The sequence below is a fragment of the Gorilla gorilla genome, chromosome 20 (assembly GCF_029281585.2).
Source record: "Gorilla gorilla gorilla isolate KB3781 chromosome 20, NHGRI_mGorGor1-v2.1_pri, whole genome shotgun sequence".
NCBI classification, from domain to species: domain Eukaryota; kingdom Metazoa; phylum Chordata; class Mammalia; order Primates; family Hominidae; genus Gorilla; species Gorilla gorilla.
The window spans coordinates 39,462,906-39,534,994 of record NC_073244.2 but is presented as its reverse complement, the minus strand read 5'-3'; the positions used below and the strand labels follow the sequence as shown (position 1 = coordinate 39,534,994).

The 72,089-nt window shown below is 38.9% G+C and overlaps 1 pseudogene; it reads left to right on the top strand.

Annotated features, from left to right (window-relative positions):
* Positions 1-29,601: 29,601 nt before the first annotated feature.
* On the top strand, positions 29,602-54,871 carry LOC101130250 (uncharacterized; annotated as a pseudogene).
* The last annotated feature ends 17,218 nt before the right edge of the window (positions 54,872-72,089 follow it).

The window sequence follows — 72,089 nt, the reverse complement described above, 5'->3', positions numbered from 1 at the left end:
TAATCCAAGGAAGCTAAAAATCATGATTAAGCAATACAGGAACTGACAGTCAAAACAGCCAACATAGTAAAGAGCATAACCAACCTGATGGAGCTGAAAGCAGAATAGAGCAAGTGGAAGAAAGAATCTCAGAGCTTGAAGACTGGCTTGCTGAAATAAATAAGACAGTCAGACAAACAGAGAAAAAAGAATGGCAAAAGAATGAACAAAACCTCTGAGAAATATGGAATTATGTAGAGACAAACTCTGTGAATCATTGGTATCCGTGAAAGTGATGGGGGAGAATGGAACCAACTTGCAAAACGTATTTCAAGATATCATCCATAAGAACTTCCCCAACCTAGCTAGAGAGACCACGATTCAAATTCAGGAAATGCAGGGAACCCCAGTAAGATACTTCACAAAAAGATAACCCTAAGACATATAATCATCAGATTCTCCAAGATCAAAATGGAAAAAACATGTTAAAGGCAGCTAGAGAGAAATGTTAAGTTACTGACAAAGGGAACCCCATCAGACTAACGGCAGATCTCTCAGCAGAAATTCTACAAGCCAGAAGAGATTGGGGGCCAATATTCAACATTTTTAAAGAAAACAAATTCCCACCCAATATTTTATATCTGGCTAAACAAAGCTTCATGAGCAAAGAAGAAATAAAATTCTTTTCAGACAAGTAAGTGCTGAGGAAATTTGTTACCACCAGACATGACTTCCCAGAGCTCCTGACAAAAACACACTGAAGGAGCCAGACCAGTCACAATATAAAGCAACCAGATAAACAAGTTTGAAAATTCAGGTAACATCATGATGACAGGATCAAATCCACACATATCAATACTAACCTTGAATGTAAATGGGCTAAATGCCCCCAATTAAAAGACACAGAGTGGCAAGCTGGATAAAGAACCAAGACCCTTTGGGCTGCTGTCTTCAAAAGACTCATCTCACATGCATTGACACATATAGGCTCAAAATAAAAGGATGGAGAAAAATTTACCAAGCAAATGGAAAAAAGAAAAAAAAAAGCAGGGGTTGCAATCCTAGTTTTAGATAAAACAGACTTTAAAACGACCAAGATTTTTTTTAAAAAGAAACAAAGAAGGACATTATGTAATGGTAAAAAGTTCAACAAAAATTCTAACCATTCTGAATATATATGCACCAAATACAGGAGCACCCAGATTCATAAAGCAAGTTCTTAGAGACCTTTAAAGAGATTTAGACTCCCACACAATAATATTGAGAGACTAATACTCCACCGTCAATATTAGATCATTGAGATGAAAGATTAACAAAGATGTTTAGGATCTGAACTCAGCATTGGATCAAATGGTCCTGATAGGCATCTACAGAACTCTCCACCCCAAAACAACAGAATATACATTCTTCTCATTGCCACATGGCACATACTCTAAAATCAGTCACATAATCAGAAGTAAAACACTCTTTCGCAAATGCAAAAAACTGAAATCATAACAATCACTCAGACCATGGTGAAATCAAATTGGAAAGAAAGACTAAGACATTTACTCAAAATCATACAATTACATAGAAATTGAATAACCTGCTCATGAATGACTCTTGGGTAAATAATGAAATTAAGGCAGCTATCAAGAGGTTTTTTGAAACTAATGAGAATAAAGAAACAACATACCAGAATCTCTGGGACACTAAATTATCACCTCAAAAGTAGAAAGAAGTTTCTACTTCTAACCTGAGGTAGAAAAATCTCAAGATAATAATGTGACATCACAACTAAGAGAACTAGAGAATCAAGAGTAAAAAATCTTAAAGCTAGCAGAAGACAAGAAATAACCAAAATGATAGTTGAACTGAAGGAGATTGAAACATGAAAATTTATTCAAAAGATCAATGAATTCTGCAGCTAGCTTTTTGGGAAAAAAATGAAACAGACACCACAGCTAGACTAATAAAGAAGAAAAACATTCAGAGAAATACAATCTGAAACAAGGGAGATATTACCAGTCACCCCATAGGAATATAGACAGTCATCAGAGAATATTATAAACACCTCTATGCATATAAACTAGAAAGTCTGGAAGAAATGGATAAATACCTAGAGATGTACACCCTCCCAATACTGAACCAGGAAGTAATTGCATACCTGAGCAAACCAATAATGAGCTCTGAAACTGAGTCAGTAATAAATTGCCTAAAAAACAAAACAAATCCCAGGATCAGACAGATTTATAGCTGAATTCTACAAGATGTTCAAAGAGCTGGCACAATTCCTGCTGAAACTATTTCAAAAATTTGAGGAGAAGGGACTCTTTCCTAACTCATTCTATGAGACCAGTATCATCTTGATACCAAAACCTGGCAGGGACACAACAAAAAAATAAAACTTCAGGTTAATATCTTGATGAACATCGATGCAAAAGTCCTCAAGAAATACCGGTGAACTGAATCCAGCAGCACATCCAAAAGCTCATCCACTAAGATCAAATAGGCTTTATCCATTGGGTTGCAAGTTTGGTTCAACATTTGTATATCAATAAATATGATTCATCACATAAACAGAACTAAAGACAAAAGCCACATGATTATTTCAATAGAAGCAGAAAAGGCTTTTGGTAAAATTCAACACTACTTGTTAAAAACTCTTAATAAACTAGGTATTAAAGAAACGTACCTCAAAATAATAAGAGCCATCTGTGATGAAACCACAGCAAACATCATACTGAATGGGCAAAAGATGCAAGCATTCCTCTTGCAGGAAGTGCAAGCAGGGGTTGCAATCCTAGTTTTAGATAAAACAGACTTTAAAACGACCAAGATTTTTTTTAAAAAGCAACAAAGAAGGATATTATGTAATGGTAAAAAGTTCAACAAAAATTCTAACCATTCTGAATACATATGCACCAAATACAGGAGCACCCAGATTCATAAAGCAAGTTCTTAGAGACCTTTAAAGAGATTTAGACTCCCACACAATAATATTGAGAGACTAATACTCCACTGTCAATATTAGATCATTGAGATGAAAGATTAACTGGCACATGGCAACGATGCTCTCTCTCACCACTCCTATTCAACATAGTATTGGAAGTCCCAGCCAGGGCAATCAGGCAAGAGAAAGAAATAAAAGGCATCCAAATAAGAAGAGAGGAAGTCAAAATATCACTGTTTGCAGATGACATGATTCTATATCTAAAATACTCAATAATCTCAGCCCAAAAGCTCCATTATCCTAAACAATTTCAGCAAAGTCTCAGAATGTAAAATCAGTGTGCAAAATTGGTTGACATTCCTGTACACTGACAACAGTCAAGCCAAGAGCCTAATCAGAAATTCAATCGCATTCACAATTGCCACAAAAAAATAAAATACAATACCTAGGAATACAGCTAACCAGAGAGGTGAAAGATCTCTACAAGGAGAAATATGGAACATTGCTCCAAGAAATCAGAGATAACATGAACAAGTGGAAAAACATTCCATGCTCAAGAGATAAGAAGAATCAATATTGTTAAAATGGCCATGCTGGCCAAAGCAATTTGTAGATTCAATGTTATTTCTATTAAATTACCACTGAGATTCTTCACATAATTGAAAAAAACTATTTTAAAATTCATATGGAATCAAGAAAGAGCCTGAATAGCTAAGGCAATCCTAAGCATAAAGAACAAAGCTGAAGGCATCACACTACCTGACTTCAGACTATACTACAGGGCCACAGTAACCAAAACAGCATGGTACTGGTAGAAAAACAGACAGATCTATGGAATAGAATAGAGAACCCAGAAATAAGGCCACACACCTACAACTATCTGATCTTCAACAAACCTGACAAAAACAAGCAATCGGAAAAGGACTCTCTGTTTAATAAATGGTTCTGGGATAACCGGCTAGCCATATGCAGAAGATTGAAACTGGACCCTTTCTTTACACCATATACAAAAATTAACACAAGATGGATTAAAGACTTAAATGTAAAACCCAGAACTATAAAAACCCTGAAAGACAACCTAGACAATACCATTCAGGACATAGGCATGAGCAAAGATTTTATGACAAAGATGCCAAAAACAATTGCAGCAAAAGCAAAAATTGACACATAGGATCTAACTAAACTAAAGCATTTATTCATAGCAAAAGAAACAATCAACAGAGCAAACAGACAACCTGCAGAATGGGAGAAAAATACTGCAAACTGTGCATCTGACAAAGGTCTAGTATTCAGCATCTGTAAGAAACTTAAACAAATTTACGAGAAGAAAACAACCAACGATATTAAAAAGTGGGCAATACTTGTTTTTCTCAGATTTGTCAAAGATCAGATAGTTGTAGATATGCAGCGTTATTTCTGAGGGCTCTGTTCTGTCCATTGATCTATATCTCTGTTTTGATACCAGGACCATGCTGTTTTGGTTACTGTAGCCTTGTAGTATAGTTTGAAGTCAGGTAGCATGATGCCTCCAGATTTCTACTTTTGGCTTAGGATTGACTTGGCGATGCGGGCTCTTTTTTGGTTCCATATGCACCTTAAAGTAGTTTTTTCCAATTCTGTGAAGAAAGTCATTGGTAGCTTGATGGGGATGGCATTGAATCTATAAATTACCTAGGGCAGTATGGCCATTTTCACGATATTGATTCTTCCTACCCATGAGCATGGAATGTTCTTCCATTTGTTTGTATCCTCTTTTATTTCATTGAGCAGTGGTTTGTACTTCTCCTTGAAGAGGTCCTTCATGTCCCTTTTAAGTGACAAACCTGAGAAAAACAAGCAATGGGGAAAGTATTCCCTATTTAATAAATGGTGCTGGGAAAACTGGCTAGCCATATGTGGAAAGCTAAAACTGGATCCCTTCCTTACACCTTATACAAAAATTAATTCAAGATGGATTAGAGACTTAAACATTAGACCTAAAACCATAAAAACCCTAGAAGAAAACCTAGGCATTACCATTCAGGACATAGGCATCGGCAAGGACTTCATGTCTAAAACACCAAAAGAAATGGCAACAAAAGCCAAAATTGACAAATGGGATCTAATTAAACTAAAGAGCTTCTGCACAGCGAAAGAATCTATCATCAGAGTGAACAGGCAACCTACAAAATGGGAGAAAATTTTCGCAACCTACTCATCTGACAAAGGGCTAATATTCAGAATCTACAATGAACACAAACAAATTTACAAGAAAAAAACAAACAACCCCATCAAAAAGTGGGCAAAGGACATGAACAGACACTTCTCAAAAGAAGACATTTATGCAGCCAAAAAACACATGAACAAATGCTCACCATCACTGGCCATCAGAGAAATGCGAATCAAAACCACAATGAGATACCATCTCACACCAGTTAGAATGGCAATCATTAAAAAGTTGGGAAACAACAGGTGCTGGAGAGGATGTGGAAAAATGGGAACACTTTTACACTGTTGTTGGGACTGTAAACTAGTTCAACCATTGTGGAAGTCAGTGTGGCGATTCCTCAGGGATCTAGAACTAGAAATACCATTTGACTCAGCCATCCCATTACTGTGTATATACCCAAAGGACTATAAATCATGCTGCTATAAGACACATGCATACGTATATTTATTGTGGCACTATCCACAATAGCAAAGACTTGGAACCAATCCAAATATCCAACAATGATAGACTGGATTAAGAAAATGTGGCACATATACGCCATGGAATACTACGCAGCCATAAGAAATGATGAGTTCATGTCCTTTGTAGGGACATGGATGAAATTGGAAATCATCATTCTCAGTAAGCTATCGCAAGGACAAAAAACCAAACACCGCATGTTCTCACTCGTAGGTGGGAATTGAACAATGAGAACACATGGATACAGGAAGGGAACATCTCACTCTGGGGACTGTTGTGGGGTGGGGAGGGAGGGATAGCATTAGGAGATATACCTAATGCTAAATGATGAGTTAATTGGTGCAGCACACCAGCATGGCACATGTATACATATGTAACAAACATGCACATCGTGCACATGTACCCTAAAACTTAAAGTATAATAATAAAAAATAAAAAATAAAAAGTGGGCAATAAACGTGAACAGAAACATTTCAAAAGAAGACAAATGTGGATCCAACAAGCATATTTTAAAAAGCTGAACTTCACTGACCATTAGGGAAATGCAAATCAAAACCACCGTGAGATACCATCTCACATCAGTTGGAATGGCTAGTATTAAAAAGTCAAAAAATAACAGATGCTGGCAGAGGTGTGGAGAAAAAAGAACACATATATTGTTGGTGGAAGTGTAAATTAGTTCAATCATTGTGGAAGACAGTGTGGCAGTTCCTCAAAGACCTAAAAATAGAATTGCCATTCCACCCAGCAATTCCATTACCGGGTCTATACCCAAAGGAATAGAAAGCATTCTATTATTATATAGATACATGCATGCAGCATTATTCCCAATACCAAACACATGGAATCAACCTAAATGTTTATCAGTAACAGACTGGATAAAGAAAATATGGTACATATGCACCAGGGAATAGTATGCAGTTATGAAAACAAACAAGATCATGTCCTTTGCAGGAGCAAGGATGGAGCTGGAGGCTATTATCTTTAGAAAACTAATGCAGAATCAGAAAAACAAATACTACATGTTCTCACTTATAAATGAGAGCTAAATGATGAGAACACATGGACACATAGAGGGGAACAACACCCCCTGCCTATCAAAGAGTGGAGGTTTGTAGGAGGGAGAGGATCAGGAAAAATAACAATGGATACTAGGCTTAATACCTGGGTGATGAAATAATCTGTACAACAAACTGCCATGACACATTTGCTTATATAAAACCTGTTTATGTACCCCTGAACTTCAATTAAAATTTAAATAAAAAGTACTTCTGTTTGTGCTGTAAAATTCTTATAGTGAGTTTTTCAGCTCTATTAGCTCAGTTTGGTTCTATATTAAAATGGCTATTATATCTTTCATTTTTTGAATTGTTATACTGGACTCTCTAGATTCTTTGGAATGGGTTTCAGCTTTCTCCTGAATCTCGATGATCTTTCTTGCCATCCAGATTCTTTTCAGCCTTTTTGATGTAGGTATTTGGCATTGTGAATTTTCCTTTTAGCACTGGTTTTGCTGTATTCCAGAGGTCCTGATACCTTGTTTCCCTGTTATCATTCATTTCAAATATTTTTAAAATTTTATTGATTGTATTGTTAATCCAAAAATTATTCCGGAGCAGATTGTTTAATTTCTATGTACATGTATAGGTTTAAGGGACCTTTTGTAACTGACTTTTAGTTTTATTTATTCCACTATGGTCTGTGAAGCAACTTGATATAATTTCAATATTAAAAAATATTGATACTTGTTTTGTGGGATATTATATGGTCTATGTTGGAGAATGTTTCATGTGTTGCTGAGAAGACTGTATATTCTGTACGTCTTGGGTAGAATGTTTTCTAAATAGCTGTTAGGCCCATTTGTTCTAGACTACAGTGTAAGTCCAGGGTTTCTTTATTGACTTTCTGCCTTGATGATCTGTCTAGTGCTGTCAGTAGAATATTGAATTCCCCATTATTATTGTATTGCTGTCTATCTCTTTTATTAGTCTAGTAGTAATAGTTTTATGAATCTGGGAACTCCAGAGTAAAATGCATATATATTTAGGATTATCATATGTTATCATATAATTGATTATTGTATTATTGTATAATCTTCTTTGTCTTTTTTACTGTTGTTTCTTTAAAGTCTGTTTTTCTGTTATAAGAATATCTACTCCTATTTGCTTTTGGTTTCCATTTGCATGAAATATCTTTTTTTACCCCTTTACTTTGAATTTTAAAGAATCTTTATGTATTAGGTGTGTCTCCTGAAGAAGGCAGATATTTGTTTTGTAATATATTTTATTCTACCTATCTGTATTTTTTAAGTAGAGCACTTAGACCATTTACATTCTATGTTGGTATTGAGATGTGAGGTAATTTTCCAGTCATCATGTTGTTATCAAGTGACTTTGTTTTCTCCATTGTGTTATTGTTTTATAAGCCCTGTTAGTTTTATGCTTTTAAGAGTTTCTGTTGTAGTGTGTATCAACCTTTTGTTTCAAAGTTGAATTTTTTCTTTTAGCATTTTCTGTAGGGCTTGTCTAGTAGTGACAAATTTCCTCATCATTTTCTTATCTGAGAAATACTTTTTTCCCTTCATTTATGAAACAGTGTGACTGGATATAAAATTCTTGGTTGACAGTCATTTTTTTTTTTAGAAGGCTAAAGTTAGCATCCCAATCACTTCTGGCTTGTAAGGTTTCTGTTGAGAAGTTTGCTGTTAACCTGATAGGTTTTAATTCATAAGTTACCTGATGCTTTTGTCTCACTGCTCTTAGAATTCTTTCCTTCACATTAAACTTAGGCCTTGGTGATATACTGGTTGGAATTCATCTTACAGAAGTTTTTTGAGCTTCTTGTATTTGGATATCTAGATCTTTAGCAACACCAAGGAAGTTTTACCAATAATTCTCTCAAATAGGTATTCTAAAATTTTGTTTTTTCTTCTCACCCAGAAATACCTTTTGTTCTTGGGTTTGGCTGTTTTACATAATCTCCTATTCATTGAGGAATTTGATCATTTTTGATTTTTTTTTCTGATTGGGTTAATACAAAAGTTTTGTCTTCAAGCTCTGAAACTCTCTTATATTTGGTCTAGTCTGTTGTTAAAATTTTCTACTGACTTTTGTAGTTCCCTAAAAGTGTCTTTGATTGCAGAAGTTCTGATTGAGTTTCCTTTAAAATGATCTATCTCTTTAGAAAAGTTTTTATTAATATCCTGAATTTTTAAAATTTCTTTATGTTGGTTTTTACCTTTGTTTTGTATCTCCTTGAACAAATTAATGAACTTTTTGAATTTTTTATCTGGTATTTCAAGGATTTCATCTTAGTTTGGATCCACTGCTGGACAGTTAGTGTGACCTTTTTAGAGGATTAGAAAATCCTGGGGTTTTTTTTTTCTTCATATTGCTAGAATTGGTTTTTTGGTTCTTTCTCTTTGATGTAGACTATTTCTTGTAATTACTTTTGAATTTGTGGTTGATTATACTGGTTTTTTTTTTTTTCTTCAGAATGTAATTTTTTTTTTTTTTTTGAGACAAAGTCTCACTGTGTCACCCAGCCTGGAGTGCAGGAGCCTTTGCCTCCTGTGCTCAAGTGATTCTCCTGCCTCAGCCTCCTGAGTAGCTGGGATTATAAGCACGTGCCACCACACCCGGCTAATTTTTGTACTTTTGGTAGAGACGAGGTTTCATAATGTTGGCCAGGCTGGTCTCGAACTCCTGACCTCAAGTTATCCACCTGCCTCTGCCTCCCAAAGTGCTGGGATTGCAAGTGTGAGTCACCACACATGGTCAAGAATGTGACTTTAATGTTTACAGATTATTGTCACCTAGTTCCAGCTCTGAGTGCTTTCAGTGGCAAAGACTCTGTATGAATTTCCTGGTTATAGGGAATTCTTGTGTGATGGCTTTCTGAGACTCTGGTTGTAGTAGTGATGTGCTGGGTTCATGAATAGGTCCATTGTCTCTTGTTGGATGTTTTCTGCCTGGCTCACGGTGTAAGCTGCAGCCCACCACTTCATTCAAACAGTCTATGCTTTCTTTCAGTTTTTCTGATAAATTTCTGTGCTGCATCTTGGAAAAAGGTTCACAGCATGAATATTTACAAATATTTTGCCTTTCTGCATGGGAGACACATGCTAACATTGCCTCCAATGTCATATTGAAAAAAAATTAAACATTTCTTATTTGACATTTCTTCACATATAATTTTACATACCAAATAATTCAAACTAGCTTAATATCTCTCTTTTTCAAATCTCAGATGTCTCAGGGACCCTCTGTAGTTATTGTAAGTTAATTCAAGGTCAGAAAGACTTAATTAAAAGTTTCTTTTGAGAACTTTGTCAAAAATGTCAAACAAAATATTTAAAACACTTAATGGAATCACGTTATGAAAAAAGAGGCAAATACAGAAAAGTTACATAGTTCTCAAAAAACTCTAAATTTTTTAATATTAGGAAGACTCAGTTTTCTTACTAATCAGAAGACCTAATAAAATACAGAGCACAATAAATTATTTTGATTAAACACAGAATTGTTTTTTTTCTCAAGAAGTTTGTGTAAAGAGAGTTTTAAAAAGCCTTTTATAAACTCTTATTATAGTCTCTCCAAAAGAAACCCATTAATTTTAAGAGAAGACCGAGGTTTTTTTTCCAACTTTTAAGTTCAGGGGTTCATGCGCATGTTTCTTACATGAGTAAATTGTGTGTCACTGGGGTTTGGTGTAAAAATGATTTTATCACACAGGTAGTGAGCATAGTATCCAATAGGTAGTTTTCTGATTCTAACTTTCACCCTCCACCATCAAGTAAGCCCTGGCATTTATGGTTTTCCTTTTTGTGTTTATGTGTACTCAGAAGTTTAGCTCACACTTATACATGAGAACATGCAGTATTTGATTTTTCTGTTCCTGATTTAATTCACTTAGGGTAATGGCCTCCAGCTGCATCTATGTTGGTAGGAAAAATACATGATTTCATTCTTTTTTTATGACTGCATAGTATTTCATAGCGTATATGTGCCACATTTTCCTTATTCAGGCTACAGTTGATGGGCACCTAGGTTTGATTGCATGTCTTTGCTATTGTGAATATTGCTGCAATGAACAAAAATAAACATGTGTCTTCTGGGGAAAATAGTATTTATTTATTTTGGTATATAACCAAAAATGGGATTGCTGGGTTGAATGGTAGTGCTATTTTAAGTTATTTGAGAATTCTTAAAGTTTTTCCACAGTGGCTGAACTAATTCACATTCCCATCGGCAATGTATAAGCATTCCTTTTTCTCCACAACCTCACCAACTTGTGTTTTGTGTGTGTGTGTGTTTTCAATTATAGCCATTCTGACTGCTGCAAGATGGTATTGAATTGTGGTTTTAATTTGTATTTCTCTAATGATTAGCGATGTTGATTTTTTTCATACTTCTTGGCCACGTGTTATCTTCTTTTGAGAAGTGTCTGTTCATGTTCTTTGCCCATTTATTAATGGGGATGTTTGTTTTTTCTTGTTGATGTGTTTAAATTTCTCATAGATTCTGGGTACTGACTTTGTCAGATATTTTCAACCATTTTGTAGATATTTTAACTATTCTGTAGGTTGTCCGTTTACTCTGTTAATGTGTTTGTTTTTGTTTTGTTTTTGCTGTGCAGGAGATATGTAATTTTATTAGGTACCTTTTGTCTATTTTTGTTGTTTTTGCAATTGCTTTTGGAGACTTTGCCGTAAAATTTTTGCTGAGACCTCTGTCCAGAATGCTGTATCCTAAGATTTCTAATTGACTGTTAAAAATAATTTTAGGTCTTTCATTTAAGTCTTTAATGCACCATCAGTTGTTTTCTATATAAGATGTAAAGAAAGTGTCCATTTTTAGTATTCTGCATATGAGTATCCAGTTATCTTAGCAACATTTATTGAATAGTGAGTCCTATCACCATTGCTTCTTATAAAATTTTTCAAATATAAGATGATTGTAGGTGGGCAGCTTTATTTCTGGGTTCTCTAAACTGTTCAGTTTGTCCATGTGTCTCTTTTTGTACCAGTGTTATGCTATTTTGGTTACTGTAGCCTTGTAGTATAATAGGTTGACAGGTATTGTGATTCCTTCAGTTTTGTTCTTTTTGTTTAGAATTGCTTTAGTATTTTGGTTCTTTGGTTTCATGTGAATAGTTGATGAATTTTAAAATAGTTATTTCTAATTCTTTGAAAAATGATTTGGTAGTTTGATAGGAATAGCATTGAATCTGTAAATTGCTTTGTGCTGTACGGACATTTTAATGTTATTGGTTCTCCCTATTCATCACCGTGGAATGCTTTTCTATTTTTTTTGTGTAATCTCTGATTTCTTTCAGCAGTGTTTTGTAATTCTTCTTGTAGAGATCTATCTTCCAACTCTTTTTTTAGCTGTAATCTTAGATATTTTATTGTTTTTATGTCTTTTATGAATGAAATTGTGTTCTTGATTTGGCTCTCATCTTAGATGTTATTGGTAAACAGAAATGCTATTGATTTTTGTACAATGATTTTGTATGCTTAAACTTTGCTGAAATAGTGTATTAGATCTAGCAGCCCTTGGGCAGAGAATATGGGATTTTCTAGGTGTCAAATTATATTGTCTGCAAAAAAGATAATTTGACTTCTTCTCTTTCTATTCTGGTGCCTTTTATTTCTTTTACCTGATTGCACTGGCTAGCACTTTCAGTACTATTAATATATTGAACAGGAGTGGTGAAAATGAGCATCCTTGCATTGTTCCAGTTTTCAAGGGGAATGCTTCCAGCTCTTGCTCATTCAGTACGATGTTTGCTGTGGGTTTGTCTTAGATGGCTCTTATTATTTTGAGGTATGTTTCTTTGACGCTTAGTTTGTTGAAAGTTTTTAACATGAAGGGATGTTGAAATTTATCAAAAACTTTTTCTACATTTATGGAGATGATCATGTGGTTTCTGTTCTTACTTCTGTTTATTTGATTGATCACATTTATTGATTTGTGTATGTTAAACCAACCTTGCATCCCTAGAGTAAAGACTATGTGATTGAGGTGGACTCACTTTTGATATTATCTGGGATTCAGCTTGCTTGTATTTGATGTTTGCATGTATGTTCACCAGGGATATTGTCATGAAGTTTTCTTTTTATATTGTGTCCTCATCAGGTTTTGGTATCATAAATGATGCTGTTCTTATAGAATGAGTTAGGAAGGAGTCCCTCCTCTTCAGTTTTTTGAGAATTGGTGCCAGCTCTTCATTACACATCTGGCAGTATCAAGCTGTAAATCTATCTCATCCAGTGCTTCTTCTGGTTGGTAGGCTTTTTTATTACTTTTTCAATTTCAGAACTCATTATTGGTCTGTTCAGGGTTTTAAAATCGTTTTGGTTTAATCACAAGAGGTTGTGTTTCCAGGAGTGTATACATTTCTTCTAGATTTTCTAATTTGTGTGCATAGAGGTGTTTGTAATCATCTCTGAGGGTTTTCTATATTTCTGTTGGGCCAGTAGTAGTATCCCATTTGTCATTTCTGATTATGCTTGTTTGGATCTTCTCTCTTTTTTTCATTAGTCTAGCTAGTGGTCTATCAATCTTATGTATTCTTTAAAAGAACCAACTTTTGGTTTCATTTGATGTTTTGTATGATTTTTCATATCTTAGTTTTATTTAGTTCAGCTCTGATTCTCACTATTTCTTGATATTGATTCCTAATTATATTATTCTGTGGTCTAAGAGTGTGGTTGGTATGATTTCGGCTTTTTGAATTTGGTGAGATTTGCTTTATGGTTGAGCATGCAGTTGATTTTGGATTATGTTTCATGTGCAGATGAAAATAATATATATTTTGTTGATTTTTTAGTGGAGTATTCTGTAGATGGCTGTCTGGTCTATTTTATCAAGTGTCAAGTTTTAGTCCTGAATATCTTTTTTTTATTATTATTATACTTTAAGATCTAGGGTACATGTGCACAACGTGCAGGTATGTTACATATGTATACATGTGCCATGTTGGTGTGCTGCACCTGTTAACTTGCCATTTACATTAGGTGTACCTCCTAATGCTATCATTTCCCCTCCTCCCACCCTACAACAGGCCCCGGTGTGTGATATTCCCCACCCTGTGCCCAAGTGTTCTCATTGTTCGATTCCCACCTATGAGTGAGAACATGCGGTGTTTGGTTTTCTGTCTTTGCGATAGTTTGCTGAGAATGATGGCTTCCAGCTTCATCCATGTCCCTACAAAGGACATGAACTCATCCTTTTTTATGGCTGCATAGGATTCCATGGTGTATATGTATCACATTTTCTTAATCCAGTCTATCATTGATGGACATTTGGGTTGGTTCCAAGTCTTTGCTATCGTGAATAGTGCTGCAATAAACATATGTGTGCATGTGTCTTCATGGCAGCATGATTTATAATCCTTTGGGTATATGCCCAGTGATGGGATGGCTGGGTCAAATGGTATTTCTAATTCTAGATCCTTGAGGAATCGCCACACTGTCTTCCACAATGGTTGAACTAGTTTACATTCCCACCAACAGTGTAAAAGTGTTGCTATTTCTCCACATCCTCTCCAGCACCTGTTGTTTCCTGAGTTTTTAATGATCGCCATTCTAACTGGTGTGAGATGGTATCTCATTGTGGTTTTGATTCGCATTTCTTTGATGGCCAGTGATGAAGAGCATTTTTTCATGTGTCTGTTGGCTGCATAAATGTCTTCTTTTGAGAAATGTCTCTTCATATCCTTTGCCCACTTTTTGATGGGATTGTTTGATTTTTTTCTTGTAAATTTGTTAAAGTTCTTTGTAGATTCTGGATATTAGACCTTTGTCAGATGGGTAGATTGTAAAAATTTTCTCCCATTCTTTAGGTTGCCTGTTCGCTTTGATGTTAGTTTCTTCTGCTGTGCAGAAGCTCTTTAGTTTAATTAGAACCCATTTGTCAATTTTGGCTTTTGTTGCCATCGCTTTTGGTGTTTTAGTCATGAAGTCCTTGCCCATGCCTATGTCCTGAATGGTATTGCCTAGGTTTTCTTCTAGGGTTTTATGGTTTTCAGGTCTGACGTTTAAGTCTTTAATCCATCTTGAATTAATATTTGTATAAGATGTAAGGAAGGGATCCAGTTTCAGCTTTCTACATATGGCTAGCCAGTTTTCCCAGCACCATTTATTAAATAGGGAATCCTTTCCTCATTGCTTGTTTTTGTCAGGTTTGTCAAACACCAGATGGTTGTAGATGTGTGGTATTATTTCCGAGGGCTCTATTCTGTTCCATTGGTCTATATCTCTGTTTTGGTACCAGTACCATGCTGTTTTGGTTACTGTAGCCTTGTAGTATAGTTTGAAGTCAGGTAGCGTGATGCCTCCAGCTTTGGTTCCATATGAACTTTAAAGTACTTTTTTCCAATTCTTTGAAGAAAGTCATTGGTAGCTTGATGGGGATGGCATTGAATCTATAAATTAACTTGGGCAGTATGGCCATTTTCAGAATATTGATTCTTCCTATCCATGAGCATGGAATGTTCTTCCATTTGTTTGTGTCCTCTTTTATTTCATTGAGCAGTGCTTTGTAGTTATCCTTGAAGAGGTCCTTCACATCCCTTGTAAGTTGGATTCCTAGGTATTTTATTCTCTTTGAAGCAATTGCGAATGAGAGTTCACTCATGCTATGGCTCTCTGTCTGTTATTGGAGTATAGGAATGCTTGTGATTTTTGCACATTGATTTTGTACTCTGAGACTTTGCTGAAGTTGCTTATCAGCTTAAGGATATTTTGGGCTGAGATGATGGGGTTTTCTAAATATACAGTCATGTCATCTGCAAACAGGGACAATTTGACTTCCTGTTTTCCTAATCGAATACCCTTTGTTTCTTTCTCTTGCCTGATTGCCCTGGCCAGAACTTCCAACACTATGTTGAATAGGAGTGGTGAGAGAGGGCATCCCTGTCTTGTGCCAGTTTTCAAAGGGAATTCTTCCAGTTTTTGTCCATTCAGTATGATATTGGCTATCATTTTGTCATAAATAGCTCTTATTATTTTGAGCTACGTCCCATCAATACCTAGTTTATTGAGAGTTTTTAGCATGAAGGGCTGTTGAATTTTGTTGAATGCCTTTTCTGCATCTATTGAGATAATCATGTGGTTTTTGTCTTTGGTTCTGTTTATATGATGGATTACATTTATTGATTTGCATATGTTGAACCAACCTTGAATCTCAGGGGTGGATAAGTTTTTGATGTGCTGCTGGATTCGGTTTGCCAGTATTTTATTGAGGATTTTTGTGTGGATGTTCATCAAGGATATTGGTCTAAAATTCTCTTTTTTTGTGTGTGTCTCTGCCAGGCTTTGGTATCAGGAGATGTTGGCCTCATAAAATGAATTAGGGAGGATTCCCTCTTTTTCTATTGATTCGGATAGTTTCAGAGGGAATGGTACCAGCTCCTCTTTGTACCTCTGGTAGAATTTGGGTGTGAATCTGTCTTGTCCTGGACTTTTTTTTGGTTGGTAGGATATTAATTGTTGCCTCAATTTCAGAACCTGTTATTGGTCTATTCAGGGATTCAATTTCTCCCTGGTTTAGTCTTGGGAGGGTGTATGTGTCCAGGAATTCATCTATTTCTTCTAGATTTTCTATTTTATTTGTGTAGAGGTGTTTATAGTATTCCCTGATCGTAGTTTGTATTTCTGTGGGATCAGTGGTGATGTCCCCTTTATCATTTTTTTATTGCATCTATTTGATTCTTCTCTCCTTTCTTCTTTATTAGTCTTGCTAGTGGTCTATCAATTTTGTTGATCTTTTCTAAAAATCAGCTCCTGGATTCATTGATTTTTTGAAGGGATTTTTGTGTCTCTATCTCCTTCAGTTCTGCTCTGATCTTAGTTATTTCTTGCCTTCTCTTAGCTTTTGAATGTGTTTGCTCTTGCTTCTCTAGTTCTTTTAATTGTGATGTTAGGTTGTCAATTTTAGATCTTTCCTGCTTTCTCTTGTGGGCATTTAGTGCTATAAATTTCCTTCTACACACTGCTTTAAATGTGTCCCAGAGATTCTGATATGTTGTGTCTTTGTTCTCATTGGTTTCAAAGAACATCTTTGTTTCTGCCTTCATTTCATTATGTACCCAGTAGTCATTCAGAAGCAGGTTGTTCAGTTTCCATGTAGTTGAGTGGTTTTGAGTGAGTTTCTTAATCATGAGTTCTAGTTTGATTGCACTGTGGTCTGAGAGAAAGTTTGTTATAATTTCTGTTCTTTTACATTTGCTGAGGAGTGCTTTACTTCCAATTGTGTGGTCAGTTTTGGAGTAAGTGCGGTGTGGTGCTAATAAGAATGTATATTCTGTTGATTTGGGGTGGAGAGTTCTGTAGATGTCTATTAGGTCCACTTGATGCAGAGCTGAGTTCAATTCCTGGATATCCTTGTTAACTTTCTGTCTCATTGATCTGTCTAATGTTGACAGTGGGGTGTTAAAGTCTCCCATTATTATTGTGTGGGAGTCTAAGTCTCTTTGTAGGTCTCTAAGGACTTGCTTTATGAATCTGGGTGCTCTTGTATTGGGTGCATATATATTTAAGATAGTTAGCTCTTCTTGTTGAATTGATCCCTTTACCATTATGTAATGGCCTTTTTTGTCTCTTTTGATCTTTGTTGGTTTAAAGTCTGTTTTAACAGAGACTAGGATTGCAACCCCTGCTTTCTTTTGTTTTCCATTTGCTTGGTAGATCTTCCTCCATCCTTTTATTTTGAGCCTATGTGCATCTCTGCACATGAAATGGGTCTCCTGAATATAGCACACTGATAGGTCTTGACTCTTTATCCAATTTGCCAATCTGTGTCTTTTAATTGGAGCATTTAGCCCATTTACATTTAAGGTTAGTATTGTTATGTGTGAATTTGATCCTGTCATTATGATGTTAGCTGGTTATTTTGCTCATTAGTTGATGCAGTTTCTTCCTAGCATTGATGGTCTTTACAATTCGGCATGTTTTTGCAGTGGCTGGTACTGGTTGTTCCTTTGCATGTTTAGTGCTTCCTTCAGGAGCTCTTGTAAGGCAGGCCTGGTGGTGACAAACTCTGTCAGCATTTGTTTGTCTGTAAAGGATTCTATTTCTCCTTCACTTATGAAGCTTAGTTTGGCTGGATATGAAATTCTGGGTTGAAAATTCTTTTCTTTAAGAATGTTGAATATTGGCCCCCACTGTCTTCTGGCTTGTAGAGTTTCTTCCGAGAGATCCACTGTTAGTCCGATGGGCTTCCCTTTGTGGGTAACCCGACCTTTCTCTCTGGCTGCCCTTAACATTTTTTCCTTCATTTCAACTTTGGTGAATCTGACCATTAAGTGTCTTGGAGTTGCTCTTCTCGAGGAGTATCTTTATGGCGTTCTCTGTATTTCCTGAATTTTAATGTTGGCCTGACTTGCTAGGTTGGGGAAATTCTCCTGGATAATATCCTGAAGAGGGTTTTCCAACTTGGTTCCATTCTCCCCGTCACTTTCAGGTACACCAATCAGACTTAGATTTGGTCTTTTCACATAGTCCCATATTTCTTGGAGGCTTTGTTCATTTCTTTTTAATCTTTTTTCTCTAAACTTCTCTTCTCGCTTCATTTCATTCATTTGATCTTCAATCTCTGATACCCTTTCTTCCACTTTATCAAATCCGCTATTGAAGCTTGTGCATGCATCACGTAGTTCTTGTGCTATGGTTTTCAGCTCCATCAGGTCATTTAAGGACTTCTCTACACTGTTTATTCTAGTTAGCCATTTGTCTAATCTTTTTTTCAAGGTTTTTAGCTTCTTTGTGATGGGTTCAAACATCCTCCTTTAACTCAGAGAAGTTTCTTATTACTGATCATTTGAAGCTTTCTCTTCTCAACTCGTCAAAGTCATTCTCCATCCAGCTTTGTTCCACTGATGGTGAGGAGCTGCGTTCGTTTGGAGGAGAAGAGGCACTCTGATTTTTAGAATTTTCAGCTTTTCTGCTCTGGTTTCTCCCCATCTTTGTGGTTTTTGTCTACCTTTGGTCTTTGATGATGGTAACATACAGATGGGGTTTTGGTGTGGGTGTCCTTTCTGTTTGTTAATTTTCCTTCTAACAGTCAGGACCCTCAGCTGCAGGTCTGTTGGAGTTTGCTGGAGGTCCACTCCAGACCCCGTTTGCCTGGATATCACCAGCGGAGGCTGCAGAACAGCAAATATTGCAGAACGGAAGGTGTTGCTGCCTGATCCTTCCTCTGGAAGCTTCATCTCAGAGGGGCACCCGGCTGTATGAGGTGTCAGTTGGCCCCTACTGGGAGGTGTCTCCCAGTTAGGCTACTCGAGGGTCAGGGACCCACTTGAGGAAGCAATCTGTCCGTTCTCAGATCTCAAGCTCCGTGCTGGGAGAACCACTACTCTCTTCAAAGCTGTCAGACAGGGACGTTTAAGTCTGCAGAAGTTTCTGCTGCCTTTTGTTCAGCTATACCCTGCCCCCAGAGGTGGAGTCCACAGAGGGAGGCAGGCCTCCTTGAGTTGCAGTGGGCTCCACCCAGTTCGAGCTTCCTGGCCACTTTGTTTACCTACTCAAACCTCAGCAATGGCGGACACCCCTCCCCAAGCCTTGCTGCCACCTTGCAGTTCAATCTGAGACTGCTGTTCTAGCAGTGAGTGAGGCTCTGTGGGTGTGGGACCCTCTGAGCCAGGAACAGGATATAATCTCCTGGTGTGCTGTTTGCTAAGGCTGTTGGAAAAGTGCAGTATTAGGGTGGGAGTGTCCCAATTTTCCAGGTACTGTCTTTCATGGCTTCCCTTTGCTAGGAAAGGGAATTCCTCAACCGCTTGTGCTTCCTGGAAGAGGCGATGCCCCACCCTGCTCCATGGGCTGCACGCACTGTCTGACAAGCCCCAGTGAGATGAACCTGGTACCTCAGTTGGAAATGCAGAAATCACCCATCTTCTGCGTCGCTCACGCTGGGCGCTGCAGACTGGAGCTGTTCCTATTCGGCCATCTTAGTGGGGTATTCTCCTGAATATCTTTTTTTTACTTTTCTGCCTTGATGATCTGTCAGTGGGCTATTGAAGTTGTTTGGTATTGTTATGTGGTATCTAAGTCTCTTTGTAGGTTTCTAAGAACTTGCTTTATGAATCTGGGTGCTGTGATGTTGAGTGCATACATATTTAAGATAGTTAAGTCTTCTTCTTGAATTGAACACTTTATCATTGTGTAATGCCTTTCTTTGTTCTTTCTCATTAATGTTGATTAAAGTCTGTTTTGTCTGAAATAAAAATAGCAAATTCTGCTTTTTTTGTTTAGTTGGTAATTTTTTATATATTCCTATAATTTGAGCCTATGAGTCTCATAGCAGGTAAGATGGGTATTTTCAATAGAGCACGCAGTTGTCTTGCTTCTTATCCAACTTGCCATTCTGTGACTTTTAAGTGGTGCATTTATTCCCATTTTTTCCATTCACATTCAAAATTTATTGATATGTGTACATTTAATCCTGTCACCATATTGTTAGCTGGTTTTTATGTGGATTTAATTTTGTAGTTGCTTTATGGTGTCCTTGGTCTATGTACGTAAATGTGCTTTCTGGTGGCTAGTAACAGTCACTTGTTTCCATGTTTAGCATTTCCTCAGGATCTCTTTTAAGGAAGGTCTGGTGATCATTGCCTTAGCATTTACTTATCTGAAAAGAATTAGAGATTTTTTTTTCTTATGAAGCTTAGTTTGGCTTTATATGAAATTCTTGGTTGGAATTTTTTATTATGGATACAGAATATAGACCCTCAATCTCTTCTGGTTTATAGGATTTCTGCTGTAAAGTCTGCTGTTAGGCTGATGGGATTCCCTTTGTTTGTGGCCTGCCCTTTCTCTCCACTTGCCTTTAGTATTTTTTATTTTGTATTCACCCTGAAGAATATGCTGACTCTGTGTCTTGAGGAGGGCCTTCTTGTCTATCTTGAAGGGGTTCTCTAAATTTTCTGACCATGAATGGTGACTTTGCTAGCAAAGCTGAGAAATTTTTCATCAACAATATTCTCAAATATGTTTTCCAAGTTGCTTGCTTTCTCTCCATTTCAGGGACGCTAATGCATGATAGATTTAGTCTCTTTACATAAATGTATTATTTCTCAGAGATTTTGTTTATTTCAAAGTTCTTTTTTTAAATTTGTGTTTGACTGAGTCAGTTTGAAGAACCAGTCTTGAAGCTCTGAAATTCTTTCCTCAGCTTGGTCTATTCTGCTGTTAATGTTTTATAAAATTCTTGTAGTGAGTTTTTCAGCTCCATTAGATCAGTTTGGTTTTGCATTAAAATGGTTTTATCTTGTATTTCAGCTCTTGTATCATTTTGTTGATTTCCTTAGATTCCTTGGACTGGGTTTCAACTTTCTCCTGAATCTCAGTGATCTTCATTGCTATATAGATTCTGCATTATATGTCTGAAATTTCAGTAATTTCTGTCTGGCTAAATTAATGAGGAGCTAGTTTGGGGATTTGAAGGTAGGAAGACACATCTGCTCTTTCAGTTGCCAGAGTTCTAGCACTGATTCTCTTATCTATGTGGAGTGATGTTTCTTTAATTTTTGAATTTGCTATTCTTTTGATGGAGCTTTTTGCTTTTATATTCTTTGATATCCTTGAGGACTTTACTGTGGTGACATTTGGGTTCAGTTGGCTGGCTATTTAACTGGATAATTTCAGGGGACTGAGGCTCAGCTCAGTGCTCCTGGGCTGTATACTCCAACATTGGGGCCTGGGACCAGGCCCATGGCTTTGTTCTCTAGCTCTTCAATGTTAAGCATCCACTTCACTGGAGGTAGCAAGGTGTTCTGGGTCTGCTGGCAAAAACACTTTGATGGGGATGCTGCTAAAAGGGCTTCATCAGGGTAATGGCAGCAGGGCGTGCACTTGTACATTCCAGCAGCAACAGGGCAATGGTATGGCAGCATTTGTGTACATGCCTGTGTGTACACAAGTGGCAGCAGCATGGCAGGGTCCACACGTGTTCACACACTGGTGGCAGTGGGACAGTGGTGCAGCAGGGTCCATGTGTGCACCAGCAGTGGCAGGGTGGTGGCTCAGCAGGATCTGTGCATACACTTACACTGATGGCACCAGGATGGTGAGGCCCACACACTAACATGCACCAGCAAAGCAGTTGGCAGATTTGGGGCAATTGCATGCCATCAAAATGGTGGGAGGATGCTGCAGGCAAGTGTGTGCCAGTGAAGCAGTCAGGGGAGGCTGTGGACAGTTGTGTGCTGTTGGGGTCCCTTGAACAGAAGCTCTCTGATAGTTAGGTGTGGTCTTCCAGTGAAGGACCTATGGTGGTGGCCACTGGGAAGCACCTTATTTGAGCATCTGAGGCGGTACTGTTAGTGGGTGGGGCCAGGCAGGGACTCTAGGAGAGACTGGCAGACGGGGGTGTTCAGATCAGAATGGCTCCATCCCATGGGCAAGGTAGCTCTGTTCTACTCGGGTCCAACAGCCAAGAAACGCCAAAGCTACCTAAACGAGTGGGGAGAGCCTTGGGGGATGGGCATCCCTGGCCATGCTACACTGCAGTTGTTCCCATGCCAAACCCTTTGGGCTCCACAAAGGCTGGAGTCCCCTCTCTGTCAGCTCTTCAAACAGCTCTCCCTGCCATCTGAAATGTCCAGGGGATCATGGGGTTTTCTGCAGCTAGGATTCTGGAAGTCCATGGTGAGAGTGAACCACTCCATGCCTATTTAACTCACCCTTTCCCCAAGAGCTGCATAAGGCCAGGAACAAGTCCTGGTGCTTGGCAACCCTTTGCAGGGTTTCCACATTTCTCTCTCTTCAGCCTAGTGTCTGTGTCCTTCCTCCACACACTCTCAATGTGTTCTTTCTGACAATCTGCTTGGAGTACTGGTCTTCTTGATTGTCTGGTCTCCCAGGGAGAAGTTCCTCCTCACCGTGTCAGGTCATCCCTCTTGGCTTTTCTCCTCTCCAATATCTTTTTTAAAAAAATTTGAACATGTTATTTGAACATTTTTTTTTCCATTTGGGCCCTCGTGGACCTATGGATATATCCAGCTTTTAAAAAATGTAATAATGCGGCTGGGCATGTTGCCTCATGCCTGTAATCCTAGCACTTTGGGAGGCCGAGGCAGGTGGATTGCCTGAGTTCAGGAGTTCGAGACCAGCCTGGGCAACAGGGTGAAACCCCCATCTCTACAAAAAAAAAGAAAAAAAAATACAAAAAATTAGCCAGGCATGGCATTGTGAGCCTGTGGTCCCAGCTACTCGGGAGGCTGAGGTGGAAGAATCACTTGGGCCCAGGAGGCAGAGGTTGCAGTGAGCTGAGATAGTGCCACTGCACTCTAGCCTGGGCAACAGAGCGAGACTCCATCTCCAAAAAATAAAAAAGTAATAATGCTTTTTTAAGGGTACATGATTAACTCCTTTTTTCCAGTGGATAGACGAGCTGGAAAGAAAAGGAGTTTGTAAACAAACATTGAGAATAAGTTATTAGTACTTGTGTCTTTTTGTAATAGATGCCAAGATTCAAAAAAAGTTACCAAAAAACAGTAAATGTAAGCTTACTTTCTTCAAGATTTACCATTAACTGTTTTCTTTCAACAAATGGAAGCACTTGACAAATGAGATTTTTTTACTCAGTTAAGTTTAGAACATATATATATATATATATATATATATATATATATATATATATATAAATACTTTAAGTCTTTGGGTACATGTACACAGCATGAAGGTTTGTTACATAGGTATACATGTGCCATGTTGGTTTGCTGCACCCATCAACTCATCATTTACATTAGTTATTTCTCCTAATGCTCTCCCTCCCCCAGCCCCCCACCCACTGACATTCCCTGGTGTGTGATGTTCCCACCCTGTGTCCATGTGTTCTCATTGTAGAACATATTAACATTATTCTTCCTACTGACACCTCATAGGCCTATAGAGATATGCAGTAATAAGAGGCAAGTGGAAACATACTTTCCATAAAAAGCGTTATAACCTGTTTCTTTCCATGAATGATAGTTTAACAAAAAATGAACTTATAACCAAATGTTGAGAAGGTCATGTTTCTTTCTCTAATAGGTGCCAAGTCCAAAAAAAAAACCAAAAAACTAAAAAACCTCCACCCATAGAAAGTAAAGGTACCCTTACTTTCTGCAAGATTGATTATTTACTGTTTTATTTCAATGAACTGAAATGTTTGGTGACTGTGATGCTTTTCTCAGTGAAGTTTAGAACATGTTATTGAACATTTTTCTCTTTCCACTGAGATTTCATAGACATACAGAAATATCCAGCAACAAAAGGCAAATGTAGTCATGCTTCCCATAAGAAACATTGTAAACTGTTTTCATTCAGTGAATAAAAGAGTTCGACACTAAAAGGCATTTGTAAGTAAACATTTAGAAGAAATTATTAGAACATGGTTTTTCTCCGATGAGCACCAAGAGGCTGATAGAGAAATCCACCTATAAAAAGTAAATGTAAGCTTGTTTTCGGCAAGATTAATCATTAACTGTTATCTTTCAGTGAATAGAAGAATTTGATAAGTGAGATGCATTTCTAACCAAAAGTTTAGAACACGTTATTTGAACATTTTTCTATGCCCATTGTATCCATGTAGGCCTAAAGACATTTTTAGCAATAAAAGAGAAGTGTAATTATGGTTTTCTTAGAATGCATAATAAACTCTTTTTTTATTTGAAGTGTTTCAAAAAGAAAGGTGTTTGTAAGCAAGTATTGAGACATTATTAGAACATATTTCTGTCTCCAATAGGCACCAATAGGCCAATAGAAAAATACACGTATAAAAAGTAAATGTAAGCTTATTTTTTTATGATTCATCATTCACTGTTTCTTTCAGTAAGTCTAAGATTTTTATGAATAAGATAATTTTCTAAGTGAAAACTGAGAACATGTTATTGAAACATTTTTCTTTCTTCTTTGGGCCCTCATTGGCCAGTAGAGCTATCCAGAAAAAAAATAGCAAATTTAATTATGATTTCCTTAAGATGCATCACAGTATTCTTTCATTCTGTAAATAGGAGAGTTTGAAAAAAAATCATCTTTAAGCAAACACAAAGAAGAAATTATTATAACATGTTTCTGTTTCTAGTAGACAGCAAGAGACCAATAGAAAATCCACCTGTAAAGAGTAAATGTAAGCTTGCTTTCTTTAAGATTCATAATTAACTGTTTTCTTTCAGTGAATGAAAGAGCTTGAAGAAGAAGATCCTTTTCTAAGTAAAGGTTTGTGTTATATAATTTGAACATTTTTATTCCCTATCGGGCTCTTATGGGCTTATAGAGATGTCAGTCAATCAGAGGCAAATGTAAGCATGCTTTCCATAAGATGCTTCAAGAACTGCTTTTTAAAATAACAAGTAGAGGAGTTTAACACAAAAATAATTTGTACTTAGACACTGAGAAGACATTATTAGGACATGTTTCTTTCTCCAATAGACACCAACAGCCAGAAAAGATATTGATAAATTTAAACAGTAAATGTAGGTTAACTTTTTTCGAGATCTGTCACTAACTGCTTTATTTCAGTGAATAAAATAGTTGAATGAATGAGATAATTTTTTTAACTAAAATTTAGTATATGGTATTTTATATGGTTTGGCTGTGTTTCCACCCAAATCTCAGCTTGAATTATATCTCTCAGAATTCCCATGTGTTGTGGGAGGGACCCGGGGGAAGAAATTGAATCATGGGGGCTGGGCTTTCCCATGCTATTCTTGTGATAGTGAATAAGTCTCAGGAGATCTAATGGGTTTATTGGAGGTTTCTGCTTTTGCTTCTTCCTCATTTTCTCTTGCTGCTGCCACATGAGAAATGCCTTTCACCTCCCGCCATGATTATGAGGCCTCCCCAGCCATGTGGAACTGTAAGTCCAATTAAACTTCTCTTTCTCCCAGTCTCAGGTATGTCTTTATCAGCAGTGTGAAAACAGACTAATAAAGTAAATTGATACCCAGAGTGGGTATTGCTGAAAAGATACCTGAAAATGTGGAAGCGACTTTTGAACTAGGTAACAGGCAGATATTGTAACAGTTTGGAGGTCACAGAAGAAGACAGGAAAATATGGGAAAGTTTGGAACTTCCTACAGACTTGTTCAATGGCTTTGACAAAAATGCTGATAGTGATATGAACAATAAGGTCCAGGCTGAGGTGGTCTCAGATGGAGATGAATAACTTGTTGGGAACTGGAGTAAAGGTGACCCTTGTTACATTTTAGCAAAGAGACTGGCAGCATTTTTCTCCTGCCCTAGAGATTTGTGGAACTTTGAACTTGAGAGAGATGATTTAGGGTATCTGGCGGAAGAAATTTCTAAGCAGCAAAGCATTCAAGAGGTGACTTGGGTGCTATTAAAGGCATTCAGTTTCAAAAGGGAAACAAAGCATAAAAGTTTGGAAAATTTGCAGCCTGACAATGCAATAGAAAAGAAAAACCCATTTGCTGAGGAGAAATTCAAGTCAGCTGCAGAAATTTGCATAAGTAATGTTAATACCTAAGGCAATGGAGAAAACGTCTCCAGGGCATGTCAGAGGTCTTCACAGCAGTCTCTCCCATAACAGGCTCAGAGGCCTAGGAGGAGAAGATGGTTTCCTGGGCCAGGCCCAGGGTCCCTATGCTGTGTGCATTCTAGGTACTTGGTGCCCTGTGTCCCAGCCACTCCAGCTATGACTGAAAGAGGCCAACATAGAGCTCAGGCCATGGCTTCAGTGGGTGCAAGCCTCAAGCCTTGCAGCTTCCATGTGGTGTTGAGCCTGTGGGTGCACAGAAGTCAGGAATTCAGGTTTGGGAACCTCCACCTAGGTTTCAGAGGATGTATGGAAATACCTCAGAAGTTTGCTACAGGGCTGGGGCCCTCATGGAGAACCTCTGCTAGGGCAATACGGAAGGGAAATGTGGGGTGGGAGACTCCACACAGAGTCCCCACTGGGGTGCTGCCTAGTGGAGCTATGAGAAGAGAGCCACCATCCTAAGACCCCAGAATGGTAGATCCACCGACAGCTTGCACCGTGCACCTGGAAAAGCCACAGACACTCAACTCCAGCCCATAAAAGCAGCTGGGAGGGAGGCTGTTCCCTGCCAAACCACAGGGGCGGAGCTGCCCAAGCCCATGTAAACCCACCTTTTGCATCAGCGTGAACTGGATGTGAAACATGGAGTCAAAGGAGATCATTTTGAAACTTTAAGATTTGACTGCCTTGCTGGATTTCGGACTTGCATGGGGCCTGCATCCCCTTTGTTTTTGCCAATTTCTATTTGGAATGGCTGTATTTACCCAATGCTTATACCTCTGTTGTATCTAGGAAGTAGCTAACTTGCTTTTGATTTTACAGGCTCATAGGCATAAGGGACTTGCCTTTTCTCTGATGAGACTTTGGACTGTGGACTTTTGAGTTAACACTGACATGAATTAAGACTTTGGGGTACTGTTAGGAAGGCATGATTGGTTTTGAAATTTGAGGACATGAGATTTGGAGGGGTCCAGGGGTGGAATGATATGGTGTGTCTGTGTCCCCACCCAAATCTCAACTTGAATTGTATCTCCCAGAATTCCCACATGTGTGGGAGGGACCCAGGGGGAGGTAATTGAATCATGGGGGCGGGTCTTTCCCATGCTATTCTCATGATAGTGAATAAGTCTCATGAGATCTGATGGGTTTATCAGGGGTTTCCACTTTTGCTTCTTTCTCATTTTTTCTTGCCACCACCATATAAGAAATGCCTTTCACCTCCTGCCATGATTTTGAGGACTCCCCAGCCATGTGGAACTGTAAGTCCAATTAAACCTTTCTTTTTTCCCAGTCTCAGGTAGTCTTTATCAGCAGCATGAAAATGGACTAATACAGTATTCTAATATATTTCTGAGCTTTTGGAGTCCTCATCAGCCAATACAGATGCCCAGCAATAAAAGGAAAATGTAATTATGCTTCTTTGAGGATGCATCATAAGTTATTTTTTTTTCAGTGCATAGAAGAGTTTGACACAGGAAGGCATGTTTAGGCAAATTTGGAAAATAGGTTATTAGAACATGTGTCCTTGTCCATTTATGCCAGGAGGCCAATAGAGAAATCGTGCATACAAAGTAAATGTAAGCTTGCATTCTTCATGATTCTTTGTTAACTTTTCTTCCAGTTAATAGAAAATTTGGATGAATAAGATGTTTTTCAAAGTGAAAGTTTAGAACATGTTATATGAATATATTTTTTTCTCATTCAGTGCTTATAGACTTAGAGAGATATTTAGATATAAAATAAATTTGTAATCATCCTCCCCCTAGGATTCATCATGTACTGTTTCCTGTCAGTGAATAGAATTTGTCACAAAATGGCATTTGTAAGCAAATATTGAGGAATATGTATTAGAACATATTCCTTTTGCTAATAGCCATCTAGAGTAGTAGTCTCCAAACTTTTTGGCACCAGGGAACAGTTTCTTGGAAGAAAATTTTTCCACATATGGTGGAGAGATAATTTTGGAATAATTCAAACTCATTACATTTATTGTGCACTTTATTTCTATTATCATTACATACCCACCATAATGTAGAATCAGTGGGAGGCCTGAGATTGTTTTCCTGCAACTAGATGGTCTCGTCTGGGGGTGATGAGAGACAGTGACAGACCATTAGGTATTAGAATCCCATAAGGAGTGTGCACCTAGAACCTTCGCAGGGGCAGTTCACAATAAGAGTTGGAGTTCAGCTTTGCTCACTGACCCTCCACTCACCTCCTGCTTTGCAGCCCAGTTCCTAACAGGCCACAGAGCAGTAGTGGTCCATGGCCCAGGGATTGGGGACCCCTCGCCTAGAGGACGATAGAGCAATCCACCTATAAATAGTCAATGTCAAGCTTGCTTTTATCAAAATTTATTATCAACTGTTTTCTTTCAGTGCATGAACGAGTTGTACAAGAAAACTATTTTCTAATCAATTTTATATATATATGATATAATATGTGATATATACATGATATATGATATGTATATATACATACATATCATATGATATGTATGTATATATACATGTGTGTGTGTGTGTGTGTGTGTATAATTTGAACTTCTTTTTACTTCTTCTGGCCTTCATCTACCAATAAAGACATCCAGCAATAAAAAGCAAATGTAAGAAAGAATTTTTCTTAGGATATATCATTAACTTTTATTAAAGCGAATGAAAAATTTTTATATAGAAAAACATTTGTAAGAAATTATACTTTGATCAAAAGAATTATAAACTAGTGATTGGAAGGGTTTAACACAGAAAGGAATTTGTTAGCAAACATTGAGAAGTTTTAGAACATGTTTTTTTCTCTGATATATACTAAGACTTATAGAGAAATCCACTCATAAAAAGTAAATGTAAGCTTACTTTTTAAAACATTTACCATTAAGTATTTTTTTCTTGGGGTATGAAAAGAGTTCAGGGAATGAGAAGTTTTTCTAAGTGAAAGTTTACAAATATTAGGAGAATATTTTTCATTTTGTATTGGTCACTCCATAGGCCTATAGTGATATGCGGCAATAAAAGGCAAATGGAATTATGCTTTCTTTCAAATGCATCTTACACTGTTTTCTTTCTCTAACATAAGAATTTGATCCAGAAGGGGCTTTGTAAGCAAACATTGGGAAAAAGTTATTAGGATATGTTTACTCCGTTAGGCAAAACTAGTGGACTAACTAGTGATTAATGATAGCAGTCAGGACCTCTTCTCCTGGCCTATTTAGAAAAATGATAGGACTCTTTCTCAGGGGTAAGAGTGGTGCCCACTGAGCAGTAAAATTCATTTACTAAGCAAGTATTTAAGAAAAATCTACTATGTTTCAGACATTGAGCTAGGCACTGGAGACAGCAAAACCACAAAGCCCCACATTCACTTTAGTTGGGAAAACAGAAAATAAATAAATAGGTAAATAAATGTGAAAAATGTCAGGTGGCAAGAACTGCTGTGAAAAAAATAACAGAAAATGGGACTAGAGGATAGGCAGAAACATCGTTTTGATGAGGTGGTGAGGAAAACCTCCATAAAGAAGAAACATGAGCAGATGAAGCATGAGCCACACTAGCACTGTGGCCAGGAGTGTGTCCATGTGTTCACACTTCAAGGAGCACGAAGCAGCTGGTTTGGCTGGTGAGCTGTTAGTCATGGGAGAACGGCTGGCTATGAGCTGGGCTCGGGGCATATTCAGATCCTGCAGAGCCCTGGAGGCCACAGTGACGCCTGTGACCAGCACTCCAAAACATGAGATGGGACCCTGGGAGCAACTGTTCTTACTTGCATTTTAAAATGGTCATGATGGCTGCTGTGGTGGTAGGACTAGAAGTAGCAAGATGGAGGAAATTATATCACTTTATGTCAGACGCCATGTTGCCTTGGACAGGCAGCGGGGCAAGTGGTAATAAGTGGATGGAAGCAGTTTCTGGGGGATTGGATAGCGTATGAGAGGAAGTCTTCAGGGATAATGACAAGATTGCTGTTCTGAACAACTGGATAAGGGTAATTGCTGGAATGGGGAAGGCGGGGGGTGGGGCAGGGTTAGGGAGCAGAAACTAAGAATCTGATTTTGGATATGTTTAATATGTCTGGTGGACCTTCAAGCTGAACTGTGATGTAAGCAGCTGCAGAGTGGCTGGGGCAGATTTCAGGACAGGAGATAACTTGGGAGGTACCAGGCATGGGGCAACACACCACCACATGCTGGTAAGTCATCTGGGGATTTGTTAAAAGGCAGATTCTGATTTTGTAGGACGGGGGCAGGATCTGGAAAGCTGCACTTCCAGCCAGCTCCCAGATGCTGCTACTGGTCCACAGAGCATGCTTTCAAAAGTGAAAATGTAGATGGAGTTTAAAGCCATGAGACTGGGTGGGATAAACTAAGGAGTGAATATGGGTTGAGAAGAGTAGAAACCCTTAGTGCTTAAGGGACAATTCCTCCCGGATCTGCTTCTGAGCTCAAGACTAGTATGGAATGATCCCTTCTCCTAGGGTACCATCACCCCAGCTGGTCAGGAATATCCTCCAAAAATAATGAAATATGAGGCTCACTCAGAAATAAGGACTCGGAGACTTCCTGAGCAAGGTGTTGTCACATTATAAAGACCTTTCCTTAGAATGGGAGGAGGAATGTCTGTGTGACAGCAGTGACGGAGTAGGGGTGACAGAACAGGTCTATTTACATCATGAACCAGCCAGTCTAGCTGTATTGTATGTGAAAATGGTTACTGGGATAGCTGGGATTCTTAAAAGACATTCCAAGATGTCAGGAGGTTTCTGGGCAGTTTGGTGAGAATTGAAGCAAAAAATTATATTCCTCCCAATTTCTGAGAAGGTGTCTAATTTTTGGAAGTGGGTCTTCAATGAGGCCAAGAACACTCAGAGATTAATGTAAATATAGACCCTCTTTTCATATGTATCAGAAAAAATGAGGTGAGTCTTAATCATTTTAGAGATGTATTTTGTCAAGGTTGACAATGTACCTGGGAAAAACAGACACAAGCTACAACAGAATCTGGGGCCTGTGCTTTTTCTGAAGAAGATTTTGATGGCTTCAATATTTAAAGGGTAAATGTGGCAGAAGGGAAAAAGGGAAAGAAAGAAAAGAGATGGATATGGTCACATTCTTCTGAGGCTTCTATTAGGTTAACTGAATCCACCTGTTGGGCGTGAAAAGGCGGACGTAGAGGGAAAAGTCAATTATGCATTCATCTCGTGTTCAGTAAATGTGCACTTTACGTAAGATAAAGTAAACATTGAGTAGAGGAAGCAGTCAAGTATGCATTTGTCTTGGGGTGGGTGGTGGGACAGTTTCCAGTCTCCTCTTGTTTTGTATCCATGAAGATAAGCTGTTAATTTACATTGTCAGGATGAGGGAGGCCCTTTGTGGAGACATGCGGCATTCTATCTGTAGCAATCGGTTTAGGAACAAAAGGAAAGGCAGTTTTTTGTTTTGTTTTGTTTTGTTTTTAATAACTCAGCTTCTAGGCTCTAACTTTTCCCTTTTGGCGTAATTAATTTGGGGTCCCGACATTCTATTTTTTCTTTATCACTTTCCCCCTATTTAAAAGGATCTTTCAAAGAAAGTATTTTAGATGAAAATGAATCTGTGGTTTTGTCTGATCTGTCACCACTAGGATAGTTCATTCCTAGATGGATAAGTCCGCATTGTTAGGAAGGCTCATTCAGGTTGTGAATTCTCACATTCTATTGAGAAGAACAGAGAAATAAAATGGGGGAAAAAAGGAGGAAGGAAAGATCATAACAACAAAAGGGGAAAAGAATCCTGGAAAACCCATTTAGGACATATAAATAGGTTGTTATTTCTTCCTAATGTTTAGCTTCAGTTCACAGCGCTTTGAGGAAACACAGCTTTAATTTCTGGTGATTTCAAATTAGACAAATCAGAGGAAAAAAAAGAAAGGAAAAAATTAAAAACATTAGTTTGGAAAACTTGTAGCCAGGAAAACTTTAGGATTTGGTCCAAATTGTAGAAAATAATAAAAACTGAAAAAACAGTGAACAAGACTAGAATGTAATAACACATATACTATAGTTTCTTTCGAAAGATAATTTTTCTCTTTCAGTTCTCCATTTTTACCAAAGACAACTCATAGCAGGACTAATTTATTTGAAAAAAAATAAAAGTTTTAGTTTTATTATACTTGGCCTGATTATTTGCATAAATTCCAGCAAGAAAAACTATCCTCCATATAGGCTTCTTTTTAAAATTGGCTTTACTGGAACATTTTAATACAATAAATCTCAGGTTAGATTTTTTCAAACCATCAAGCCCAATTAACTCATTCCAGTTGATATTGTGTTGACAATTCTCATGAACACATTAACTTTTTAATTAGAGTCCTGGAAGTTATATTTTTCTATTCCAACAACACAGTCTCCAAAATTATCAGAAACCCGTGTTTAAGAGCACTCACTGAAGTTAAAAACTACTTTTTGAAAAGGATTAAAGTAATACAATATTTGTGGATGGCAAAATCTTAGAACTGTCATTGTTAGAGATACAATTGACAAGGAAATTTGATTATTTTGTAACATACAACAATTTAACATAATAATTATAATTATTACAGATAACATATACTCAAACATATTAGAACTGTAGGAATCATACGATTTTGAAGCACATACTAATAAGACATTCATATAAATATAACACAAAGAAAGTTAAACACCTTTGTATATTTGACAATGCTTCCTGTATGATTTTATTATAACAAATAAGACAAATATGTCTTTGCTGGACTTCTAAAAAGTTAGTTTAAGGCCAAAAGACTGAATTTAGAATTTGATTTTGGAGCGTTTGTCAAATAACAAAGGTTTAAAACACTTAAAATTGCAAAATGGCATTATATGTTACTGAAAATAAGTTATTCAGTTAGCCAAAGTGATAACTCAAAAATTTCAAAAAGGCAGAAACTTTTACTCTTAACATAGAAGAGACTGAGGTTCCCAAATAATAAGGTCTAATAAAGACATCATGAGGCCAGCTGGGTCTGTCTCTCTCTCTCCCCCTTCTTGGTTTTTTTTTTCTTTTTTTTTTTTTTTGTAGTTTACTCAAAGGGCAAACAAAAACATTTTACTATTTCTTAATATTACACAAACATTTTGTTCAAAAGAGAAAACTAAAAGCTAAAATTTACCTTCATATAATGTATTACTAATATTTAAGCTAATATAAATAAGCCTTATGAACAAATCTATCTCATTTTAGTCAGCTTGATAAGATACAATTTCCATAAATCTTTTATAAGCTTTTATTTATTTATTTATTTATTTATTTATTTTTAGTTAAGGAGCAGATTAATGCCTCAAGGAAACCTTGCTATTCCAACACAGGGACCTATATGCTGACCTTGCATCGATGTGCTTTTGATAAAAATATTTAATTTACAGAGAAACTCTGAACTAATTTTATCTCTTAAAATAAGCCCCTATATTCTTACATGCCCACCTCTTTCATAGTAGTCCCTGGGCTGAGAGAGATTGAATAAGTTTAATTTCTGGCCCTGTGTCTCACAAATGCATTTTAAATGTTCAAGATTTAACAGGAATTGGTGCCTTTTCAAGACCCAGGAGTCAAAGTCCTGTAACTTAACAGCACAAGGATTTTAAAATCAATACAGAATGTTATATAGGTGTAAAAGCCTTAATTTTTCTTTAAATCTCAGTTTTCCTAAGCAAATAAAAAATTTAATAATGATGATGTAGGAATTATCTCAATAAAACATAAGATCTGTTTCTTAGGCCAGTTACCAAAGTCAAAGGAAGACCCTCTGCAGTGAGGGCTTCCCCTTATAAGAAGCCCATTCAGATCACCTGGAAGTCAAACCTGATGGAAAGAATACTCAAATTACTCTGAGTCATGAGTTAAGTTTTCCTGTTCATGAAACTATTTAGATATAGTAAGAAAAAACAAGAGTGCAGAATCAAGTTATACTGGAGGAAACCACTGCCTTTGAGACCTTTAAGATAAAATATTTTAGCATCAGGCCTCAACAGCATTTAGAGTTATAGGGGAAAAAAAGTTACAAACACTGATGAAAACGTTACAAAGAGAAAGTTATCCTCTCAGGCCTTCTCAAGAGGATAGAAAGCTGAAAGCAGCAAGACACAACAAAAGTTGAACTTCTCTGAGTTAAAAATCAAAACTTCTTATAATATTAAGAGCAAATTGATACCTTAAGGTCTAACACAGGGGACCAAAACTTGGAAAGAGTGCTATAAGTCATTTCAAAATTCTTCTTTTATTCAATAATAACACACTTTTTGGCTTCTTTTTTTCTTCAACTTTTATTTTAGGTTCAGGGGATATGTGTGCAGGTTTGTTACATGGGTAAATTGCATGTCACTGAGGTTTGGGGTATGCATACCATCACCCAGTTAGTGAGCATAGTACCTGATAGGTAGTTTTTAAAACTTTGCCCCCCATCTAACCCTCTCTCCTCTTGTAGCAACCAGCCTCTGTTGTTCCCATCTTTATGTCCATATGTACTCAATGTTTAGATCCCACTTATAAGTGAAAACATGTGGTATTTGGTTTTCTCTTTCTACACTGTTTCACTAAGGATAATGGCCTCCAGTGGCAAAGGACATAATTTCATTATTTTCTATGCTGTGTAGTATTGCATGGTATATATTTACCATATTTTTTTATCCAGTCCACTATTAATGGGCACCTTGGTTGATTCCCTGTCTCTGCTGTGGTGAATGCTGGTGTGGGCATGCATTCTGGTAGAACAGTGTATGTTGCTTTGGGCATATACCCAACAAGGAGATTGCTGGGTTGACTGGATAAAATTATCTAGTAAAAGAACAGAGACATAAAAGAAGTGAGGCCATCCCTGAAGAACACTAACATTTATGAGTTTGGTAGGCTCTGAGCTTTTCTTACTTTTTCTTTTTAAAAATACTTTTTTTTTTAGAGCAAAATTAAGTGGAGAGTACAGATAGTTCCCTTGTATTAATACATCCTCTGCAGCCTCCCTCATTATCAACATTGTCTGCCAGAGTGGTACGTTTGTTACAACTGAGCCTACATTGCGACATCATTATCACCTAAAGTTTATAATTTATATTAGGGTTTGGTCTTGATGTTGTACATTCTATAGGTTTTGACAAAGGTATACTGTAATTATATGTATCCAGTATTATAGCATCATACAAAAAATTTCACTACTCTAAAAATCCTCTCTACTCTGCCTATTCATCCCACTCTCTGCCCGTAACTCTCAGCAACCACTGATCTTTTTACTGTCTCCATAGTTTTGCCTTTTCCAGAATGACATATAGTTGGAATTATACAGTATGCACACTCCATGATTCTACATATATGAAACCTAGTAAAGACAAATTTATAATGATAGCAGATCAATGTTTACCAGGGGCTGGAAACAGGGGTTTTAGGAGAAGGCGGTTGACTGGGAAGTGACACAAGGGACTCTTTTGGGATGATGAAAATATTTTATATATTTGTTGTGGTGATGATTGTACAATTGTATATGTTTGTTGAAACTTTTAAAGTGTACACTTAAAGTGACTGCATTTTATTTATGTAAATTATAAGAATAAAGTTGATGTTAAAAAATAATACAGAGATTTCCGCTCACTTTGCGTTGTTTCCTCCAGTTGTAACGTTTGAAAACTATAGTATAATATAGTATACATTAATATATACTATACTATAGTGTATATATAATATACTATAATACAGTATAACAGATACTATGTTATAGCATAGTGTTATGCGCCAAGGATACAGAGAAACTGGATCACTCCAACATTGCTGCTGGAAATGTAAAATGGTACAACTACACTGAAAAGTAGTTTGTCACTTTCTTAACAAATAAAACATGTAACTACCATGTGACCCACAACTGTTCTCCTGGGCATTTATCCCTGAGAAATGAAAATTATGCTCATTTTACACTATAATATAGTATAATATAGTATCTATTGTACCAGGATATTGACATTGATATAATCTACTGACCTTAATCCAATTTCCCTAATTTTGCTGTGCTTATTGTGTGTGTGGATTAAGTATTATATTATTTTAGAATCTGTATAAGTTCATGTCTTCAACACCACAGTTCAGATACTGGTCAGTTCCAGTATCACAAGGATCCCTTATGTTGTAATTTCATAAACACACCCTCCTTCTTTTTCTTCTTATCTACTCCCACCTCTTCCTCCCACTCTGGCTACCACTAATTACTCTTCTATTTCTAAAATATTGTCATTTTAAAAATGTCATATAAATGGAATTATACAGTATGTAACCTTTTAGAAATGGCTTTTTTGCTCAGCAAAATTCACTGGAGAGTCGCCCAGTTTCTTATGTATAGCAATAGTTTGCTCCTCTTAATTGCTGAATATGGTGTGATGGTCAGTTTTAAGTGTCAATATGATTAAGCCATAGTACCCAGTTATTTAATTAAACACTAATATAGGTGTTGCTGTGAAGGTATTTTGTAGACATGGTTAACATTTATAATCAGTTGATTTTAAGTAAAAGACATTACTCTCAATAATGTCATGGGCCTCATATAAATACTTGAAGGCCTTAATAGAAAAGACTAGTTTTCCAAAGAAAAAGAAATTTTGCCTCAAGACTTCAGCATCCACTCCTACCTGAGTTTTCAGTCTGCCTGTTTGGTCTACAAAGTTTAAAAATGCCAGCTCCTACAATTGTGTGAGCCAATTTCTAAAAATTTCCCCCTTCTCTCTCTGTCTCTCCCCCCACCCCCGCTATATATAATCTTTTTTTAAATTTTATTATTAATAATAATACTTTAAGTTTTAGGGTGCATGTGCACAATGTGCAGGTTAGTTACATATGTATACATGTGCCATGCTGGTGTGCTGCACCCATTAACTCGTCATTTAGAGTTAGGTATATCTCCCAAAGCTATCCCTCCCCCCTCCCCCCACCCCACAACAGTCCCCAGAGTGTGATGTTCCCCTTCCTGTGTCCATGTGTTCTCATTGTTCAATTCCCACCTATGAGTGAGAATATGCGGTGTTTGGTTTTTTGTTCTTGCGACAGTTTACTGAGAATGATGATTTCCAATTTCATCCATGTCCCTACAAAGGACATGAACTCATCATTTTTATGGCTGCATAGTATTCCATGGTGTATATGTGCCACATTTTCTTAATCCAGTCTATCATTGTTGGACATTTGGGTTGGTTCCAAGTCTTTGCCATTGTGAATAGTGCCGCAATAAACATACATGTGCATGTGTCTTTATAGCAGCATGATTTATAGTCCTTTGGGTATATACCCAGTAATGGGATGGCTGGGTCAAATGGTATTTCTAGTTCTAGATCCCTGAGGAATCTCCACACTGACTTCCACAATGGTTGAACTAGTTTACAGTCCCACCAACATAATCTTATATTAATTCTCTTTCTCTGGAGAAGTCTAATTTATACACATGGCTTGAAGGCATCACAATTTGTCTGACAGTTCACCTACTGAAGGACGTCTGGGTTGTTTCCAGTTTGGGGCTATTCTGACTAATGTTGCTATAAACATTAGTGTACAGGTGATTGTATAAACACAATTTTCATTTCTCAGGGATAAATGCCCAGGAGTACAGTTATGTGTCTTATGGTACTTACATGTTTCATTTTTTTTAGAAAGTGCCAAACTATTTTTCAGAGTGTTTGTACCATTTTACATTTCACCAGCAATGTTTGAGTAATCCAGTTTCTCTGTATCGCAGCATTATGCTACTTCTGCTAATTTTTATTCTAATCATTCTGATATGTGTGTAGTAATATCTCATTATGTTTTTATTTATTTATTTGTTTGAGATAGAATCTTGCTGTGTCACCAAGGCTGGAGTGCAGTGGCGCGATCTCTGCTCACTGCAACCTCCGCCTCCCGGGTTCAAGTGATTCTCCTGCCTGAGCCTCCTGAGTAGCTGGGATTACAGGCGTGCACCACAATGCGCAGCTAATTTTTTCGTATTTTTATTAGAGATGGGGTTTCCCCCTTGTTGGCCAGGCTGGTCTTGAACTCCTGACCTCAGGTGATTCAGCAGCCTCAGCCTCCCAAAGTGCTGGGATTACAGGCGTGAGCCATCAGGTTTCATTTGTCATTTCCCTTATGTTAATGAAGTTGAACATTTTTCATGTACTTATTTGGCATCCTTATATCCTCTTCAGTGAAATGTCTGTTTATGTTTTTTGCCTATTTATCTTTCATTGTTTGTTGTTTTCAGAGTTTTGTGAGTGCTTTATATACTTTAGATAGTTGTCTTTGAGGGGTCACCGCTCTGGCTTGTCTGAACTCCATGTCTCCCATCCCTGTGTGAGTTGTGGTCATCGTTTAACTCTTGGCTCAGCCCATGCAGTTTCACCCTAGTAACATGTGGCTCAGTATTCAGAATCAGACTAGAGTGGCAACCTTCCAAAGATTTCTCAAGCTCTTTTTGAAATCAGCTCTTTCTCCTGGTACTTCTTTTTAAAAATTCCAGCCACTACTGTCTCTCCAAACTGATCTCTCGTTCCCTAACTCGGTGAGATGCTGTGCTCTGTTCAAACTCCCCCTTCCAGTTCTGCAGTCCAGAGGCGCCTGCAGGCAGAAAGCCAGGGGGGATTACAGTACTCACAGCTTTTGTTTGTCTTCTCTTAGGGATCACAGCCCTGCCGTGATCATTGTTTAAAAACTGTTGTTTCATATATTTTGTCTGGTTTTCTAGTTGCTTATGGTGGGAAGGTAAATTTAACTTCAGTTCCTCATCATAGCTAGAAGCAGACACACTGACCTGTGTTCTCTACATAGGCCTGATAAAAACATAAACACTGGGTCGTGCAGGGCAGGACTTGGACTGAGAGGGCAGATCACTGGGCATTGGCACTTCTCTTCTTAACTTTCTTCAGAATTTTTCAGTTGTATCCTAGACTAGTTTCCTAGGATACATACATTCAGACATATGGAATTAAACACTTGACCTGCTTGTACAGGCTTGCAAAGACTAGAATATGAACATTAGTTTTACATGATGTGTACATACAAATTTTATATATAGTACTTTACAAAGTGTGCAAGATTTATTTTATTTTGAAAGTTTAAGCTGCCCTCTAGTGGAAAATACATGCCAAGATTTGGGCCTGGCTTTTCTTTGGTTTCGTTTTCATTATGGGAATCCCTAGATACTCAAATCAGTAGCAGTGAGCTAGTATCTCTTCTCTCCCTGAAGCCGATGGGAGTTGTGGGCTACCTTTCTTTCTTATGGAAGGTGCTCAGGCCCACCCTGGGCCCATGTGGAGCTCTATACAGCTGCAGATAGAGAGACAAGCCTTACCCCAATGGGACCTCTCCTACAATCAGGGGCCCTCTTTCCCTTTCCCTGCTGTTCAGAATATGTGCTGTCTGTCTGGTCCATATCTGCTCTCTGAAATTGATTCACATGAATGTCCAATAATGACTTATAGTAGTACTTGTCTCCTAGGGAATCAAAGCCCTTAGCCACGCTGTTAGTTACCAGCCGAAAGGCTGTTCCTGTTCTTAGGGAAGCTGTTGAGATGATTTGCAGGCGGAAGAGGGTCACCAATACAATCAGCCTTCACTGACCCTGACTCGGGTAATGATGTCAATGTTGAATCTGCTTCCTGGAAGCATCTGGGCAGAAACAGCCAGCATGGCCCCAGCCCTGGCTGCTAGACTCTAAACCCAAGTTATTCGGCTAATGACATTGTATTGTTATATATAAAAAGAACCATAGGCAGACCACTATCTGAAAGGTCCACTAGGGGTTAGAGACCATGTTGGTGATGAAAAGAGAATGCAAAGGAAGGAAGGAGGGAACGAAGGAAGGAAGGGAAAACAAGCAGTAAATTAGGGAATCCGGTAATGATGAAGATGGCAGATGAGAGGCTTTCCGCATGCCACAGCCACAGGGAAATAGAAAAATAGTGCTTAAAGATCAACTCTGTGAACTTTCACTCAAGAAGGAAGACAGGAATTCACCAGACTAGTGAAGGACACACCAGACTCTGGGGAGGGAAAGACGCACAAGCAGCTTCCATGACAGCATTTGGCTGATCAGTGAGTGAAGCCCTTGTCTGCAAGCGTGGCAGCCTGTCTCCCTCTGTGTCTCACCCTTCTGCTAGGGGTCTGTGCAACCCAGGCCAAGACAGAGCACCCCTTTTTTCTCAAGCCCCGGAGCTAGCTTGGGGGAGGCTGAGAGATGGAGGGAGGGAAGACACTGGGAAAAGCTGCTGGCATTTTCCCAGACTTGGGACCGAGAGGATGATACTATTTTTAATCTGGGCTCATACCAAGGCAGTCATTGTGTGGCAACCTGGCAATAGTGTCTTCTGCAGACATTTTAGTCTCAGGCCAGAGAGTAGAGCATTTGCCCTGGAGCAGGGGAAGGACCCCCACAGCCAGAATTGAGTGGTGAGTGTGGAGACCACCCCAGGAGCAGGCAGTGAAATTAGACTCTCCTGTTACAGGGGGCTGCCACAGGAGGAGAAGTGCTGAAGAAGAGGATTCTCCTTAGCAGGAGGACTTGCAGCCAAGGACAGCTTTACGATCTGGAACCAGTCAGTGTGTATCCTTGCTGGGTGCCCCAGTTTGCTCCCTTGATCAGCTGGCGAAGTGTGACCCACCAACTTTGAGGAGTGGAAGGGAGGTGCCCTCCCCCTTACCTGCCCCGCACACCTGCCCTGGAGACCTAACCCTTGGTGAGGACAGCCTTTAAGGGAAGTAAGAACACAGCCTGTCAAAGCTTCCCTTGGGTCAAAGGAAATGGAAGTGCAGTGCCAACCACTGGAGGGGGTAACACCAAAGCCTACAAACAAACTTGGAGAGGAGGTCGTCTAATTGCCCCTGTCTCTCCTCAGTGCATTGCTGTGGATGCAGCCATAGATCTTCCTGTTGGGTCCCGGGAAGCGTGGGCTGAAAGAGGCACTTCTCGAGCTTCTCAAGGGCCTCTACTTCTGCTGAAGAACAGCAGTGCTGGGGGAGGGTGCTCTCATATGTCTCTATTGCCTCCACCCCTGCTGAGGGTGAGCACAGGCAAAGTGAGACCCTCCTGCTGGCTCTTGCCCTGAAGTGCCATCGACTTGACTGCAGTCTGAATTATAGCACCAAATGAAAACACATTGCTACACCAAGCAGTTTCCGAGAAAGCCACCATATGAATCTGTCTGCAACCAAGGAACCCAGGCCCTCTGATAGCTCTCAGACATAAAGCCAATTGATCATACACAACATAAACCACAGTCAAATTTTCAAAGGAAAAAAAAATAAGAAATCAAAATGCCCCATCCAAATGATAGCACATTTGAAAAATAAAGCGTCAACTTTCTCAGATGAGAGGAAATCAGCACAATAACTCCAGTAATACAAAAAGCCAGAGTGTTTTGTCACCTCCAAAGTATCTTACTAGCTCCCAAGAAATGGATTCTAACCAAAAAGAAATGTTTGAAATGACAGAAATATAATTCAGAGTATGAGTGGCAAAGAAACTCAACAAGATCTAAGAGAAAGTTGAAATCCAACACAAAGGAAACAGAAAAGTGATTCAGGATTTGAAAGACAACATAATTATGTTATGAAATAAACAGAACTTTTGGAATTGAAAATTTTAAAAATTCACTACAGGAACTTCAAAATACACTGAAAACCTTAGCAACAGAATAGACCAAGCAGATGAAAGAATCTCAGAGTTCAAAGATTGGTTCTTTGAATCAACCCCAACAAAAATAAAGACAAAAAATGTTTAATGAACAAAGCTTTTAAGAAACATGAGATTATGAAAAGCAATAAAAATCTAAGACATATTGGCACTCTTGAGAGAGAAGAAGAGAAAGTAAGCAGCTTGGAGAATATATTTGAGAATATAATTCAGGGAAGTTTCCCCAACTTTTCTATAAAGGTCAACCTGCAGATATAAGAAATCCAGAGAACTCCTGCAAGATAACTATAAAAGACACCTATCCCCAAAGCACATAGTCAGATTATCCAAGGTCAGTGTGAAAGAAAAAAATCTTAAAGTCAGCTACAGAAAAGGGTCATGTTAACTATGAGGGGAAACCCAGCAGATGAACAGCAGACTTCTCAGCAAAAATCTTGCAAGCCAGAATAGATTGAGGCCCATATTTAGCATCCTTAAAGAAAAGAAATGCCAGCCAAGAATTTTATATGCTGACAAACTAAGCTTCATAAAGCAGAAGTAAAGTCTTTCCCAGACAAACGATAGCCGAGGGAATCTATCACCACCAGACCAGGCCTACAAGAGATGCTTAATGAAGTTCTAAACATGCAAATAAAAGAATGATACTCACTACCAAACAAACAAGAACAACAAACAAACAAAAACAACTACTCACCAAAAAAAAGCCCTGGACTACAGCTGAATTCTACCAGACACATAAAAAACAGCTAGTACCAATCCCACTGAAACTATTCAAACAAAATTGAAGAGGAGGGATTCTTTCCTAAAACATTCCATGAAACCAGTATCATCCTGATATCAAAATCTGGCAAAGACACAACCAAAAAATAAAATTACAGGCCAATATCCCTGATGAACATACATTCAAAAGTCCTCAACAAAATACTAGCAAACTAAATTTAGCAGCACATCAGAAACTTAGTTCACACATGATCAAATGGGCTTTACTTCTGGAATGCAAAGTTAGTTTAATGTATGCAAATTAATAAATGTGATTCAACTTATAAACAGAATTAAAAACAAAAACTATAGGATTATCTAATAGATGCAGAAAAAGCATTCGATAAAATCCAGCATTTGTTCATGATAAAAACCCTCAAATAACTAGTCATAAAAGGAACATGCATCAAAATAATAAGAGCCATCTATGATAAAGCAACAGCCAACATTATATTGAATGGCCAAAAGTTGGGCCATTTCCCCTAGGAACTGGAACACAACAAGGATATTCAGTTTCACCACTTTTATTCAACACAGTACTGGATGTCCTAGCCACAGCAATAAGGAAAGAGCAAGAAGTAAAAGGCATTAAAATAGGAAAAGAAGTAGTCATGTTTTCTCTCTTTATTGATGATACAATCCTGCACCTAAAAAAGCCCAAAGACTCCACCAAAATATCTCTAGACCCAATAAATGACTTCAGTAAAGTTTCAGGACACAAAATCAACATACAAACATCAGTAACATTTCTGTACACTAATAATGTTCAAGCCGATTACCAAGTAAAGACTGAAATCTTATTTACAATAGCCACACACAAAACAATACCTAGTAATATATTTAACCAAGAAGGTGAAAGAGCTCTGCAAGGAGAATTACAAAACATTGCTGAAAGATTAAGCATAAATGACACAAACAAATGGAAAACATTCCATACTCATGGATTGGAAAAGTGGATATCATTAAAACAGCCATACTTCCCAAAGCAGCCTACAAATTCAACGCATTCCTATCAAATTACCAACTTCATTTTCCACAAAACTAGGAAAAACTATTCTAAATTTCATGTGGAACCAACAAAGTGCCTGAATACCCAAAGCAATCCTAAGTAAAAAGAACAAGGCCAGAGGCATCGCATCTCCTGATTTCAAACTACTACAAGGCTACAGTAACCAAAACAGTATGTTACTGATACTAATGAAACAGAATAGACTAATGAAACAGAATAGATAATTCAGAAATAAAGATGCACACCTACAATCAACTGATCTTCAACAAAGGTAACGACAACAACAACAAAGTAATGGGTAGAGATACCTTATTCAATATATACATCCAACAAAGAACTAGTATCCAGTATCTATAAGGAACTTAAATGAATCAGCAACAACAAATACCACCCCATTGAAAAGTGAGCAAAGGATGTGAACATGAACAGACACTCCTCAAAAGAAGACATACATGTGGCCAACAGCATATGAAAAAAGTGCTCAGTATTACTAATCATCAGAAAAATGCAAATCAAAATCACCATGAGAGAACATCTCATTCCAATCAAAATGCTATTAATTAACAAGTCAAAAAATAACAGATGTTGGCATGGTTGCAAAAAAAAAAAAAAAAGAGAGAGAAAACATTTATCCACTGTTGGTAGGAATGTTTGGCCACTTTGGGAAACAGTTTAGAGATTTCTCAAAGGACTAAATATAAAACAATCATTCAACCCAGCAGTCCTATTATTGGGTATATACCTAAAGGAAAAGAAATCATTCTACCTAAAAGACAACCACACTCGTATGTTCATTGCAGCACTGTTCACAATAGGAAAGACATGGAATCAACCTAGGTGCCTATCAGTAGTGGACTGGATAAAGAAAATGTACTGCATATATACCATGGAATATTACACAGCAATAAAAAAGAATGAAATCATCCCCTTTGCAGCAGTATGAATGCAGCCGGAGGCCATTATCCGAAGCAAACTAATGCAGAAATACAAACACATATATCGCATGTTCTCACTTATAAGTGGGAGCTAAACATTGGGTTTACATGGACATAAAGATGAGAACAATAGACACTGGTTACTCCAGAAAGTGGAAGAAAAGGAGGAGGGCAAGGGTTGAAAAACTACCTATTGGGTACTGATGTGATTTGGCTCTGTGTCCCCATCCAAATCTCATGTGGAATTGTAATCTCCATGTGTCAAGAGAGGGAACTGGTGGGAGGTGATTGGATCATAGGGGCAGATTTCCCTTTTCCTATTCTTATGATAGTGTGTCCTCACAAGATCTGGTTGTTTAAAAGTATGTGCTGCTGCTGCCTCCTCCTCCTCCTCCTCCTCCACCTCCTCCTCCTCCTTCTTCTTTCTCCTTCTCCTTCTTTCTCTCTCTCTCTCCTGCCACCGTGTAAGATGTGCCTTGCTTCCCCTTCGCCTTCCTCCATGATTGTAAGTTTCCTGAGGCCTCCCAAGTCATGCAGAACTGTGAGTCAATTAAACCTCTTGTCTTTATAAATTACCCAGTCTCAAGTGGTTATTTATAGCGGTGCGAAAACTGAAAAATACAGGTACTGTGTTCGCTATTTGGGTGTCAGGATCAATAGAAACCCAAACCTTAGCATCATGCAATATGTCCTTGCAAGAATCCCACATCTGTGCCCCTGAATCTAAAATTTAAAAGAAAAAGGACAGACACACACACAGATACAAACAGTATTAATTTAGTTTTTCCCTTTACTAAATCCGTCCTAGTGGTAGGTGCGAGCAACGCAATAAGGAACATGACACGTTTCTTGCCTTCAAAGAGTGCACAGCCTCTGTGACAATGCACCATGCAGACTAGGTCTTAGATGTCTCAAACTGGTGGTCTGCAGATAGGTTTTATTTGGTGGGCATACTGTTTGAATTTTTAAAAACTAGATGTTAACATTTTAACATGGAAATTGTCTCATTACACTTAGCTTTATGGCTTCTCTTGGAAGGCCCACGTGGCAACATTGGCTCATCTCCTGCCCACTGGAGAAGGAGCAGCACTCACTTCTCTGCTTTGTGTCTTTGGTCTAGACTTTCGATATTTAAGTTTGAGACCCCTAGACCAGGAGCAGCAAGAGGAGAGCAGTAAATTCTGAAGGGCTGGGGCAGGTGGAGGCTTGAGTGTGACTTCCTAGATGCTGGCCCAGCAGCCCTAGGGGAGATGGTGGCGGCCCACACAGGCCATGGTCGGGGAGTGGGACATGGTGAGAGACATCTAAACTGGAGGATGGGCTGTGCTTAGGTGTGGCTTTGCAGCATTGTGGAGGTGGAGGTGAACCACAGGTAAGAACCCCAGGTCAAGTTTTCCAGCAGGAATATGAAAATTAAACAGCCTCAGGAGAGACATGAGTTCTGAAGGCCTTTGCATCAAATGTGAATGATGTCACTTGGGGACTGTGGAACTTGTTGAACACAGATTCTGATCCAGCAGCTCTGGGGGATGGGTTGGGGAGGGAGGGAGGGGCTCTGTATTTCTAACAAGCTCCTGGTCCCTGGACTACATTTTCAGTAGTTGGAGCTTGGAACAGAAATTGCAATCTGGTGGGCCATGGGCCAATCTGGCCCAGGAAGTAAAGTTTTTCTGGCTTACATGGTATTTAATTTTTTAAAAAATTAGTTGCTAACAGTTTAAAATCAAGTGTTTTGCATAAAATCTGAATTTGTTCCCCCTTCATTTTCTGTCACATCGTTGAATTTCTTTTATTTTTTGCATTTTTAATAATTGAAATTTGCTTGTGAATTGATTTTTTTTTTTTTTTACTTTTTCATCATGTGCAGGCTGGGACGTTGGCTGTCTTATTTGCCCTGTTACCCTAGAATGTAGAACAATGTCTGGCACACAGTCTATTCTATATATATATTTATTATTTGACAAATAAATGAGCAAATCTACTTTCTTGCATGAATCACCATAACCTGTACTAGGCCTTCTGTAGTATATGCCCCTGGGAATCACCTAGGTTTAGAGAATCTGAGAGACAGGAAGAAAAACAAGGGCAAGAAAGAGTACAGTAGTGCCCCCTTATCCTTGGGGACACTACTGTACTCCCACTGTGCTGTTCCAAGACCCCCAGTGAATGCCTGAAATTACAAATAGTACCAAACCCACCAAACCCTGTATATACTATACTATGCTTTTTTGATCTGATAATTGAGATGGCCACTGAGTGATATTGGGGCCCAGAAACTGATACCCCAAAGCACAGTGCTTTGTCATGGTGAGCTGAAGAAGCAGCCTCAAGGTCTCTCTGACCTTCACTATCCTGTCTTCCAATCCTCTGTCTCTCACAAAGCACAGATGAAGTTCTCTGAAGTTCCTTTTTCTGCCTAAAGTCTGACCCACCAGAGAAGGAAACAATTACCTTGGGTTTCTTCCCTGAATTGTAATTAACTGAATTTATATTGCAGGAAGAAAGACGGGAGTTTTTCAATACCCCTGGACGGACTTCTGTCATAAACCATTGTCTGCTCTGTGGGCTCAATAGACTTTGTCCCAGGTCATTGTATGTTATTTAAGCCCATGGAATTCTCCCCCCATACCCCTCCATCATCCACACTTCCTCACCTCCCTTTGCCCTAAGAAGAAGGGTGTACAACCACCTCTACCCCACTGCCTGGTGCGGTCATCCTGTGTGATATCCCCAACCCCGTGCATGTGAATACATTTGTATGCCTTTTCTCTTATTAATCTGCCTTTTGTTGGTTGATTTTCAACAAACCTTCAAGGGTGAAGGAGAAGTTTTCCTTCAGCCTTGACAGTGACTACCAGATGGGTAGCGTATACAGTGTGGGCACTTGTGGACAAAGGAATGAGTCTTGCTACTCAGAACGGCTCACAATTTGAAACTTATCATTTATTTCTGGAATTTTTCATTCAATCCTTTCAGACCACAGTTCACCCAGGTACTGTAGTCAGAGAACTAGAATGGAGATCAAGGGAGAGGACGCAGAGGGCAAGGGAGGAAAGAGCACAGGTGGGTGGTCAGCCAGGTCAGTGCTGTGGGGTGGAGGTTGGGGGCCTCAGGAGGGGCTGCTGGCCTTCAAGAAAGCAGGAGAGGGAGGCACTGTACTGAAAAGTCTGGGGCTACCAAGAAGGGAAGCAAAAGGGCAGTTTCTCAGGGTTGAAGTTGGGCTTTGGGAAGGTTTTAGGGGGAGCGCAGGTATTTGTGAGCCCATGTTTAAACAGAGTAAGGACCCAGTAGTGATAAAAAGAGCAAAGATATAAAAAAGATGGAATAGCAGTAGGTGATGTCCACCTTAGGACGAGTAGAAGGTTATGATAGGCTACAAGGGAAGAGACTGAAAAGGAGGAAGAAGAAAAATCCTTTCTTTAGGATATGGAGGGGCAGGGAAAGAAAACACAAGAAATATGTGCTTCTAACAGCTCTCCACTTAGGGAGAGACTCTAAAAACCTCTGATAGAGTCGGAACAAGTAGGGAATATGTGGTGACACCGGTGTGGAAATGAGAAGGGCTGTGTCTAGCAAATATATCCCATGTAATCAATAGTTTCTCCTTAATGGAGTTTGCAATAGCATTGGTATTTTGTCTGACCCTGTTGCCTCCTGTTTCTTTCAAATAATTTTCTAGAAGCACTGGTTTGAGTCATATCTTGATGTTTGAAGAAATATTTGGTAATTGAATAAGAAGAGAGCTGTGTTGTCTAAAGTGATGATGAAAATGGGTAAGGAGAAATGCTGCCTGCCACTTGTGAGGTTTATGGGCGGGAGGGTTAAACGGGAAAATTATGAAAAAGCTACCTTAGTCCTCAAGGCCCGTTGTTAGTCGTAATTTTATTGTTTTGTGTTTTCACCTTATGGTGCTCAATAAATATTTGTTCAGTGAACAAATAAATGTAAGGTCAGACTCTGCACACAAGTCAAAGAAATCTTGTTTCCTGGCAAAGCTAGCTGAATTAAGTGCACGTTTCCACAATCACCTCTCCTGGCTCCGTTTTATTTCAGCTGTAGGGGATCTGAGAGACTGTAGTCCAGGTTTTCCGTCAAAGCAGTAAGTGGAAATATTTCCCTACGAGAAGGCTGCACTGGGTGTCATGTCCAGGCTCCTGGCCTCCTGTGGACTCACCCCGCCTGGTGTCCTGGTGACCTGGGCTATTTCAGGTTGCTCTCATCAGCCTGGCAAGTGAGTGCCTGACAGAGGCACTAAAGGGTTTCTTCTGGAGTCTGGCTGATTTCACCTCCTGGCTTTGCCTAGTTAGATCGGAGAAGTCACTTCACTTCTCGTTGACTCTATTAGTTCTCTGTAAAATGGGTATAATAATAGTTCCTCTCTCAAGGGATGGTTTTTGAAGATTAAATAAGGTAATTCAGGTAAAGCATGCAGAAGGGTGTCTCGCACACAGTACTCGATAAATGTTAGCCATTATTATTGGAAGCTACAGCTGCCTTTGATTAATAATAAAAAAATACTACATTTGACATTCTTTGAAAATACAGTGTGTGTGTGCCAGCATCCTGGCACAGGTGAGGTGCGCCTGAAAGGGGAAAAGATTTGCCCAAGGCAGTGCCCCTAGGAATGGCCGAAGTCCGTCTAAACACCATGTCTTCTGACTCTCAATCCAGTGTCTTTCCCACTCTCCCTCATTTCCAGGCATGGCTTGCTCGTTTTTCAAAAATAATCTCCAAGGATGTCCCAGTTCAACTTCGCCCCAGTTGCTCCAGCGCAGCCCCACGCCAGAACTTGAGCGAGAGCAGCAGTCCGCCTGCCGGGAGGGGGCGCTCGGCGGGGCGGCGGGGCGGCGGGGCGGGGCTCTCACTGGTACGAGCTCGGCCGCCCGTCCAATCAGAGGCGCCGCGCCGTCGCGGAGCCCGTCCGCGGGAATTTGAAGTGCCTGAGTGGGTGGCCGGGAGACGGAGTCTCGGGGTCGCGTGCACCTGGGCGGCCAGGGAGGCTCCAGTGCCCGGGAGAAAGGTGAGCGCCCGCCGGGCCGGGCCAGGAGCCGCTCCCTAGTGAGGCCTGGGCGTCCGGACCCTCGGGGGGCGCCCTGGCTGGGGCCTCGGGACTCGGCGGGCCAGGACGTTGGGGTCGGGAAGGACCCGGGGCGGGGCTTCCATCTCTGCCTCAGCTTCCCCGAGACTGCAGAGAGTTGGGCTGCGCCAGGGGCTGCCCACCTGGGTGGGCTTCAAGGAACTGCCGCGAGCTGTGGAGCGAGGGCTCCGCTTTTCTAGCTCCATCTCCGTGGAGATCTGAGCCATTCGCTCTCCCGAAGATAAAGGCAGCTGGAACCCTGGGCCCACGCAGCTGTCCTGATCATCCGGGGCAGAGCGACCCCAAGTCGGGCGAGCAGCCTGCGGACGGGGTCCAGAAATGGAACCGGGTCCCCTTGTTCTCGGTCCTTTCTGCCTGCTCACTCCTCAGGTAGATTCCTTCCCCCCGCTTCCGTTCCCCCGCCCCCGACATTTTAAACTGGGTCACGTTTTTACTTTAACACTTTCAGTTGTATCGTGTAGTGGAAAGAGCCGCTGCGAAGTGAAAAGGCATAAGTGTGACTTAATTCCACCACTGACCCACCTTTCCAACTAGCAAAAGTCGCCGGGCCGCAGTTTTCCCATCTAAAGACGGGGCCAGTGGCTGTCCTTGTGGTGAAGACGCAGTGAAACACTGTGCGAAGGGGAATATTTTTAAAGTGGCTGTAAATAAAGAAAAGTTCTAAATAATATCACCTATGTGGAAAATAAAGCAGAACCGAGAGAAAAAGAGCAGCGTAGTGGTTGCTAGGGGCTGCAAGTGGGAGAAATGGGGAAGACGTGGGTCAAAGAGTACAAAGTTGAGTAAGTTCTGGGGATCTAGTGTGCAGCTTGGTAACTGTAGTTAATGACACTACTGTGTACTTGAAATTTGCCGAGAGTGAGACGTGTTCTCAGCGCACAAATGCGAGGTGATGGAAATGTTAATTTGCTTTATGGTGGCAATCATTTCATAATGTATATCAAAACATCACATTGTATACCTTAGATTATACAATATTTTTATTTACTTCAGTAAAGCTGGAAAAACGAAATAGCTGTAAAGAGTGGTGCTGAAGTAAGGTATATTTAACAAATATACATATATACTGTGTAACTGGCACTGTAGTAAATGGTTAACAAGTAATTTATTTAATTTTCTTAATTTAATTGAAGTAAGCATACTATTTTTATCTTCTCTTTATAGGCAAGAAAACTGAGGCACAGAGAGATTGTCACACAACCAGTAAGGTGTTGTTGCCCTCTAAGGCTCATGCGTGTCAGTGTTTGTGAACAGTAGTAGACCCTTGGCTGCTTTGATCATCTCATCTGTGGGATCAAGTAATTCTGGGGGCCTGAGCTGGGACAAAGGAATGGAAGGAAGGAGAAAGGGAAAGGAGAAAATCAAAGGTGGTGGAGGAAGAAAGACTGCTGCTAATTACCGTCTCAGACACCTTCCTTGAAACCACCTTCGGAAACTACTCTGCCAGTCTCAGTGCTACCCTCAGCATTGCTTATTTAGTAGCCATTTCGGTTTTTTTTTTTTTTTTTTTGAGACGGAGTCTCGCTCTGTCGCCCAGGCTGGAGTGCAGGGGCACGATCTCTGCTCATTGCAAGCTCCGTCTCCCAGGTTCACGCTATTCTCCTGCCTCAGCCTCCCAAGTAGCTGGGACTACAGGCGCCCGCCACCACGCCCAGCTAATTTTTTGTATTTTTAGTAGAGGCGGGGTTTCACCATGTTAGCCAGGATGGTCTCGATCTCCTGATCTCATGATCCACCCGCCTCGGCCTCCCAAAGTGCTGGGATTACAGGCGTGAGCCACCGTGCGCAGCCGTCATTTCGTTTTTTAAAAACATCTTATTACACAGAATTAGATATGCCACTGGCTGAATCATGGCTTATGAAACATAATTACATACAGCCCAAACCTAATGTGATTTGCATTTTCTGATCTTTTCCTTAGACACAGTCATTGAAATTAATGAGGAGGAACCTAGTAGTCTTAGTGAAGTAAACCTTATGCATTATTAAGAATCTCTCATCCCTGTTTATTGAGGAGCCATTGGCAGACTGATATTGTAGAAAATAAAGAGAAGCTTCAACCCGTTGGAGACGGAGTATAGGAAAACAGCTCTCTCTTTTAATGCTGCTTTATGGAAGTGTTTGGGAGAAAAAAAAAATAACAGATACTTGACTGTTATAACTTGCTAACTATAGTAAAGATAGTTACTTCTAGGGAGAAGAATTTAGGTGGTTTCCACTGGATTAAAAAACAACCTTATTTCTCTTCCCCCAAATCCCCACATAACAACAAAAACCTAACTTGTGAAAGATCTTAAGCTCTTACTGTTTTTAAGTAGAACTTGGATTTTCAGATATTTTTTAAGTTTGTAAAGCTGTTTCTTCTGACAATAATAGAGATAAATAGAGCATTCATACTCAAATCCTTGTTGGTTTGGAATTTCAAGCAAGGATGTGAAGACAGAAGCACTCTACGAGCACTGGAAGTATCTGAGATACTTGTGCCTGCTTATTGTTTTTGTTTTTTTAGGTTTCTTTCAAAATGAAGATTCACGCAGTGATTGTAACTGTCTTGATGAGCCAGGTTGTAGTTTACAAAGTTTTATTCCAGAAGGAAAAAAGCCACTTCACCTAGAAATTTTGCAAACAAATCAACTTTTACTCTGTGAGTAATCCAGGGCCTATCAAGACTACATTTTAGGTGAGTAGGTTCTCTTTTTTGTTTCTTTTCTGCTTTTTTTTTTTTTTTTTTTTGGTGATAGAGTCTTGCTTTGTCACCGAGGCTGGAGGGCAGTGGCACGATCTTGGCTCACTGCAACCTCTGCTTCTTGGCTCAAGCCATCCTCCCACCTCAGCCTCTTGAGCAGCTGGGACTACAGTCATGCACCACTACACCTGGCTAATTTTTGTATTTTTTCTAAAGAGAGGGTTTTGCCATGTTGCCCAGGCTGGTCTTGAACTCCTGAGCTCTAGTGATCTGCCCACCTTGGCCTCCCAAAGTGCTGGGATTACAGACGTAAGCCACCGTGCCTGTCTTTTTTTGCTCCTTTTATCTTTTTAGTTTATAAGTAGACTGCCTATCTCAGTCTCTCAGATTGCCAGTTGTTGGTTCTGAGAAAATGGATTTAAGTGGATTTATTAACTTCCCTCTGCTTTATGCATTCTCACTTCTTCCTGTGTTTAATTTGTTTGTAGTTGACTGCAAGGCCTCTGAGGCACGGGAATTCACAGCTGAGTTCTTGGAGAAGGTCCTTGAGCCATCTGGATGGCGGACAGTCTGGCACATGATGTGCTCAAGGTGCTGCTTGAGGTAAAGTTAATTTTGTTGTTAAGACATTTGTCTCAAGCTATAAGCACTTTACTTCAGACTCTTAGAGCCAAAGTGCTTATTTTTAATTAAAGTTTATGAGCTGATTGGAATAGCATGTTTTTCACATCTAATTGCCATGGTGTAGGAAGTGTTCCGCAAATTTTAAAGGCAACTGAGGAGGAGCTACCAGGGAATTAAAGTGGCTTAAGTTTCAGCATCCTTTGACAAGGGGAACTGGATTATAAACCTATGAAGTGGAGGAAGTATTTGAGATCATTTAAAAAATGAGGAGGCCTAATTATGAAGTCAACAGTTTCCATTAATTTTTTACCTTCTTAGTTGTAGCCCATTGAGTAGCTCAAACCAAAGAGGCATTTTAAAACTATCCCATTTTTGCCTAGTACATTTGTAGATATGTGGTTAATCTTTTGATAATGTGTCTCATTGCAGAAAGTAAAAACAATCTTATTTTTCAACTGACTGGGCCTTTTACATTAAATTTGCGCTCCAATTACAGCTGTGAATTTTTCTCAGTGTTTGTTAACTGAACCACAAAAAGTCCTGTTAAGCTAAAATGTTAAACCAGGGGGTGTGAATACAAGTTGTTGCTGCAGCTCCTTTAGAAAATGGCATTGCATACTGCAGTGATTATGAACGAGGCAGTGGGTTGCAGCTGTTCCTTGTGAGTTTTTAAGTTTTGGATTATGCTGATATCTTCAGTTGAAGTTCAGGCCTTTTCATTGGGTTATGATAGTGCCCACCCCTCCTGCCCCCATCACTTCTCTAAAAGCAGTCAAAGTCATTGTTTTAAAAGAGAAGTGTACAATTTCTCTGCTTAAAACTACTAATGCATTGCATTTACCGAGGGTCCCGTGTTGGCTTTATGGCTTCTCATTGTGCTGGAGAACATGTAAAATCCAAGCGCCAGATGCTCTTTATGTCCTGGTCTTTTTGCCTTTCTCTCCTACCTCATCACTTACTGTTTCTCCCCTGCTCCCAGTTTCCTCCCTTTGGCTCTAGCAAGAAGGACTGCCTTTCTGCTCTTTCAGTGGCCAAGCTCATCTCGACCACAGGCCTTTTGCGTCTTCCCTGCTCTTTGGATGGCTGCTTCCTTTTCATTCTCAGCTCAGAGGTGACTTCCCCTGGCCATCCCAGCAAAACCAGATCACCACCCCTGCTAGTTACTCTCTGTCACCTACTCATCACTATCTTGTTTATTTACCCCCTTGATTACAATGTAAGTTCCATGAGCTAAAAGCCAGGCCTCTCATGTTTATCCTTTATGGAAGGGTAGGCTTCCATAATGGAAGAAGCATCCCTGCCCCTATTGCATGCTTTAAAAAAATCAGGCTGTCAGTAGTGTTTATACGTGGAGCTTAATTTTGATTTCCATGTGTTAAGTCACATTATTTTACATTTTAGGCCACAGATGTGGACATTTCAGCCTTGAAGGCAGTGGCTCAATCTTGAGCGAGTACTTTCACCTTGGAGTGTATGAAAGAGCTCCTCGAGCCGAAGGAACATCAGTTGCCCCTGCAGGAGCTGGGTGGTGTTTGATGATTCTGGAGTGTTTGACCAGACAGCACTTGTAACTGAGCATGTCAGCTAGGAAGGTAAGTTGATAAAAATAACTTTGTGGCCAGAAACTTTGGATGAATTGAAGTAATTCTGGTCTGTGTTAGACCCAGCTTTAAAATTCAAACTGTAAACTTGGTCATGGCAATATTTTAAAATATTCAATGATAGGATAACCTTTTTAAATTAAAAAAAAAGTTTTAAATCATTTGGGACAATTTCAAACTCACAGAAAAGTTATCAAAAATAGTACAGTACAAAGCATTCCTGTTTGTCTTTTACCTGGTATCCCCAAATGTTAACAAAAGGTAGGGGATTCTTAATTTGGTTTGTGTATATTTAGAAACTGACTTAAAAGTTATGGATGCTAAGGCTTATGGTTGGTATATTTGAGTCTAAAAGGACAGAAAGAGGAAAGGAAGGAAGGCAAAGAAGTTTGTATACCATGATGATGATGTACGCACTGATTAAACTAATACACATTTTCTTCAAGGAGGTATCTGGTCAGAGAAGGTGTTTTCTGAGGCTGCTTCCTGGATCCCTAGGGGTTGTGTTCCTGCCATTCAGCCTATTTGGCAGTTATTTCCACCTGTACAAACAGACCCTTTGTCCCTTACATAAGAAAGAAAGACCACACCTGGATTCATATTAATAGGTACGATTTAAAATTTTTTTCAGATAAATCTTCTATCAGATAGTGCCTGATACAGATAGTTCTTTTGGATTTTCTATATGTAAGTATATTCACTAAAGAAGTCTACTTTTAGCCATGTAAAAATGGACTTATATTCCTCTAGTAAGTGGAAGACTGGCTAATGCAATGATCATAATGTTAATAATGTTGCTTGGTGTTTTGTAGTTTTGAAAGTACTTTCCTGTTTCTATACCATTTGTCAGTTAACCTGGTTTTGCCAAGCTTAGTTTAAATACTCGATAAAGAAGCAGAGTGCCTCAGATGCTGCTTCCGACATCTTATGGACAATCTCTAATTGCATGCAAGAACATTTAACCCTGGGTATTCAGTATTAAGCCAAGCAATATAAATCTAAAGAACTGGTTTCTGTCCAGGACCAAAATGACTCTGTTATGTTTCTCTTGCTTTAAAATAGTCTGTCAGTTGAAGCATTTGAAGGTGAAGGGATAACTGATGAGTTTAGGAAATTAGAGAGGATGCCAATCTCTATGGGTATAGAAGTTGGTAGAAAGACAAGTACCTGGAACTGGTAAGAGTTCCTGTTAAGGAAGAGGAGCCTGGTTACATTTACTCTCCATGTTGAGGTCTCCGATTCTGGTCGGTGCCTAGAGAAGGTCAAATTATGAGGGTTTTCATTTGCCCATTGATTCAATAAGTGTGGAGTGCTGGGTTCTCAGTTGAGGGTGGGGTATGACTGGTGCACAAAACCAACACCCTTGTCGGGGAGCTGTCAGTCTAAAGGTGGGAGGTGAAGCTTTATAGAATAGTCACATAAGGATGCAGATGCAATTGGAAGCGGCCGTGAGCACCGTGAAGAATTGCAGAGTGTCCTAAGACTGGGTCAGGTTGCTGTTCTGTGCTTATTTCCTGAGGAAATGACATTCAAATTTGGGTGTAAAAGGTGAAAGGAATGGCAGGTGAAAGGGGTGGCAGAGATGGGGGAACCGGTTCAGGAACTCAGTGGCTTTGAGGAGCTGCAAGGTCAATGTGGCCAGAACACAGTGCTGGGAGAGTCCTGTGGACTCTCAACCAGGGTAGAGAGGTTGGCAGGGCTCTGTCACCCAGTGAATCATTTTGTAAGAGCATGAAAAGCCATTGAGTGATTTTTATTCTGGGGTCAATATGACTTGCTTTGTGTTTTAAAAGGTTCATTCTGGCTGCTGTGTGGAAAACAAATGGAGGGAGATGGAATAGGGAGGTGGGGATATGGAGGGGTCTAGAGTGGGAATATGGAGGGGTCTAGAGTGGGGATATGGAGAGATCTAGAGTGGGGGATATGGAGGGGTCTAGAGTCAGGATACGGAGAGCACTAGAGTGGGGATATGGAGGGGTCTAGAGTGGGGAAATGGAGGGGTCTAGAGTGGGGATATGGAGGGGTCTAGAGTGGGGATATGGAGGGGTCTGGAGTGGGGATATGGAGGGATCTAGAATGGATATATGGAGGGAGATGTGGCAGATATGGAGAGGTCCAGAGTGGGGATATGGAGAGGTCTAGAATGGGGACACGGAGGGGTCTAGAGTGGGGATGTGGGGGGTCTAGAGTGGGGACATGGAGGCTTATTGAGAAAGTAGAATAGCTGGGCCTTGGTTGTCGAACAGTTATGGGGGATGAGACATGAGTGGATGTGGAAGTCAAGGCTGATATTTATGTTTCTGGCTTAAAGGAATAAAGACTGGGGAGGTGTAGATGTGAATGATGTGTAAGTGCCTGGCATGGTACTGGTGAGGAGGATATCTGAGCTGAGTCATGGGATGTAAATACAGGCTTACCAGGTGGAGAAGGAAGACACTTCCGGCAGCCTGACCAACATGTTACATGGAGGTTAGAAAGAGCTTGTGAAATTGACAGTTTACCCACAAGGGCTCTCAGGCAAGGGAGGTAATTGGAGTTAAATTATGAATCCATGTTATATTATCATGCTTAGGACTTCATTTTGAGGGCAGCAAAGAGCTGGCAGAGGTTTTTTTGAATTGGGTAAAGGCATGCTTAGATTCATTAAAAAAAAAAAATAGACTCTAGAGGGTGAAGAGACTGACAGCGCAATCCATAAGAATTAAAAGATGGCTGGCTTCATTTTTAGTGCTCCTTTCTTTTCACACAGAACTTTTTGAAAGAGTTATATATAGTCACAGACAGACAGTCTGTATTTCTTGGCATCCCAGTAACACTTCTACTCTGACTTCACCATGAAAATTGTGCTCAAGATTATCAAGGACTTCCATGTTCTCAAATCCAGTTGACACTTCTCTGATCTCATCCTGCTTGACCTCTTGACTGTATTCTAGGTGTTTGATCATTTCTATTTTTTTATTTTTTTATTTTTAATTTTTGTGGGTACATAGTAGGTTTATATATTTCTGGGTTACATGAGATGTTTTGATACAGGCATGCAATGTGAAATAATCACATCATGGAGAATGGTGTATCCTTCCTTCAAATGCTTATCCTTTGTGTTATAAACAATCCAATTAGACTCTTTTCGTTCTTCTAAAATGTACAATTACGTTATTATTGACTATAGTCACTCTGTTATACTGTCAACTAATAGGTTCTATTCATTCTTTCTAATTAACCATCCCTACCTTCCCCTCATCCCCCAACTACCCTTTTAGCCTGTAGTAACCATCCTTCTATCCTCTCTCTCCATAAGCTCAATTGTTTTGATTATTAGATCCTACAAATAAGTGAGAACATGCAATGTTTGTGTTTCTGTGCCTGGCTTATTTCACTTAACATAATGATCTCCAGTTTCATCCATGTTGTTGCAAATGATTCATTCTTTTTTATGGCTGAATAGTATTCCATTGTGTAGAAGTCTACATTTTCTTTATCCGTTCGTCTGTTGATGGACACTTAGATTGCTGCCAGATCCCAGCTATTGTAAACAGTGCTGCAAATAAACGTAGGAGTGCAGGTATCTTCAGTATACTTATTTTCCTTCTTTTGGATATATACCCAGGAGTGGTATTGCTGGATGATATGGTAGCTCCATTTTTAGTTTTTTGAGGAACTTCCAAACTGTTCTCCATAGTTATTTTACTAATTTACATTCTCACCAACAGTGTAGGATGGTTCCTTTTTCTTTTTCTTTTTTCTTTTTTTTTTTTTTTTGAGATGGAATTTCCCTCCTGTTGCCCAGGCTGTAGTGCAATGGCACGATCTCTGCTCACCACAACCTCCGCCTTCCAGGTTCAAGCGATTCTCCTGCCTCAGCCTCCCAAGTTAGCTGGGATTACAGGCATGTGCCACGATACCCAGCTAATTTTGTATTTTTAGTAGAGACGGGGTTTCTCCATGTTGGTCAGGCTGGTCTCGAACTTCTAACCTCCAGGGATCCACCCGCCTTGGCCTCCCAAAGTCCTGGGATTACAGGCATGAGGCACTGTGCCTGGCCTTGTTCCCTTTTCTTAACATCTTCGCCAGCATTTGTTATTGCCTGTGTTTTGGATATAAGCCATTTTAACTGGGGTGAGATGATATCTCCTTGTAGTTTTGATTTGCATTGCTCTGGTGAGCAATGACGTTGAGCACCTTTTCATATGCCTGTTTGCCATTTGTATGTCTTCTTTTGAGAAATGGCTATTCAAATCTTTTGCCCATTTTTTTATTATTGGATTTTTTCCTATAGAGTTGTTTGCAGTCCCGTGTATATTCTGGTTATTAATTTCTTGTCAGATGGGTAGTTTGCAAATATTTTCTCCCATTCCATGGGTTGTCTCTTCACTTTGTTGATTGTGTCCTTTGCTATGCAGAAGCTTTTTAACTTGATGTGATCCCATCTGTCCATTTCTGCTTTGGTTGCCTGTGCTTGTAGGGTATAACACAAGAAGTTTTTGCCCAGACCAATGTTCTAGGGAAAACCCTAATGTTTTCTTGTAGTAGTTTTGTAGTTTAAGGGTTTTTTTTTTTTTAATAATTTAAGGTTTTAGATTTAAGTCTTCATTTGGATTTGATTTGTGTGTATAGTGAGAGATAGGAGTCTAGTTTCCTTCTTCTGCATAGAGATAACCAGTTTTCCCAGCACCAGTTATTGAAGAAGCTGTCTTTTTCCCAGTGTATGTTCTTGGCACCTTTGTGGAAAATGAGTTCGCTTATGTGTGGGGATTTGTTTTTTGGTTCTCTATTTTTTATCATTGGTTTATGTGTCTGTTTTTATGCCAGTCCCTGAAGTTTGGTTACTATAGCTCTGTAATATAATCATGAGGTCAGGAGATCGAGACCATCCTGACTAACACGGTGAAACCCCGTCTCTACTAAAAATACAAAAAATTAGCCGGGAGCGGTGGCGGGTGCCTAGTCCCAGCGACTTGGGAGGCTGAGGCAGGAGTATGGCGCGAACCCGGGTGGCGGAGCTTGCAGTGAGCCGAGATCGGGCCACTGCACTCCAGCCTGGGCAACAGAGCAAGACTCCGTCTCAAAAAATAAATAAATAAATAAAATTAAAGTCAGGTAATGTGATTCTTCCAGTGTTGTTCTTTTTCCTTATGATAATACTGAATCTGTAGATTGCTTTGGGTAGTATGGACATTTTAACAAAATTGCTTCTTCCATTCCATGAACATGGAATATTTTTCCTTTTTTTGGTGTCCTCTTTCTTTCATCACTGTTTTATAGTTTTCATTATAATCTTTCACTTCTTTGGGTAGTTCCTAGGTATTTAATTTTATGTGTAACTATTTTAAATGGGGTTACTTAAATTTTTTTCAGATTGTTCACTGTTGGCATATAAAAATGCTACTGATTTTTATATATTGATTTTGTATTCTGCGACTTAACTGAATTTATCACTTCTAGTAGTTTTTGGGTGGAGTCTTTAGGTTTTTTCAAATATAAGATCATATCACTTGCAAACAAGGTAATTTGACATCTTCCATTCCACCTTGGATGCCCTTTATATCCTTCTCTTGTCTGATTGCTGTAGCTAGGACTTATAGTACTGTGGTGAATAACAGTGGTGAAAGTGGGCATCCTTGTGTTCCAAATCTTAGAGGAAAGACTTTCAGTTCTCCACATTCAGTATGATAAGAGCTATGGGTCTGCTGTATATGGCTTTTATTATGTTGAGATATGTTCCTTCTATACCCAGCTTTTTGAGAGTTTTTTTATCATGAAGGGATGTTGAATTTTATGAAATGCCTTTTCAGCATCAATTGAAATGATCATATGGTTTTTATCCTTCATTCTGTTGATATGATATGTCACATTGATTTGTGTATGTTGAACCATCCTTGCATCATGGGGATAAATTACATTTGGTTATGATGAATGATCTAATATATTAGCGAATTTGGTTTGGTAATGTTGAGAATTTTTCAATAAGTATTCATCAGAGATATTGGCCTGTAGTTTTCTTTCTTTCTTTTCTTTTCTTTTTTTTGATGTGTCTTTGTCTGATTTTGATATCAGGGTAATACTGGTCTTGTAGAATGAGTTTGGAAGTATTCCCTCCTCCGCTATTTTTTGGAATAGTTTGAGGAGGATTGGTAAAACTCAGCAGTGAAGCCATCAGTCCCGAGCTTTTCTTTACTGGGAGATTTTTTATTATAGCTTCGATATTGTTACTTGTTATTGGTCCATTCAGGTTTTAGATTTCTTCCTGATTGAATCTTGATTGGTTGTATATATCTAGAAATTTGTCCATTTCTTCTGTATTTTCTGATTTATTGGTATATAGTTGCCGATACTATCCAACAATGATACTAGGAATCAAATTCTTTGAATTTCTGCAATATCAGTTGTAATGTCTCGTTTTTCATTTTTGATTTTATTTATTCGTATCTTTTTTTTTTTTTTTTTAGTTTGGCTATGTCAATTTTGTGTAACTTTTTAAAAAACAACCTTTTGTTTCATTGATGTTTTGTATTTTCATTTCAGTTTTATTTATGTCTGTGCTGATCTTTATTATTTATTTTCTTCTAATTTTGGGTTTGGTTTGCTCTTGCTTTTCTAGTTCTTTAAGATGCATTGTTAGATTATTTATGTGGAGTTCTTCCTCTTTTTGATGTAGGCACTTATAGCTATAAACTTTCCTTTGAGTACTGCTTTTACTGTATCCCATAGGTTTTGCTATATTGTATTTCCATTATGATTTGTTTCAAGAAATTGTTCAATTTTCTTCTTAATTTCTTCATTAACTCACTGGTCATTTAGGCGCATGTTGTTTGATTTCCATGTATTTGCATAGTTTCCAAAATTCCTCTTGTTATTGATTTCTAGTTTTATTCTATTGCGGTCAGAGAAGATGCTTGATATTATCTCAGTTTTTTTGAATGTTTGAAGACTCGAACGTACTGCCTTCGTGGTCTTGGGCAAGATCTGGGAGAATTCTCTGGATTACCAGGCAGAGACTCTTGTTCTCTTCCCTTACTTTCTCCCAAGCAGAGTTTCTCTTCTGAGTCATTTAAAGTTGAGGATGGAGTGACACAACCACCCCTGTGGCCACCACCACTGTGACCACACTGGGTCAGACCTGAAGCCAGCACAGCACTGAGTCTCACCCAAGGCCTACTGTCACCACATCCTGGCTACTGCCTATGTTTGCTCAAGAACCTGGGGCTTAACAGTCAGCAAGTGATGAAGCCAGCCAGGCCTGTGTCCTTCCCTTCAGGGTGATGAGGTCCCCCAGGCTCCAGGTGGATCCAGAGGTGTCATCTTGAAGTCAGGGACTAGAGTCAAAGCCTTAGACGTCTACGTGGTGTTCTGTTGTACTGTGGCTGAGCTGACACTCAAACCACAAGATGCAGTCCTTCCCACTCTTCTGTCCACTTTCCAAAAGCAGAGGAGCCTCACCCTGTAGCTACCACCATCCCAGGCCACAAGGACTACTGCCAGACTATTGCTGATGTTCCTGTAAGGCCCCAGGTCTCTCGACTCAGTTGGTGGTGAATGCTGCCTGGCCTGGGACTCACCCTTCAGGGCAGTGGGCTTCCCTCCCTCTGACCCAGGACAGGTCCAGAAATGCCATTCAAGAATCAAGTCCCAGAATTAGGGACACTAATAGCCCGCTGGGTACTCTACCCTGCTGTGGCTGTGCTAGTACCTAAGGTGAGAGACGAAGTCCCCTTTACTTTTCCCTCTGCTTTTCTCAAGCTGAAGGAGACTTGGCCTGTGGCCCACCACAGCTGGGAATGTGCTGAGTCTCCCCTGAAGCCAGCAAGTCTCAGTGGCTCATCAAGGCCCTTGACGTAGTACCTGGGTATAGCTGCTGGTTATTCAGGGTCCAAGGGGTCTTCAGTTGGCAGGCGATGAATGCTGCAGGACTGGGTCCTTTCCTTCAAAGCAGTGGGTTCCTTGTAACCCAGGATGTGTCTAGAAATGTCATTGGGGGTTGGGAGTTAGGGCCTGGAATGCGGGATGGGGAAGCCTCACAACTCTGGCTGGTGACCTATCCTGCTGTGGCTGAGCTGGTATCCAAGATGGAAGATGAAGACCTCCCCACTCTTCCCCCTCCTCTTCTCAAGTGGAGGGATGGGGTCTCCTTTAGAGCTGTGAGCTGTGCAGTCTGGGTTTAGGGGAGGGGTGATGCCAGCACTCCTGTAGACACCCCAGCTGATGTCTCAGTAGGTTGTGTGCCCCCACCAAGTCCACTGTGTCTCTGTGTTTCTGGGCCCAGTTCAGCCCTAGGACTCACCTAAGAGTTGCAGTCCTTATGGCCTAGTGTGCCTGTCAAGTTTACTTAGAGACACAAAGTGCTTTAGCCCTCAGTGGCAACGTTTGCAGGATCTCAAGTTTGGACTGCTGGGATGAGTGATTCTGCTCTGGCTGGGGCTGGTTTAAATGCCGCCTCCATAGGTGAGTGTCAGCTGAGTTTGGTCTAGTTTTCCTTTCTGCTGTGGCAGGACAACTCAGTTTAATGCCTCACAATTGCAATGCTCTCCCTCCTGCAGCACCCAGATATGCTCTCTGTACCACACAGGATGGTGGGTGAGGGGTGGCATTGGCGATTCAAGACTGTTTTTTCTATCTCTTCCATGCCTCTTTTCAGTGATATGAAGTTAAAACCAGGTGCTATAGGTGCTCACGTGATTTTTAGTTCTTACCAAAGAACTGGATAGTTGTTAAATTGGTGTCTTTGCACAGAGAATGATCAGAGGAGCCTTCTTTTCCACTACCTTGCTCTGCCTCCTCCATTCCCATCTTAACACACTCTCCTCTCAGCCTCTATGACAGCACTGTTCATTTGGTGTCTCACCGGCTTGGTTTTCTAGTCATCTTGCCTAGCTCTTCTCTCATGCTCTAACTTTTTAGAGTGTTCGAATTACCAAGGGATCAATCCTATTACTCTTCTTTTTCTCATCTACTCTACCTTGGAACCACATTATAATAACTTGGGGATTTTCCTTATAGACACATCCAACCACTACATGAAGAAGGAATGATAGAATATCTATATTTTGTAACCACTAATGAAATAAAGGTTGTAGGCAGTGATCCTCAATGACTGCTATAATCTTTAGGTGAAAAACTAATAGAGAACTTCATAGTGGATGAATCAGGCTGACAACACCTGAATCCATTGATCAGTCTTAACCTCACAAAAATAGATGGCTAGGCGTTATAGAAGTCTTCACTTACTGTTGTCGACAGGTTCTTGGAAACTTCAACTTTAAGCGAAATTACAAAACCAATGTTACCATAGGCTAATGGATACAAACAAAAGTTAAAGTTCCTATGGCCTGTTTCTGGTCACAAAAACATCACCAAACTTCTAAATAAAGACCAAAAACAATTTTCATCTTGAACATTGAAATAAATGTGAATCCTGTATACATATAAGAAAGATTAATAAAAACAAAATAATTATTTACCCAGTTTTTGGTGAATCAGTGAGTCACGGCAGTCATGGTGGTGGTTGGTCAAATTGAGGAATAAATGTCGGCAAAGTAAAAATTGTAAGGAGTACCCTTTACCACCACGTGGTTCAAACCATCACCAACTTGATGGACTTGCTGAGTGATTTTATACTGCATTGTTTATTGTTGTGCATTTTTATGATTATTGTCTAATTTAAGATTTTTTATTTGACAATAATTCATATTCATTCTTTCATTTTCCAACCTGCTTATTCCAGTTCAGGGATGCAGGTGGCCAAAACCTATCATGGCAGCTTAGGGTGCAAGATAGGAACCAGCATGGGACACAATGCCACTTCATCTCAGGGTGCACTCACACCCACGCTCAGACTGGGACGATGTCGACACACCAGTTCAGCTAGCATGCTCATCTTTCGTATGCACATCTTTATGATGTGGGAAGCCAGGGTACCTGTAGAAAACCCATGCAGACATAGGAAAAACATGAAAACTCCACACAGACTGCGACTATGGCCAGGAATTGATGTTTATTCCCTTATATAGTGAAAGGCATTCAATGAAAGGCTGACATTAGAGGACTTGCTGTATGTGCTTCCCGATGCAAGTACATCATACCTCACTTGAAGTATTCCTGCCAAAAAATCTTTCCTGAAGCCCATCAAGCTCTAGATCTTACTATCAGTTTACTAAGAAAAGAAACAGAAAAACATGTTAAATGACCCCATGGATAAGTAATCAACAAAATTCAGTGTGTGTGAAACTATTAAATAAATTACAAGGGTAAAAAGAGCAAGGGGTAATGTATAGAATAAAAGTGATTTAAGAGACGCATCCATTAAGGGCCACAGCTGGCCTTGTTTGGACCCTAATTTGAACAAGTCAACTGTAAAACAACAACAGCAAAAGAGAAAATTAGGAAAATTTGAGTACTGACTGGATATTTGGTAATATTAAGAAATTAAAACTTTTTTGGCATAAAGATTTATTTTAGACCTACATACTAAAAATTTGTGAATGATTTGATACATCTGAGATTTGCTTCAAAATAAGCCAGGGTCAGGATGATGAGAGGAGAGGAGCAGAGGGTAGGTTGGTGAGGTAGAGATGAAATAAGATTGCTCCTAAGTGGGTAATTCTTGAAGTTGGCTGATGGATACATGATATTCATGATACTATTTTATCTGTTGTATGTTTAGAATTTTTTGTAATAAAAATTTGTTAAAGTGCTTAGAGAGCTTTAAAAAACATGTGAATGCTAACCCCCTTCCCTCCACAGATATCTGATTTATTGGTCTGGGATAGGGAATCAATTTTTTAAAGTATCCCGGGGGACCCTAATGTGCAACCAGGGTTGAGAACTGCTGCTTTATATTATGTCCCTAGATGATCTCATTTACTGCTTTAAAACTATTAATATGCTGACACCTCCCAGATTTATGTCTCTATTCCTGACCTTTCCCTGGATCTCTGGGTTTGTATATTTCTCTGCACATTTGACATCATTACTGGGAGGTCAGATAGGCACCTCAGCCTGAACATGGCAAAGACACTACTCTTCATTTTCAACCCCAAACCTGTTTCTCTCCCAGTGTTTTCTATCTCAACAAATGAAACTACTATCTGCCCAGTTACAGATGGTCAATAAATACTACTTCTGATAAAAAGAAAGTTTTAAAAAAATGAATGTTATAGAAAAACCCCTCTAGCTGATTCAAAGAAGGTCTTTATCTTGTGTGACTCAACTGATAACCATAGCAAATATGCAGCATTCTCTGAGATATGAGAATTGCTTTGATTTATTCTTTAGCTCTCATCCCTCCAGAATCCTAACATTTGGAGCCAGTGATTAAATTTGAATGATATTAAGTTATTTTTCAGGTTTTTCTACCGGAACATTTGGAAGAGTTGGGATGAAGAAAAGGATGATGCATATGATTGTTTTGTCAGGTGTGTTAAACCTCAATTGAGATTGTGTTTATTACTCACCTTGTACATATTGAAAAAATAGTTACCATGGCTTAATTTTACCTTTGTGAGACACACACATGCGCATGCATGCACACACACACATACACACACACATACACACGCACATACTCTTACTCCAAGGGTCTATAGACAGAAATAGACCAATATACAAATAGTGCAGCCCCTTTTCATGTTATTAAATGAAACGAACAAGTGCAGAGAAACCTGCTTTAACTGTTTATAAACTAAGCCTAAAATCAGGAGGTTTGTAAACATCTGTTTAATGACAATTGTTTGAAAAACAATGAACTTATTTGAATTATAGAGACTTTTTTGCTTGAAACTTTTAAATAATACTTTTTTTTAAAGTATATGGCTCTACTCTGAGTTCCTATAATAAAACATACTAGGTTAAACTAACAGATGAATCAAAAATACCTAAACGCATTCTTCTAATTTATCATATTTTGACAAGGAAAAGCTTTTCCATTCAAAAATACCAAAATTAATCATGCAACCTAAATTAAGTAGTTGTTCTATGCTGATCTTGTTACATGCGACACTTATCTTTCCACTAGATGGTGCTGTAAGACCAGTAATTTTCTCCTGTATTCATGAGCAGTAAATTAACAGGCAATGCTGCAATAAAATTAGAACTCACACTAAAAAGAATTGTAGAAGGTAATTTGTTTTTCCTATGTGAAAGATGATTTGACACTATATAAGACAAGGCCTTTACATTTTCATGCAGTTTGATTTGATTTAGTAAGTTTCTCTTGGTTTAAATAGTAAATAATAACAAAATTTTTTAAAAAATGAAAATCTGGTTAATGGTTCTACCTGGTTTACAATTATGTATGTCTGATTTCAGCTTTCATAAGTTGACTGTGATTTCTACCTTTCTAATTTTTCTATTGTGCATTTCCTATTTTCTATAGTGTGTTCAGTACAATCCCAGAACATCAAAAAGCTTGAATATTTTCTAGGTTTGATACACTTGCTCTTAAAGAGCAGTGATTGGTTTTGATTGAAGTAGAATGTAATGGTAGGTAAATATAATGCATATCTGGCAAATTTGATTTGTATGTGGACAAAAAAAATTGTATTCTGATTTGAGAGCCTTGCATGTGTGGACAAGTAATGATCTCCATACATGCCTTGTACATCACTGGCAGATGGGACAGCATAAGGGAGGAATTGTCTTTAGTTACGGAGAAGAAACTGGCACTTGATGGAGAGACTGGAATGTTATCACATGTAGGCTGACTCTAAAAAGGTTCCTGGGCTAAGATAGGAGTAGAGCTATCAGCAGGCAAGATCAAATCACTGTCTTGATTTTGCACCATGTGGCAAATATTTTTCGTTTCTAAGTCAAAACACACTACTTCAGAACTTAGGGGTCTGAAGATGATGTTGGTTCACTGGTTCTAGACTGTAAAGTACCAATCTAATGAGAAGAAATAAGCTAACTTGCATGGATATTGGAAATGCTAAGAAACTTATTTTAAAATTTTAGTCTTAATCTTCTCAACTTAATAGACCAGTGGTTTGGTTCGTAATTTCTTATTTGCAAAGTAGATTTCTAGAGTATCTTTGAATGAGTGTGGATAACCAAAGTAGACAAAATCCTTACTTTTTCAAGCTTTACCCAATCCATTTACTTGGAAAAGCAAGAAAATAAAATCTTCTGTTCATTTTAAATATTGAGTGTTCACCATAACTTGATATGAATTAGGATTTTGTTCTGCTTTCTCCCCCCGCCCCCCATCTTCTTAAGAGCATGACGAAGTTAAAAAAATAATAATCTAAGACAATAGTTCTCAACCTTGGCTACACATTACATGCCTAGGGAACTTTAAAAAATACCTCTACACCTTCAGAGGCCCGTTTTTATTGCTCTGGATGTTGGCCTGAGCATCTGTATTTTTGAAAGATCCTAGGTGATTCTAATATTCATCAGAATTGAGAAGCTCTAACCTAAGGCACAGCTAGTTGATATATATTTAACTGAAAAATAAAGCAATTATTTTAAAACTACAGGTAATGGCAATATTTTATTTTATTGTTAAACCCATTAATTTAATATCTATTGAATGTACATTTATAAATTATTTTATTACATTGAGACATACTTTTTGTTCTGTCATTATATTTGAGAATTTATGTAAATGAATAAATTTCAAGTGCCAATAAGGTTGTCCAGTACAAGGTTATTTTGTGTTAATCATTCTCTAATAATGACAGCATTTTTTTCCCCTCAAAATCTCAAAGGTTTATTTTTTTGAAATCCCCTGATCTTTCTCTGGGAATATTCAACATAATTTTGTGCCTATATAGTGCTTTAAATGTAAGGAAGGACTAGACAGTTTGAGTCATTTCTAATTTTTGATCCTATAAATATGGTAATCTTATAACACATTTTAAAATCACATTCAGATCTCTGAAAAACATGGCAGTCTTAACCATTGTGAAACAATTTACTTCCCTCTATACCCCTACTCCCCAGTTGGCCCTTGCCACCCACTCCTTATTAAGATTCTGAATCTAATATATGAGAAGAAAATAATTTCTTATTAAATAATGATTACAAATTGTACAATATGAACTTTAGGTAATTCTAAAGCACAAATGTTTGGATCTAAAAAAACAATTCCTCAAAAGAAGAAAAATTAATGACTTCAATGAAGTGGTGTTTGAAACTTTCAATAGTTACCACTTAGAGTACTATTCAGAGAGACTTAACATGTACCTGAGTTATAAAGCACTTTTCTTAGTGGGTCTTTGAGGACTCCATGGGCTTTCTTAATGAGGAAAAATGTGTCTGAAAGGCAATGGATTTCAGTTTGCTTTTAAACTCTCAGGGATTATGACATTCTTGAAAACTGAGTTCCTTCGGGACGTGACTACCACGATCTGTTGTCTCAATGTGAGGAGAGTTACAGCAAATTTTTTAATCTGAGAAGCAGTTTGGCAAATTGTAGCTCTGAGCAGGAAAATATCTCCATGGTTGAAGGGTTAAAATTGTATTCAGAGATTGAACAGGTGAAGCAAAAGCTAAAACTCATGGAGAGTCCTTTGTTGAGGTATGTGTGCCTTTGTAATTCTTAGCTAGTTAGCATCTTTTCTTCCTTGCTATCTTACTGAGAACTGTTAGGTCTGTTTGGTTTCTTCATGGTATGTGTTTGGTTATCAGAATTCTAACATCTAAGCAAAGGGTGTCCATCCAGTTGTCAGAAGTTCCACCCATGAGATCTCCTCCACCATGATGACTGGTCTGCTGTGGACCCTACTCATGGACAGGCTTTGCCAGGTGCCTTGGGGGAAGATATAGAAATTCAGGTAAAAGAAGAGTTTCTTGCTGCAAGTGGCTTTTTTCCTTCTGATTCACCATACGTTTTCATGAATTCTACACAGAGCTTCCCAAAGATGGTTGTCTGTTAAATAGGAAGTAGTGAGAACCCTGCCTTTCATCAGCAGTAGCCACTTACCAGGCATGCATTAGGTTCAGTCCACTACCAAAGGAGATGCTTTAGCGTGCAGTGTTGGCTCCATTTTCAGAGTGAGACATGAAGGCACTTGGAATAATACTCGAGTTGCTTTGTGGGGTTGTATATTTGTCACTTTGCACACTGCCTATAAATACCTGACACTGAGTAATTTACAAAGAAAAGAGGTTTAATTGGCTCACAGTTCTGCAGGTTATAAGGACACATGGCAGGGGAGGCCTCAGGAAACTTACAATCATGGCAGAAGGTGAAGGGGAAGCAGGCATGGCTTAAATGGCTGGAGGAGGAGGAAGAAAGAGAATGAGGGTAGGTGCTACATACTTTTAAACAACCAGATCTCATGAGAACTCTATCATGAGACAGCACTAGGGGGATGGTACTAAACCATTAGAAACTGTCCCCATGACCCAGTCACCTCCCACTAGGCCCCACATCCAACATTGGGGATTACAATTGAACATGAGACATGAGACTTGGGTGGGGACAGAGATACACACCATATGTGGGTGTATATTTGCAAATATGTTGTTGTTTTCTACTTCTTTGGTGATCCATTATCTGTTATAAATGCCTGCTATGAAGATGACACTGTTATCGTTTGTCCTGACCATTTTGTGGTATGTGGCATAATGGAGTGCAGTGTTGACTCCATTGAGTTGGAAGGTGGGTATGGAAGACACAACCAAACTCTCATGCATGACATGATTAAGTAAACAATAAATGACTGTTCTTGTCAAAGCTCCAAGAATGTGATTTCAACTTATTTGACTTCAAATGAATTATTGAATTGCCTTGAAACATTAAAGGCATTGGAAGCTTAAAAGGAGTTGACCCAGTTTTTGAGTAAGTAGACTTGTGGTTCTTTGTAGCAGTGTATATGTTGGGAAGATTCTTACAGGGCTGTATAGAAAAAAGACCATGAGGAAGAAGCAAACTATACAGATCGTAGGTGATTTATGGAAAGGATGTCAAATTTCTAGAATTAAAAAAAAAAAAGATTCCCAACAATATTATTTTTAATTTCAGTATTTTTTAGTTTGTTACTTGCTCTTATCTCATAGATATTGTGATATCTTAGTGCATGGCTGTTTGTTTTTTGTTTTAAATTTAGCTTATTTTTGTGAGAGATATGGTGAAGGGTGTTTTACTTGAAATTGGTATCAAAAATTATCTTAATTCTCTAAAAGTTTGCTGAGTGTCACAAATGCTACACTTTGTGTCTTGACACAGTATACTTTTGAAAACGTTAATGTTGAAAGATTAATATTAAAATAAATATATAATAGTTAATAGATAACTATTATTTGCTTTAATAGATATCTTTAATATCTATTAAAAATAACTTTTCCAGTTGTAATCTTTTTGTTCATTTGGAGTAATTCCTAAGTTTAGGTTACTTTACAATTGTTCATCTTGGTCTTGTATATTTCCGTAATGTGTCAAATTTAGTCGTACCTGTTCAACTATTTACCAAAACTGCTACAAGTTAGCAATGAAGCTTGTAATGCAAAAAAACATATATCATTTTGGGACTTGTGCAGCTGTTCACTAACTGCTTAAGCTGTGTTCTTGATCTTTATCTTGTCAAAACTTCTTAATGGAAGCAAGGCTGGGAATTTAATTTCCTGCTGTTCACTAGTACATCATCTCACTCCGTTTTTTGTTTTATGTTTGTTAATTTTGTTCTTTCTCCTCTCCAATACTTGATTTATAATAGATGTGTATGTATAAGTAACACATGTGCAGGATAAATCACTGCAATAAAAACACTTTATTTTTTGGCAGAGTGAAAATAACATTCATATTATAAATTGTATAGTAGATAAGAGTTCTTAGATTGGTGAGGAAATTACAATGTAATTGCCAGAGTGTCATAAATAACCTATCAAATTCTGATAGTTGAGTGTAAAAATGACTGTAAATTTACTAACAGAGGACATTTCTGAGAATTGAGGAATCAAATGCTATCTCTGGTGTGAATATATGGAGCACTAGCTTATGAGTAAATTAAAGCTTAACTGATAGTAATCTATACCTAACACTTAAGAGATATATTGAGTACCTACTATGTGCAGGGTATTAATAGTACTTATGGTTGGGCTTCTCTTTCTTTAGAAAATCTGTTCATTTTAGGTAATGGCTTTATGTTTTAAATTGGTAAGAATACATAATTTGTGTAAAAACCTGTTTTTTCTTCAATATGCAATTCTTTTTCTATTTTTAATTTTTCTGATGCTAAAAAAACAATGGTTATTGTAGAAAATATTCAAAGTACAGGCAGACACATACAGAATCAGAAACAAAATTACTCACTGTTCAGTCATTTCTAGTCCACCCCGGTAGCATTCCAGTGTATGGAGTCGTCTTGCCTTCTCTAGTGCCCCCAGAGGCTTGTCTGTACCCTTCAAGTATGGATAAGTTCAGTGGCTTTGCCTGTTTACTGCAGTTACTGCTTTCATGTACTCAAGGACTTATCATTAGACAATGAGGTCTTTCTTTCTTACAGCTTCGTCTATGTGTTTGTCTTCTGTTTTGTAATGAAAGTCAAACGAGTTCTTTAGTTTTCCGATATTCCAGGTTTTTGTAAGCCCACTCAGAGGCTTGGCCTGTATTACTGATTTGATTAAGATTTATGGAGAGCTAATGGTTTTTGTTGATTAATGAAATAGACTGTTTTTTCCTGTAGCTAAACTGTCATAATTCAGTTTGTCAGATTTTAAG